Source organism: Zootoca vivipara, chromosome 3 (assembly GCF_963506605.1).
Source record: "Zootoca vivipara chromosome 3, rZooViv1.1, whole genome shotgun sequence".
Lineage (NCBI taxonomy): Eukaryota > Metazoa > Chordata > Lepidosauria > Squamata > Lacertidae > Zootoca > Zootoca vivipara.
The window spans coordinates 91,984,837-92,056,925 of NC_083278.1; the positions used below are offsets into that span (position 1 = coordinate 91,984,837).

General features: G+C 44.0%; 1 protein-coding gene across 2 annotated transcripts; it reads right to left on the minus strand.

The window, feature by feature from the left end:
• Positions 1–10,933: 10,933 nt before the first annotated feature.
• LYPLAL1 (lysophospholipase like 1) lies at positions 10,934–40,879 on the minus strand. Of its 2 annotated transcripts, XM_035111358.2 has the most exons (5): positions 40,750–40,879; positions 35,269–35,368; positions 25,691–25,860; positions 12,124–12,239; positions 10,934–11,747 (listed from the first exon to the last, which is right to left on the minus strand). In XM_035111358.2, the coding sequence occupies exons 1-5, from the start codon at positions 40,832–40,834 to the stop codon at positions 11,523–11,525; spliced, it is 696 nt and encodes a 231-aa protein (XP_034967249.2). In that variant the 5' UTR covers positions 40,835–40,879; the 3' UTR covers positions 10,934–11,522. The 2 variants fall into 2 exon arrangements, with proteins under 2 accessions (XP_034967249.2, XP_060128974.1); XM_060272991.1 differs by lacking the exons at positions 10,934–11,747; positions 12,124–12,239; positions 35,269–35,368; positions 40,750–40,879 and adding an exon at positions 17,102–21,263 and having other exon boundaries at positions 25,691–25,800.
• Between the last annotated feature and the right edge of the window lie 31,210 nt (positions 40,880–72,089).

Below are 72,089 nucleotides of genomic sequence, written 5' to 3' on the forward strand. Positions count from 1 at the left end.
TAACGTATTTTTAACAGTGCCGGGTAAATGGCTCTAAAGCAACCAGTAAACAGGCAAGCCGAATCCTCTTCAGAAGAATTTACAACGAAGCCATACTTATCGTCAAGTTGTGCCCAACAGCATTTTAAGTCTTCAACCTAAACCTACTAGAAAACACACATAAATCAAACAGGCACCACCACCCTATTATATACTTCCCTTTGCTATAAAGAGGAAAAAGTGATATCATGATGAGGTTCCTGCACATGAATGAAGAGCATTGAAACAGCCGCATGTGAAAACGCTTGGGCTGGTGGTTCCCCATGACATCACTGCAAAGATACAAGACAGATTTCTTGTTGATACAACCACTATTTAGTTTCATTTGTGTGAGGTATCAGGCAACTTTTAAGGTTTGCCTCATGGATGTTAAAAAAATGTTTACCTTTTTCCAGGCAATTACTTCATGACTTCATGTAAGAAAAATGACCTCATATATAAGTAGTGAACATGCATTAAGCTGATTGGCACGTTGGTTACAAAAACGCCAATTCAAAATAAGACATTACTGAAAGACGTGACCTTTTGGGAGTGATGTGAAATATTAATAATACAGTGGTACCTCAGTTTAAGTACACAATTGGTTCCAGAAGTCTGTACTTAACCTGAAGCGTACTTAACCTGAAGCGAACTTTCCCCTTGAACGTAATGGAAAGTGGATTAATCCATTCCAGACAGTCCACGGAGTACTTAAGCTGAAGCGTACTTAACCTGAAGCAAACTTTCCCATTGAAAGTAATGGAAAGTGGATTGATCCGTTCCAGACGGGTCCGCGAAGTACTCAACCAGAAGCATACTTAACCCGAAGTATGAGTGTAATTGGTTCTGGAAGTCCGTACACTTAACCTGAAGCATACTTAACCTGAAGCGAACTTTCCCATTGAAAGTAATGGAAAGTGGATTAATCCGTTCCAGACGGGTCTGCGGAGTTTTAAAACTGACGCCTCGGTTAGAGTACTGACTGTAAGCATTTCTGTACTGTGTGTCTCTTAGGAACAAAGGAAGCAGCCTTATACCTAGTCAGACCATCTACATCACTATGATCTTCTCCAGGGGTGAGCAGACTTCAGGCTTGAAGGATATATCTTGTGTTGCACTAGAACCCCAAGATTCACTAACAGGCCCCAAGAAACATATGTTAAGAATTAAAGATGGTTATTAAAATTAAAGATGGGGATGGAGCAACAGGGATGAGCTGAGTTCACAGTCGCAGGTCAAGGGCCATAGCTCAGTGGCAGAGAGTCTGCCTTGCAAGCAGAAGGTCCCAGGTTCAATCCCGAGCATCTCCAGGTAGGATTGGGAGAACCTCCTACCTGAAATCCTGGAGAGCTGCTGCCAGTCAGTGTAAATAACACAGAGCATCTATACCCTGCCTTTCTTCGTTCACAAAGCTCAAGGTTGCATGTGCAGGTTCCAGAGGGGGGTCCTGTCCTGGCACTGACCCCACCTAGACCTGTTTGGCTTCAGCAAAGTGGCTGCTTCATGTGGCTGCCCAGAACCAAAAAGGTCTGCCAAGACCCTCAGCAATTTTCAAGAGGTCTGCTGGGGAAAGGTTTGGGAGCCACTGTACTAGACCATAGCTAGAAGCTTCTAATGAACATTTGTTTTACCTGAAGCCACTAGTATATAAGTTGCTTTTCCTTTAGATTTGCAACAAATACATGAGATTCCAGAGATGAGGTAGAGATGAGTTGTTGTTTAGTCGTTTAGTTGTGTCCGACTCTTCGTGACCCCATGGACCATAGCATGCCAGGCACTCCTGTCTTCCCACAGTTTGGTCAAACTCATGTTCGTACCTTCGAGAACACTGTCCAACCATCTCATCCTCTGTCGTCCCCTTCTCCTAGTGCCCTCCATTTTTCCCAACATCAGGGTCTTTTCCAGGGAGTCTTCTCTTCTCATGAGGTGGTCAAAGTATTGGAGCCTCAGCTTCAGGATCTGTCCTTCCAGTGAGCACTCAGGGCTGATTTCCTTCAAAATGGATAGGTTTGATCTTCTTGCAGTCCATGTAATTCAGGGTAGCTTAGCATTGTCTGCAAAAATGTTTCATGCTCTGCATGATTGGAAATTTGAGGAACATGAAGTAATGCCCACCTGAATTTGGAAAGTTGCACTCTAACTTTGAAACTTGATACAGGTAGGTAGCCTTGCTGGTCTGAAGAAGTGTGGATGCACATGGAAGCTCATACCAATGACAAACTTCGTTGGTCTCTAAGGTGCTACTGGAAAGAATTTTTTTGTTTTGAAACTTGAGATACCTTATTAAGGAAGGCTCAAGAGGCATTTTTGCTCTTCCATGAGCACAACACCGTACATTTACGTTACATTCTCAGGCATACGGACATTGAAAGGGGATTTTACCATGGTTCCGAGAAAAGCAAAATGCTTGCCATGTTTGCTTTTCTGTATCTCTCTAACAATAAGTCCCACCATGATCAATATGGATAACTCTCCAGTAAATATTTCAATTTGGGTAGAATGAAACCCACTGAACTGAGCGGGATTTGCTCCTAAGAAAACCTGCATAGTTGAATACAGCCATGGCTCAACTACACAAAGCTTGTGTATGTTATTTTGAGGGCAAGCTAAGTAAAACTATTAAGATAATTACTTTATTGAATTTTTAAGTATTTATTTTCAGATTTCTAAAGTTCTGTATAGGTGTTCTTACTGTGGATTGCCTCAGTGAGATCATGGTTACAACCATTTTGTTGTTGTTGTTTAGTTGTGTCCGACTCTTCGTGAACCCATGGACCAGAGCACGCCAGGCCCTCCTGTCTTGCACTGCCTCCCGCAGTTTGGTCAAACTCATGTTCGTAGCTTCAGGAACACTGTCCAGCCATCTCGTCCTCTGCCGTCCCCTTCTCCTAGTGCCCTCCATCTTTCCCAACATCAGGGTCTTTTCCAGGGAGTCTTCTCTTCTCATGAGGTGGCCAAAGTATTGGAGCCTCAGCTTCATGATCTGTCCTTCCAGTGAGCAACCATTTACCAAGTGATAATTTGCCATGCTGGGCATACAAGCGCACAGGAAGCCATTAGTGTGGAGACACTGAGGAGCTAGAATGCCTTCAGAACCACCACCATGTGTAGGCGATGTGGTTAAATAACCACACCACTTGGTAAACTCCCATCTGAATTCACCCAGAGCCCTGTGGAAACCTGCTGATTGAATCGAATTGTCATCTCAAGAGGAAGAAAAATATTCTAGCACTTGAGGAAACTCCAGACAGATCCAGCAACGTCTACTGGCGGGCCACATAGGAGCCTGTAAGGAAAGTATTGCGACTAAGTTTTATTTTAGGTTCAGAAGTGGGGGAAAACTTAAAGCTTCATAACATACAGCAGCGCCATTCATGATCTGCCAAGGTTTCCATTATGAACAGCAACTTTCAGGAGCTTATAACCTAGTTGTAAAAAAATTGTTTTGGGATCAAATATGAAATAATACTGTCTCCACGTCGTATTTGTTCCATCTTGATTTTCTTATTCTTCCTATTCGGAAAGGAGGGTAGTGAGGAAAAGTTGAATTAAGGGTAATAAAAAGAGACAAAATAAATTAGGATCAGATGCCGTCCGATTGGTCTACTGCTTTCTGTCCTCTGAATAGCCCTCACACTGAAAATTTGCTTTTGAAGCACAAGGTTGTGTATGTGTGTGAGTGTGTGTGTGTGAAATTTCAAGAGTCCTACCTAAAACAAAATATAGCAGGCCTTATCGTCAGGTCTGAGACAGTAGACCTTTGAAAATGAAATAGGAGTGGAGGAAAAAATTACGGAGGATAAGGGATAGGGAAGAAATTCATTCAACTTTCACTTTAATGCAAGCATACCAAATTTAAACCAATACACTGTATAATAATAAAATGTGTACTCAATAACGTGTACTGAAACATATTCATTTAGTGGAAAATTGTTTGCAAAAATCCATATTTGAACCAAAATTGCATGCAGAAATGGGTATATCGGGAGAAGCACACATACACAGTTGCAAATATACTGCAGAAGTGGGGAGAACCAATCTTAAGATGGAAAATTGAGAAATTGAGAAAAACCAAAAACAACAGATTCATCCATCTTTAGTCTGGATAGAATATATGGTTGTGTTTCTCACTCCCATTTTATCCTCTCAGCATACCAATGCAGGTTTCCCAGGAAATTTCATGAATGAGTAGAGATTTGAAACTTAAGTCTTCCCAGTTCTTAGCCAACATTTTAAACCACTGCTTTCGGGTTGAACTTTCCTAGGGTGCCCCTACGATACCTTAATTGTCCAAGCAGGGATAGAATCCTAGAATCTCGCTCTCCTACGGATTGAATGTGCTCATTGCTGGGAGAGGCTAGTGGATGAACAGACCCTTTTTTATTATAGCTGGGAAGTGCCTACTTTTATGTACTACATCAGCCACTGTGGTACACTTGCTCAGTCCATTTTTATTATGAGATGGCAGATCAGCAGCAAGTTTCTGCAGCAGCAGCAACAGAGTCTTTTTGTAGATTTTCTTTCTTTCTGATTTTCTGTAATCAGAGCAGAACAAGCAGGCCATGAAGGGCTTCTCTGAAACACTGGTTCCCATTTGAAATCGAACTCGGTATACTTCAGTTTTAAAATACAACACTATCATGAGTGAAAGAGGTGCTTTAATATTCTTCCCATTGTGGCGCTGGCCAAGAAGAAGTTCCTCCCTTGTATCTGTTCTGCTGGGGGTGAGAAATATTGCTATTAGATAGGTGTAGAACATAGAATGCAACAATTTACCCCCATTTTTGTGATGGAATGGTTGAGAGACTGTGCGCATGCATGGATGTGCCCGTTTGCATCTACTTATCCTGCACGCGCAAACTGTGAAAGGAGATTGGGAAATGTGCATTTTTGCAAAATCCATAAAGTGATGCCAGAGGTTCTGAGATGCTCTCTGGTTTCCAGAGTGGACAGGCAATGGAAAATATGCCTGAAGTCAGCGGTGAAAGATGCAATTTCAGTTAAGCCAGCTGGGCAGATTCTGCTGTCTTCTGCCCTCCATCTTCCTGTGTAATGGTTTGATTCGGTTGACTTATTACTTCATAATTTGAACGAACAACCTGAAAAATGAGTTTTCAATATGAAAAGCAAGAGCCATTTATGAATTACCTACAGCGATCATAACAAATGCGGTAATGTAGCCCTGACGACAAGATCACGAGTTCTTCCCTACCATATGAAGAAGATTAGAGGTGGCAATAATCTGGCATTAATCAAAGACACTTTCAGAACATTTGTTTTCACAGCAAGGAAAAGCTTGCCATTCCCAAGGCAGCCCAGCCAGCCCTTTAGAAGCTTTCATATTTTGCTTACAGAAGCATCCTCTTTCTTCTTTCTTAAAAAATGAACCGAGAAAGAGCCAAGGATGATTTCATGAGGCATTTACAGAAGGTTTGCCTATCATCTTTTCTTTTTCACTTTTTCTCAGCATAAATGTGTTTTGGCCTTTGGAATAATTCTGATATCATCATTGTATCATCAACACTGCTCCGACTTCTGGAGGGAAGTCAACACTCAGTTATGTAACACAAACAGAGTGTGTACCTTGTTACAAAAAAAAAATTCCCTACATCACACTATCCTGCTTTGAGACTTACAAATGCTTCGACTTCCGAAGGTTTCGACAACCCCGGAAGTCTTTTCACCGCCTGCGCGGCCTGCGCCTGCACAGAAGCGCAAAATCGCGCTTCGCGCATGCACAGAACAGGCGCTTCGACATCCGAAAACCTCGAGTTACGAAGAGCGCCGCGGAACGGATCGTCTTCGTAAGTCGAGGTACCACTGTAAGTTCAATAGCTAGACCAAGACAAACAACATTTGGCTAGCTAATGGTGCCCCAAGAGGGGCCTGCTCAGTGTTTTGAGCTGTCAGCCATGCCCTGTTCCAGGATACTCCATTCCAACCCCAATCCCAGTGGGATGTAGGGGTGAAGGGTGAGTTAGGAGAGATAGTGTGATGTTGGGATGCTGGACTAAGACCTGGGAGAACAGGGGTGAAATCCCCACTTGGCCATGAAGCTCCCTGGGTGACCTTGGGCCAGTCATTGCCTCTCAGCCTTACCAACCTCCCCAAGTTATTATGAGGATGAAATGGAGTAGCAGGAGAACTGTGCATGCCATGTCCTCTACTTTCCTTCAGTCAATGAGTGTTCCATGCCCACTGAGCTAGTTGGGAGGGTTTTAACCAGTGTACCTAGAAACTTACTATGAACACCTTCCTTGTTCTCTTAGAATGGCAATGGTGCCCACCTGAGAGGTGCCAGAACTGAATTCTGGTGAGTTCCAGCTGAAAAAAAGTCCTGGTTTTAACTCCATAGGTCCCCCCAAAAGCCCCAGATGTTTTGTCCTGCAAGTCCTGGAGCTTAGCCTGCCAATTCAATTTAGGGTTGCCATACGTAAGGATTTTCATGGACATTTCTGGGTGGAAATTACAGAAACGTCCGGGAAAATCTGGACATATAGCAGCTACCTATTCCACGTTGGAATAGGTAAAAATAAAAAATAAAATAGCTCAAAAACTCATTTTATTTTATTGAGATTTTGCCAGAAAAGCTCAACAATTTTGCAATAATAATAATAATAACCAAAACAAAAAAACACTCAACAACTATCTGGATTTTCACTTTTTGAGATATGGCAACCCTATTGTCATAGCTGGAATATGACAATAGGGTTGCCATATCTCAAAAAGTGAAAAATCCAGATAGTTGTTGAGTGTTTTTTTGTTTTGGTTATTATTATTATTATTGCAAAATTGTTGAGCTTTTCTGGCAAAATCTCAATAAAATAAAATGAGTTTTTGAGCTATTTTATTTTTTATTTTTACCTATTCCAACGTGGAATAGGTAGCTGCTATATGTCCAGATTTTCAGCTGAACTGTTTAAAATTTTAAAAGATGATGCTGTTAAGGTGCTACACCCAATATGCCAGCAAGTTTGGAAAACTCAGCAATGGCCAGAGGATTGGAGAAGATCAGTCTACATCCCAATTCCAAAGAAGGGCAGTGCCAAAGAATGCTCCAACTACCGCACAATTGCCCTCATTTCACACGCTAGCAAGGTTATGCTTAAAATTCTACAAGGCAGGCTTAGGCAGTATGTGGACCGAGAACTCCCAGAAGTGCAAGCTGGATTTCGAAAGGGCAGAGGAACCAGAGACCAAATAGCAAACATGTGCTGGATTATGGAGAAAGCTAGAGAGTTCCAGAAAAACGTCTACTTCTGCTTCATTGACTATGCAAAAGCCTTTGACTGTGTCGACCACAGCAAACTATGGCAAGTTCTTAAAGAAATGGGAGTGCCTGATCACCTCATCTGTCTCCTGAGAAATCTCTATGTGGGACAAGAAGCTACAGTTAGAACTGGATATGGAACAACTGATTGGTTCAAAATTGGGAAAGGAGTACGACAAGGCTGTATATTGTCTCCCTGCTTATTTAACTTATATGCAGAATTCATCATGCGAAAGGCTGGACTAGATGAATCCCAAGCCGGAATTAAGATTGCTGGAAGAAATATCAACAACCTCAGATATGCAGATGACACAACCTTGATGGCAGAAAGCGAGGAGGAATTAAAGAACCTTTTAATGAGGGTGAAAGAGGAGAGCGCAAAATATGGTCTGAAGCTCAACATCAAAAAAACCAAGATCATGGCCACTGGTCCCATCACCTCCTGGCAAATAGAAGGGGAAGAAATGGAGGCAGTGAGAGATTTTACTTTCTTGGGCTCCTTGATCACTGCAGATGGTGACAGCAGTCACGAAATTAAAAGACGCCTGCTTCTTGGGAGAAAAGCAATGACAAACCTAGACAGCATCTTAAAAAGCAGAGACATCACCTTGCCGACAAAGGTCCGTATAGTTAAAGCTATGGTTTTCCCAGTAGTGATGTATGGAAGTGAGAGTTGGACCATAAAGAAGGCTGATCGCCGAAGAATTGATGCTTTTGAATTATGGTGCTGGAGGAGACTCTTGAGAGTCCCATGGACTGCAAGAAGATCAAACCTATCCATTCTTAAGGAAATCAGCCCTGAGTGCTCCCTGGAAGGACAGATCGTGAAGCTGAGGCTCCAATACTTTGGCCACCTCATGAGAAGAGAAGAATCCTTGGAAAAGACCCTGATGTTGGGAAAGATTGAGGGCACTAGGAGAAGGGGACGACAGAGGACAAGATGGTTGGACAGTGTTCTCGAAGCTACGAACATGAGTTTGACCAAACTGCGGGAGGCAGTGCAAGACAGGAGTGCCTGGCGTGCTCTGGTCCATGGGGTCACGAAGAGTCGGACACGACTAAACGACTAAACAACAACAACATTGTCATAGCTGCCAAGTTTTCCCTTTTCTCACGAGGAAGCCTATTCAGCATAAGGGAAAATCCCTGTAAAAAAGGGATAACTTGGCAGCTATGCCTATTGTCCATGGATAGTGCCATTTTGGTTACAGAAGGACAGAAACTCAGAAACAACCCGTCCCCTCCTCTGCCTTCCTTTTCCTCACATCTCTTCCTCTACATAAGATATTAATGCACAGAATTCACTGCTACAAGATATGATGGTGACCATTAGCTTAAAAGGGGATTAGAGAAATTCATGGAAGATAATGACTAACAGTCATGGCGGCTAGGCTTTATGGGACCTGCGGATTTCCATACTGCATGCTAACACTACAGTAGTTTGCTGACAAGGATAGAGGAGTGGGCTGTTGTCTTCGTGCCCAGCCTGTTGGCTTACCAGAGGCTGGCCTCCTTAGCTGGTGCTTGGTAAATCAATAAATACGAGGAAAATTAATAAATAGGAGGGAGTAAGTCACCCACATAGGCAGTTCATCGGGTCTTCATGAATTTTGTAATGTTAAAGTTCATACTCTTATTTTGATCTGTTCTTTTTGTAAATCGGTTCATGGCTGATTTATTGCAATGTCTAAACACCTTTGCAGTTGTAATTTGCATCATAGCCCAGCCTGTGATCTTCACCATAAAGGACAAGTTAGAAATCTAGTAAATAAATAAATAGACTGACTTGATGTTGTTTGTTTTAACTGCATCTCTTGCAGGGTTGTTCAGACTGATAGGAAATGCCCCCCCCTTTAACAAATTAATTAGCTGAAGCACATCCAGTCTTTTTCATACATCTCTCGCTTCCATCCACAAATCCAGCTCTTCCCCCCCCCATCCCTTTCCTTTCCTGAATGAAGTTATTAAAGGATCCAAGGTTTATTTCCGTTCTTTCTTTTAAAACCACTTGACTGTCAGATAGTTTAATAGGGGAGACTAATTTAACTCCACAACCTCTTGGGCATTCCAGTTTTGTTACCAATAATTTTAGGCTTGATCAGCTGGTTTCAGTCTTGCCTGTAATTGTTCTCTGGCTCCAGCTGTCTGCAGCCACAAGTCAATTAGTTAGGAAACATTGCTGTTCAAAGCACTAATCTATTCATGAATTGCAGCCCTCTTTTAAAAACAATCTATAATGGTGGAAGATTTTTTTTTTAAGAAAAAGAAAAAAACACCAACTACCACCAAACTTTGTTTCCAAGCAGAACAGAAAACCTTTACAGAACCCAGGAGAATTCAAGCCTAATTTGAAGCTGTTTTCATTTGCTTGCTGAATTATGTACCTTGCCAACATAAGTGGCAGCTCCAGAAGGTATCATGAAACGGACGGCTTAAGCCCACTCATTTGTTTCATTTAGATTTGCCAAACGGCCTTCAACTCTTAAAGACCGAAATGAGAGGCTACATGATATATTGGTTTTAAAAAGGCCCCTAGAAGAAAAAAAAGTTACATTTAAACAGTAAAGGACATTGACTAATTATTTATTGTGCTTCTGCATGAACTTTTGCCGGATTCTGATCACTGAAAAGCTGTATGAAAGTGGCTCCCTCTCTTTCAGCTTCAGTTCATGGAGAAAAAGCATACAACATATTTAGAAAACTATTTCAGCAAGCTTCAGGATCAATGGATTTCATAAGTCCACTTGGGCAGAATGCAATCCTGTGCAAATCTATGCACAGAACAAAGCCCAACTGCTTTGCACAGGATTGCAACCTGGGAGATTTAGGTCAGGATCAAAGCTATTCCAATACTCCCAACAAGCTTCTTCAATACCTGTCCCATGCTAAACTGCTTGAGAGCCAGTGTGGTGTAGTGGTTAAGAGTGGTAGACTCGTAATCTGGGGAACCGGGTTCGTGTCTCCGCTCCTCCACATGCAGTTGCTGGGTGACCTTGGGCTAGTCACACTTCTTTGAAGTCTCTCAGCCCCACCCACCTCACAGGGTGTCTGTTGTGGGGGAGGAAGGGAAAGGAGAATGTTAGCCGCTTTGAGACTCCTTCGGGTAGTGATAAAGCGGGATATCAAATCCAAACTCTTCTCTTCTTCTTTTAAAGTCGAAACAAAATTTTAAAAAATCATTCCAGTAGCACCTTAAGAGACCAACTAAGTTTGTCATTGGTATCAGCTTTCGTGTGCATGCACACTTCTTCAGATACATGCACATGAAAGCTCATACCAATGACAAGCTTAGTTGGTCTCTAAGGTGTTACTGGAAGGATTTTTTTTATTTTGTTTCGATTACAGCAGACCAACACGGCTACCTATCTGCTTTTAAAGTGAACTTGAAGATCTGTTTGCATTGTGTTTGTGTGTTCTGTTAAATAATTATTTACCTGAGACGTAATCGTCCAAACCAGCCTGCTACCATTAGTAATAAAATCAATTCATATATACAGTAAGGTAAGGTAAGGTAAAGGACCCCTGGACAGTTAAGTCCAGTTATAGGTGACTATACGATGCAGTGCTCAACTCGCTTTCAGGCTGAGAGAGCTGGCATTTGTCCACAGACAGTTTTCTGGGTAATGTGGTCATCATAACCCTCTTCTGGCACAACAGAACACCGTGATGGAAACCAGAGTGCACGGAAACGCCGTTTACCAGCCTGCCGCAGTGGTACCTATTTATCTACTTGCACTAGTGTGCTTTTGAACTGCTAGATTGGCAGGAGCTGGGACAGAGCAACAGGAGCTCACCCCGTCATTAGGATTCGAACCACTGACCTTCTGATCAGCAAGCCCAAGAGGCTCAGTGGTTTAGACCACAGAGCCACCAAGTCAAGTTTACGGACTTTGCAGGCTGTCCCAATATGTGAACATACACACACCCTTCCCATCATATTGAGATGGGATCCTGCTAGTGCTTGATAATTCCATTTCATCCTGTTTAATAGATACCCAAATTGTAGGCAAGTGATAGGCACAACCAAGACCTGGAAAATTAAATAGATAAAACTCCAGAAATTTATGGCAACTTACTTTTCTGAGTGTTTTTAATATTTTCATTTGAATATCTGTGAAAAAAGGAAGTACTTCTATTAATAGGAAGTAATCATATTACATGGTTGAAAGCCACAAAGCACAGACAACTCCATGAGAAGTGGCATTTCTTTTCCATATATACTTTCATTTATTGTTCATGGTTGCTCTGGCAATTTCTTCAAAATCCAAGCTTGCAGTTTGTCCAGCTCACTTTTGTTTAGTTCATGATAAAGGTTTGGCAAGCTCAGAAATGTAGTCGCTATTCCCAGGGATTTTAACACCTTGTTGGTTTCTTCACCCCACGAATACAGAACCAGTTCATCAGCAGTTCCATGGCATTGAAATAACTCTGGTGGCTCCCTTTCAATTTTCTTCAGTGCCTGTTAGCAAAGGAGATATCTGAGCTGTTACCACAATAGAGAAACAAAGGGCGATATTTTACCATGGATACTCAGTGATACACCTAGATTAGTGAGTGCATGGAATAGCCAGCAAGTGTAAGGAACTGCAGAAAGACCAATAAGCAATTGTCCACTGCTTTCTACTTTCAGACCATTGGTCCATCTAAGCCCATCATTGTTTACTGTACCAGAGATCTTACAGTAGCTTTAAAGCTGAGACCACAGATTAATCATGACCTTTGCTCAACTAAAAGATATTGAAAAGGGAGTGTACAGGGGTCCCTGTCACTTATACTCTGGGCACAACCTTCTGAGATTTTAAATGCTCACAATGGGACAAACAGTTAGCACGCACCTGGTAAACAGCAGAGGTCTTACTGAGGAAGCTCGAAAGAGCAAACGCTCCAGCTACATCTTGGTGGTACCTATAGGCTAAGTGCATTGCCATGCCTCCTCCCATTGAAAAACCACCTATGGATTTTTAAGGGGGAAAACAATGTTAAAGCAAACATTCAGAGCTCTCGGAAATGATTTCAGTGATGACTTTCTGCTTTCCAATACCCTGTAGGAAACACGTTTGAGCAAGCTAAAACTTAATCAAGTTGTACAGACTGCACCTTTGTTCACAAGGAAAAAAGGCCTGCCAAATGTCTGTGCAGCCCAGTCCATATTGACTGCGATGAACACTCTTGATTTTTGATCAATCTCTGCCCCACAATATATTTCGCTGTACATAAGGACTGTATAGTTCCAGTTGCGCGGGGATTCCAAGGCACTATTCATACTTTTAGACAACTCAATTAGACTTCTGGTTTACTTGGTGCCCCCTCTTTTTTCGTGGCTCCTCACAAGCATGAGAAGGGGGAAATGTGGTCTTTCAGATGTCGCTGGACTCCAATTCCCATCAGCCCCAGCCAGCATGGTCAATGGTCAGGGATGATGGGAGCTTGAGTCCACATCTGGATGGCCACAAATTCCCTTCCATGCCATGGTGAATTATGAAGACCAAACTGGAATCTAGCAGTGCGATTCTATGCAGGCTTACTGAGGGTTCATCCACCCTTCTGTGTGGTCAATGTTTTATACTGCTTGTCGCATGGGTTCTAGGCACAAGTCTGAGAGGTTCTTCGTTTGCCCCGCTACTTTCCCTGGGAAAGCCAGGGGTTTACTGCTGGATCAGAACGAACGTCAATCTGCAGAAAACCTAAAGAGGTAAACAGCAGGTTTTCCCGGGGAAAAGCAGCAGGACGAAAAAACCAACCCTGTCAAACCCGTGACTTGAAATCATGGGAGAAGTGGAACCCAAAGAAGCAAATATACAAAGTTTTGCAGAATAAAAGTGCAATCTTGTGCACTTAAACGTGGAAATAAATCCCACGGAGTTCAACAGGACTTACTCTCAGGGAAATGTACAAGGATTGCAACAAAAACAAAACAAAAACGGCTTCCCATTTGTCTCATCAAGGCTGTAGTGGAAAATCTCCAGGTATATTCTGAAACAACAGGTCTGCTATGAAAATGTAGGTATGAACGACTATTACGCACTGTCACAGTGGCCGGAGTGGACTACTTCAGAGTAACGACGCTACGCAGCTCTGCATTTTATTCTTTTATTGGTGCTGCGTATTTACAGTGCTCAAGTCATTGCTATTTACACGGAGTGATGTTGTCAGTCGGTTTCAGAACCTCCTAATGGCTTTTGGCGCGTCTTTCTCCAACACAAAAGCTTTGGCAGACCCATCCTCTTTCCCCTCCTCTTTCTGCGTAATTCCGGAGTTGGGGGGATGGGTCTCCCGCCCTTATTCGCCCCTTCCTGTCCCACCTGGGACCCTGGCTCCTCTACCTTGCCTGAGCCTCGGACACGACTTCCTGCTTCCCCACTGGAATCGGAACTCTCTCTGCTTCCCCCTGTGCTCGGGGATTGGCTTGAACTTAGGAGGGGAGGGACTTCGCGATATCCCCTGTCCCTCACATCCACCCCCCTCCCAAGCTCTCCTTCACCCCTCCCCAGGTCCCCCCCAGGTGTCGGTGACGACTGGAAGCCTAAGAACTCAGTGCTTTCCGAGCCCGTTGGTGTGAACACCTCCCCCCAGTCCTGCAAGCCCCCCCCTTCCGCCTGGGAGGACGGGAATCCCAAAAAGTCTGTGGCGTCAGAGCTGGTGGGGGTAAAAATGTTCTGCCAATCTGCTCCTTCCTCTGACTGGGTGGATCTCGGTGACACCCATACCTCATCCTCTGGTTCCTCAAACTCCGCTTCCCAGCGCCATGGTGAACTGCTCTCCCGTGCTTCCTCCCCCTCCCCCTCCCTTTCCATGTGCCAGGGCTTGGGTCTATGGGGAAAAAGGGCGTGAAATTCTTCTACCAGGAATTCCTCCTGTATCTGAGTGGCTGGGACCCATTCATTCTGGGACGGTGGAGCATCCTCCCATGCCATGAGGTACTCCAGGCCCCCCACCCCCCACCTTGAATCCAGGATGGCTGTGGCCTCATTGAGTTGCTCCCTGCCTTCCCTCTCCCCCCCTCCCTCAGGGGTTTGTTCGCTGTCTCGGAGCCTGCTGCTTTCCCTGTACGGCGACAGCAGCGATCTATGAAACACTGGGTGCACCCTCATGTCCTCTGGCAGTGCCAGCCTGTATGCCACCGGGTTGACCTGTTGCGTGACCGTGAAGGGGCCCAACCTTCTGGGCGCCAGCTTTTTGCATCGCCCTCTGATGGGAAGGCCCTCCGAGGACAACCAAACTTTGTCCCCCACCCTAATGACCTCCCCCGGTCGCCTGTGGCGATCTGCCCCCCTCTTGTACGCTTCCTTGGCTCTCTCCAAGTGTTCTCTGAGCTGCTGGTGCACCGTCTCCAGTTCCTCTGCCCAATCCTCAGCCTGTGGGCCCTCCTCCTCCTCCTCCCCCTCCCTCTCAGGGAAAGATCTGAGGTCACGCCCGTAATTGGCCTTAAAGGGCGACACCCCTGTGGAGACGTGCACCGCATTGTTGTAGGCAAATTCTGCCAGTGGCAGGCGATCCACCCAGTCCGTTTGCCTCTGGCTGACGTAGCATCTCAGGTACTGCTGCAGAATGGCGTTGACCCTCTCCGCCTGTCCATTGGTCTGCGGGTGTCTAGCCGTCGACAAGCTGACCTCCACCTGCAGGAGGTTCATGAGCCGCCGCCAGAACCTGGAAACAAATTGGCGGCCACGATCCGAAATAACCCTTAAGGGTAATCCATGCAGTCTGAATACGTGATCCACAAACAGTTTGGCTGTCTCTTCTGCCGAGACCGCCCTGGCACACGGTATAAAGTGGCACATTTTGGACATGAGGTCCACCACCACCAACACTGCGGTCTTGCCCCTGGAAGAAGGCAGATCTGTGATGAAGTCCATGGACACCACTTCCCACGGCCTGTGTGGCGTGGCTAAGGGCTCCAGCAATCCCGGTGGCGCTGCTCTGACCACCTTTGCCCGCTGGCAGGTGTCACAGCCCCGTACATAGTCTCGAACATCTTCCCGCACCCCTGGCCACCAGAAGTGTCTCATGACTAGGTGAGTGGTTTTGTCCCTCCCAAAATGACCCGCCGTTGGGTTGTCGTGCATCTGCTTGAGGACCGTACGTCTAAGCTGGGTGGTGGGCAGGTACAGTGCACCCTTGTAGAAAAGCAGCCCCCTGCGTTCTGCAAAGTCTTTTGCCTGCTCCCCCCCCCTTCTCAGTTCTCTGCAGATGCGGTTGGCAAATTCATCCGCTGCCGTCAGTGCTGTGAGTTCTGCCTCGCTCACCACTGCTGCTCCGCAGGACCATGCTGACGGGGGGAAAATGTGCCTGGGTGCCGGTGGCGCCTCCTCCTCCATGTACTCTGGCTTGCGGGAGAGGGCATCCGCCCTGACATTCTGCTCTCCCGGGATGTAGTGTATGGAGAAGTTGAAGTTCGAGAAGAACTCTGCCCACCGTATCTGCCGCTGGTTGAGCACCCTGGCAGTTCTCCAGAACTCCAGGTTCTTGTGGTCTGTGCACACCTGGATGGGGTGCTTGGCGCCCACCAGGAAGTGTCTCCAGTGCTGGAACGCAGCGTGGATCGCCAGAAGTTCCCGATCAAACACTGTGTAGTTTCGCTCTGGCTGAGTCAATTTCCTGGAGAAGAAGGCACAGGGTCTCCACTCTCGGTTGGCGTCCAGTTGCAACAAAATGGCGCCCACAGCTTTATCAGAAGCATCTGTCTCCACGCGTAGGGGCGCGTCCTGAACCACGTGGAACAGGTTCTGGTCTGAGGCGAACACCCTCTTGAGGCTTTCGAACGCTGCTTGCGCCTCTGGTGTCCACCTGAACTTCTGCTTGCCTCTCAGGCAGTCAGTGATGGGAGCCGTAACGCGAGAGAAGTTCTTGATGAACTTCCTGTAGAAGTTGGCGAAGCCTAGTAGGCGTTGGGCATCTTTGCGAGTCCTGGGGCTGTGCCAGTCCAGGATGGCCTGCACCTTGTCCTTGTCCATCGCCAGCCCCTTGTCTGACAGCTTGTAGCCCAGGAAGTCCACCTCCTTGGTGTGAAACTTGCACTTCTCCAGCTTCACATACAGGTGGTTCTCCTTCAGGCGCTGCAACACCTCCCTGACATCTTTCACGTGCTGCACTGGGTCGTTGGAGTAAATAAGGATGTCATCCAGGAAGACCAAGCATTTCCTGAAGAGGAGGGACCCCAGGACGTGGTGCATGAAGGCCTGGAAGCATGCTGAGCCCCCTTGCAACCCGAAGGGCATCACCAGATATTCAAAAGAGCCCAGAGGCGTGAACATCGTGGTTTTCCATTCATCGCCTTCCCGGATCCTGATCAAGTTGTACGCCCCCCTCAGGTCTAGCTTGGTGAAAATCTTGCCCCTGCGTGCCGCTGTCAGGAGATCATCCACTCTGGGCATGGGGAAAGCCACTGGCTCTGTCACTGAATTCAGGCGTCTAAAATCCACCACAAGACGGCGCTGTTGCGTGTCTTTCTTGTCCACCCAGAAGACCGGGCTGCCCCCTGCTGCCTTGCTTTCTCTGATGAACCCCCGCTTGAGGTTCTTGTCGATGAAAGCGCGCAGATCTTCCAGTTCCTGGTCTGACATGGCGTACAGCTTGGCTGGGGGTATAGTTGCCCCTGGCACCAGGTTGATCTGGCAGTCAAAAGGCCTGTGTGGGGGTAGGTGGTCGGACTCCGCTTCGCTGAAGACCTCCTGCAGGTCCCAGTACGGCTTGGGTATCGCTTCACCCCCTTTGACGTGCATGGTGGCCACCGTGGCTATCGGAGGCCCCTCCCCTGGTTGGTGCTGCATGCAATGTTCCAGGCAAAAGTCCGATCCGAAAGTGATGCATCTCTGGTGCCAACTTATGGAGGGGTCATGGTGCGCCAGCCAGCTCATGCCCAAAACGATGGGGGGGTCTGAGATGGTGGTGACGTTGAATGCCAGTGTCTCTGAGTGCCTTCCAACCGTCATTCTCATGGGGGGGGTTTGATGCGTGATGGCCCCTCCCAGCAGCTCTCTGCCGTCAATGGTTGCCACGTGCAGAGGAAAATCCAGCTGCAGAAGCTGGATCTGGTGCTCTTCTGCAAAGTTTCTCGAGAAGAAGTTCGCTGACGCCCCACTGTCAATTAGGGCGAGGACTGTCAGGGGATAGCCATTTGGAAGCGTGAGCGTCACTTCTAGAACCACTCCTGCTCTGGGAGGGGTGGGCTGGCTCTGCTCCTCTCTGTGCGGGTGGGTGGGCTGGGGCTGTTGTCTGCTGACTGTGCCTGGCTGCCGCCCCTTGTCTCCTGCAGCCAGGCTTTCCCGTTTCCCTGCTGTGGTGCTGCGTCAGTGGGGGAGGGCACAACCGTTCCCGCCTTTCCTTGCCACTCCCTGCGATGTGGGCAGTCTCTGACGAGATGCTGGGGGGAGTTGCAGAGAAAGCAATTCCCACCCCTTCCCTCCTTGCGTCTTGGCGCCGCTGGGGTTTGAAAAGCCCGCGCGCGCGCGCTATCAATCTGCATGGGTTCCTGGTCCTGACTGGCCCCAGGCGTGGCTTGAAAGGGTTGTTGGGGGAGTGGCTTCTCCTGCGACCGTGGGAACCAAGCCCGCTTTGCGCGCGTTGCTTGCTTGTCGCTCCACCGGGATTCCTGTCTCACCCCCACCGCCAGAGCCGCTTTGCTCAGCTGATCCATATTACTGGGCTTTGGACCTCTCGAGAGCTCATCCTTCACCTCCTCATGCAACCCCAAGTAGAACGCCGCTTGCATTGGGGGGGACTCTAGTTCCCACCCCAATCTGTGCACCAGCATGGTGAATTTCGCCCAATACGCGCGAACTGTCATATTTCCTTGGCGTAAATTATGAAGTTCCTCCTTAGTCTGGTCCATATGACTATCGGACGAATACATCGTTTTCAAACCTTCTAGAAATAGTTTGACATTCTTCATGCAAGGATTCCTTGTTGCAATTAACGGTCTTAGCCACTCCCTGGCTGCCCCGGTAAGGTGCTCCACAATAAACGCTACCCTGTGCTCATCATCAGGGAACTCATCGTGGTGCAGCTCAAGAGCATACACAATCTCAGTCTCAAAGCCCTGAAATTCCCTCGGGTCTCCATTGAACTTGCTTACTAGGGTCCCGGCTCTCCTTCCTGGCAGCACTTGGACTTGGGGTGCCCCTCCCGCCTTGTTTTTCTCTGCATCCAGCTTGTTTTGGAGGTCTACCGCCACCGCCCTTAATTGCTGCTCTTTTTCCTGAAGCGCTCTCACCTGTTCCGCAAGTTGTAGCCGGTCGTCCTGGACCTTCTTAGTCTCCTCTTTAGCTGCCTTCAATTCCCCCTGCGCCTGCAGCGACAGCTGTTGCAGTTCTTGCTGGGCTTGCTCCGCGATCTGCCGCCATTTCTCCGCCTCTGACACGCTCATCCCGGCAACTCCAAAGTAGCCCAAAAAGGATTAGGAGGTTGCTGTCACAGTGGCCGGAGTGGACTACTTCAGAGTAACGACGCTACGCAGCTCTGCATTTTATTCTTTTATTGGTGCTGCGTATTTACAGTGCTCAAGTCATTGCTATTTACACGGAGTGATGTTGTCAGTCGGTTTCAGAACCTCCTAATGGCTTTTGGCGCGTCTTTCTCCAACACAAAAGCTTTGGCAGACCCATCCTCTTTCCCCTCCTCTTTCTGCGTAATTCCGGAGTTGGGGGGATGGGTCTCCCGCCCTTATTCGCCCCTTCCTGTCCCACCTGGGACCCTGGCTCCTCTACCTTGCCTGAGCCTCGGACACGACTTCCTGCTTCCCCACTGGAATCGGAACTCTCTCTGCTTCCCCCTGTGCTCGGGGATTGGCTTGAACTTAGGAGGGGAGGGACTTCGCGATATCCCCTGTCCCTCACACGCACTTTGCTCAAAAAAAGAAATAACTGCTCTACTTCTCCTCTACTTATTTCCTTATGCCCTCCAGCGAATGATGCCATCACCGCAACACTTGTAAAAATACAGTGGACAAGTTTCGCTCTGTATTAATAGATGTATATTTATGGTCAGACGCTGGTGCATTTCAGAATACAGAGGCAACGTGGAGCACACGGAAACCTCGCTCTGAATTTGCAGAATCCTTTGCATGTGTATTCAAAATTAAGTCCCCCTGATATCAATTGGCCTGGCTCTAAGCTAGGGGTATGCAGGATTGCAACTTTTCTCTCTCCATTTCTTTTCAAAATTCACTTCATTGGAGCTCACAAAGCAACCTGCAATTACTCACTGGCACCTGATAATGCAATCACCTTCTGTGAGGACAGAAAAGCTTACGGCTTTCATGTGGTCCCTGCTATTCAGGAAAAAACTGAATGCCAGAAGTTGGTTTGTTGAAATTAGGTTTTGTAGGGGGGGGGGGGAGCCTGCAGTTTATTACTCAGAAAAACGTGGTCTCCAGGAGAAGTAAGGAGAGGGAAAGCTTTGCAGGCCCCTGGTCTGGAAACAGTGGGTTTCATTGAAGGTAAAAAGCTGAGATTTCAAAGCACCATTCTTACCATGAAAACCTACACTAGTCCTGCATAAGCTCGTATTGATCATAATATGGATGGCACAGTCATAACAAGGGAACTTTGGGGCCAATTTCCAATGTTTAAAGTGAAATCTAAAAATAAAATGTATATTGCAATAACTAGGGATGTATGAAATGGACTTGTCAGTGTCAATTTTGTATGTTTCATTTTTAAGTCCATTTCATACTGTTTGCAGAAATCTATAGGGTTTTTTAAAAGTACCAGTAATTCTTAAAGTTGCTTTTAAATACATATGTTATCACATGTTATCTCAATGCACTCATTGCTAAATGTTTTCCCAACAAACTCACATTTGTTACGTATTTTGCTAAGAGGTTTTTCCTTAATGCCCAAGTGGCTTCTGTTCATTATGTGGTATATCAAGGATAATTACATTCTGATCAGTGTATATATTAGTCCAGGAACTGCATATTAGATCATTTTGCTTCTTCTTATTAAACAAATTTACAGCCCACTTTACAGCATAAAGCCATCAATGCCATGTACAAGCAAAAAACATAATAAAACAGAAAAACACAAGCTCTGAAAACAATAAAATCAATTCAACACATCCTGAAACACAAGAAAAACCATCCCTACAAGTTCCAAAACCAGCAAAACAATTTCATCATAAATAAAATTGATATTCCTTATATGATTGCATTACACGTCAGGAGAAGCCTTCTTTTACAAAAATGCCTTGTGGACCAAACAAAATCCTCTTCCCTCTCTAACAACAACACTTGACTGGATGGACAAAATATGCCTGTCCAATGACATCACTGTAATACCATACAGACTGAGACATACAAGGTCTGTTTAATCATCTCAGTTATATGTGGTAAGTTGCCTGCGGCAAAAAAACAACAGAACATAGTGCCTCGAAACTTGGCTGTGACTACAATCCTGGCACAGTGATGCTGCTTAAATCTTACTGAAGTGAGCAAGTTTACTGTGCATATACACTTTCAGCAGAAATACAGTGGTTGCCATTTAAGTCTAAAATTGGTCACACAAAACATATGGGGGGCATTTGGCACAAAACAGCGAAGCAGAGCAGTTGCCCCAGTCAAGTTATTTCAGTGGGTTCAGTGGAGGGTGTTATTCAGTAACAGACAGTACCATTTCTCATTCTTCTTCTTCATCCTGTCCAGACCCAGAAGACAATGAATATGCCAATCTTTATAGGAAACACGGCAACTTTCATATTCCTTCTCCCACGGCTCAGTAGCTACGGAAGAAGCCTAGCAATCAAGAAAGTACTGTGGTTGTGTGTCCTGTGTTATTGTAATGAAACAAGGGGTCAAAGACCATGCATGTATTCCTTGGCGTTCTGTCGAGTCTACGACTCTGTCGCAGAAGGTTTATTTTCATTGGCTGCTTATGAAAGTGACTACAGGTGGCAGGAACCCATTGGCTCGGATCAGCATTTCTGCGGCATACCAAACTCGTAGAAGGAAGAAAAAAAGGGGGGGACGGTCCTGAGAAAACTACAAGAGAGGAAGCAAAGACTTTGAGAGAGAAAGCTAAAAATCATATACGGTTTTACTCCACTGCTAGTACAGCACAGGTAAAAATGGCAGCTTGCACCTGATCCTGCAATATATGTGAGGCAAATGGAGATAGGGAATTTGTGGCCTTTCAAATGTTGTTGGACTCCAACTCCCATCAGCCCCTTCTAGCATGGCCAATGGTCAGGGATGATGGGAGTTCAGTAACATCTGGTGAGCCACAATTGAGACGATCGCCCTGCAAGACGAATTTTTCGCAAGATGAATGTGTTTTGCGATCTGATGGTGACTCACAAGATGAATTTGTTTTGCGAAAAATTCGTCTAGTGAATCCCGGTTTCCCATAGGAATGCATTGAAATTTAATTAATGTGTTCCCATGGGCAAAAAAATAAAAAATAAAAATTCAATGCATTCCTATGGGAAACCGCGATTCGCAAGATGATTTTTTTGCAAAACAAATTGACTCGTGGAACGAATTAAATTCGTCTTCCGAGGCACCACTGTATTTTCCCAGAATGGGGAACAAAGTAATAAAGATGAACTGAGAAAATGCAATATACAAAAATAACAAAATCATAGCAACAGATCTAAGAAACAACACATTTAACCATTCTTACATAATTGAAACAAGCAAAACTACAGTGAGGCCAAACTTAAAATCTCCAAATACCTAGGTAAACAAAAAGAAAACAAACCAAGAAACACTAGGGAACATTCTAACCGATTAACCAACCAATAGTCATATCCAGGGCCATCAGTTATTAAGAGTGACTAGTTGCCCATGAATTAATTTGGAAAGGGGCCTTTAAACCTATGACTTGGTATGCACAAAGATGAGACTATCTGCTCATCTATTGTCCAGTGTATTTTTATATTCTTCTCTGACTAGGAGCAGATCTCTGGGGTCTCAGAGGTCTTTTGTGACAACTACTTTGTGATCCTTTGAAAATGCAAACAAACCTTGGATCTCAGGGGTTCAACCTGAGACTTTCTGCACTCAAAGCATGTGCTCTGCGTTGAGCTATGGTCTGAACAGAGAATGAACTTAATGTGCATTAGCATAACGTATTTAAATAGACGAAAAAAGAAATGATGCTTAAAAACTGGCAGGTTGTTAAAAATGGAAAAAGTGACAATTATTAAACCAAGAGAAAGCTTGGCTCGAACTAGTCGAGTTATTGAAATGATGCTTACCAGTTGAATTACAGAGTTATTATTTTTTCACTTATGTAAGAAAAGAAGATGAGATCTTAAGATACAATATGTACTCACTGCATTACTTTATTCTTATTTTTAAAAATGGTGCGGTAATTCACCTGCTCTTTTTAAATAGCTCAAAAGGAAGTTTTCCTTGGGCAGCCACCAGTCAGCTCAGCCATCTCTGTGAAGCAGAGCAGTTCCACGCAAAAACATATTCTCCAAAAAGTGAATTTCCAGACAGAAAATGTCTCTCCTGAAGAGCCCCCTCCAAGACCTTGTTTTTCTGGGCCTCGGTGCAATGGGCTGTGTGTAGCTGCCCTCCCAGCCGGTCCTATGGGAGACACCTGCTCCTCTTCATATGCTTCAGTGTCAGCAGGTAAAATGGCAAAACCAGATCAAACAGACTCTGTGGACCATTTCCCACAAGCCAGGGCAATGAGCCACCAAGGCAAGGCAAACAGGGACCTTCAAAGAGCAGGGAGTGGCCAGATCCAGAAAGAAAACAGGCAAGGAGTATTTTGGCTCTATCGTTCAGGATCTTGGTGGCATCTGGATGGGATTTTAGACATTCCCACATTAAAAGCAAATTTTCTCAATATTGGATTATTCATTGGTGTGCTCTCAACACCAATTTCACTTAAATGTGAAGAGAACTTTTTCCTCATATGAGCACAGGAAGATCCCCAGTCACACATGAAGAGAGGGCATAGTATGTTGTCAACCTATGGGCTGTATTCTATCCACAGGTCCCATCAGTGCCAAGATTTACGCTTGAGAAGTGGGACTTTCCCCATCTTTCCTCCTAAAGCTGGACATTAACTTCCTTCTGCCTCTATACCACATATTCTCACATTTATAACATTGTTGATGTTAATTTTTTACATCTTTATTTTGGATCTTATGATTTATGTGGAAATTTTCCAGTTTGTATTTTTTGACGTTTTGTTTACTGTTTATGACTAGTTATGTTTGTAATTTTTTTATATGTTGTAAGCTGCCTTGCACATGGTTTGAACTTTGGAAAGGCGGCAAAAAATTAAACGATTGATTTACTCCTGTCAAATCAGCTTTGCACTTAGTTTTTGTGACTCCCCACCCCCACAGTCACTAGCTTAGGGGGTTCAAAATAGTTTTTATATTTGCATTTTTGTTATTGTATTGTGACATTGCTTCACTATGCTTCATAAGAAACGATTCATAAATGAAATAAAGAAAAAAGTTATCATCTTAAAAAAAAAATCCCTACAATAGTGAATTGAAGCCTGGTTTAGGCTGCAGGGTCGAAATCGGAGTTTCCCAAACTTGGGTCTCCAGCTGTTTTTGGACTGCAATTCCCATCATCCCTAGCTAGCAGGACCAGTGGTCAGGGATGATGGGAATTGTAGTCCAAAACAGCTGGAGACCCAAGTTTGGGAAACCCTGGTCTAAATGAATACTTCACAAGCAGCTTCCTCTCAAAGCGTAACCCCTAGGATTGAACCTCCTACTCTCGGTCTTTAATTAAACCTTAGCTAAACATTATTTAATTAAACCCTATCTAAACATTTTAGGTAGCCATGAAAAGTCAGTGTGTTTACTTAGGGCTTTTCACGTATTTCTGGCTTGTATTGCCACAATTCCTCTGAAACAGAAGCAGTGCTTCTACCGCCTCCCAGGAACACCATCTCATTCCTCCAAGAAGTGTGGTGTTGCATGCAGCAAGGAAAACCCAACACATGGACACCAGCTTGCTTCTTGCAATTGGGCCATCCAGCTGAATCTCATTCCTCCCTATCCCCTTTTTTTCCCTTTAATTAAAGTATGCCTATTAGAAGGTTAAGCCTGCAGTCAGGGACGGCACTGTTTTCTTAATCTTAACTTATGTACTGTGCCTGGAAAACCTGGAGCGCTTTCCAAATAAATTAGCATTATTCTTGTGCAGTTGCTAGCTCTTTCAACAGAGTTCTGCACAGCCGAACTTCCCGTTTTCAGATAATAAGATGGCATCTGTTCCAACTGCTGCTCCACTTCTTATCCCAACTGGGATGCAAAGAAAACCTATGTTAGGTGGTGTTGAGAGCACATGCCTTCAAAAGACCAATCTCAAATGAAGCAGATGATGGGTCTCCTCTTTGCAACAGAACCTCCGTGTTACGAATTCTGGTGAAACAGAACTTGCTTCCAACTATAATGTCAGAAGATAGCTTACTTACTTACTTATCAAACCTTTATTAGGCATTTTACAAATAAAACCATAAAAGAGAAAATCACATATAAGAGCCTTGAAATATATCAATAGGAGAATAGCATCTAGATCAAGGGAAGTAATAGTACCACTGTATTCTGCTCTGGTCAGACCTCACCTGGAGTACTGTGTCCAGTTCTGGGCACCACAGTTCAAGAAGGATACTGACAAGCTGGAACGTGTCCAGAAGAGGGCAACCAAAATGGCCAAAGGCCTGGAAACGATGCCTTATGAGCAATGGCTTAGGGAACTGGGTATGTTTAGTCTGGAGAAGAGAAGGTTAAGGGTGATATGATAGCCATGTGCAAATAAATAAAAGGATGTCATATAGAGGAGGGAGAAAGGTTGGTTTCTGCTGCTCGAGAGAAGCGGACACGGAGCAATGGATTCAAACTACAAGAAAGAAGATTCCACCTCAACATTAGGAAGAACTTCCTGACAGTAAGAGCTGTTCGGCAGTGGAATTTGCTACCAAGGAGTGTGGTGGAGTCTCCTTCTTTGGAGGTCTTTAAGCAGAGGCGTGACAGCCATATGTCAAGAATGCTTTGATGGTGTTTCCTGCTTGTCAGGGGGTTGGACTGGATGGCCCTTGTGGTCTCTTCCAACTCTATGATTCTATGATTCTATATATAAAAAGGCAGCAGTTGGCTACATAGACTGTAGAATCTGTTGTTTTCCCTGTTAACCTGCTCCTTGGAGGACTGCTACAAAAAACTCGGCTACCCCTGCCGTTACCCTTTGGTCAACCTCAGATAGGCAGAACCCCACACTTTCACCTTGCTGGGGTTCCAGACCACCCAAAAGAGGGGACAGCTGAAGATAGCACCAAAAAGCCATTAGCACAACCCCTACCTAAGCATTCAGGGATTCCTTGGCTGCTCAAAGCCTCTATAACCACTCACCACATTCCCCGGTTTGGCTCCACTCACAGGATGAGCTCTCTTACAAATGTCAAATATTTTCTTCTTTCTAAATCTTACCCAAGAGTATCCTGTTCTTTCCAATGCCGCTTTTAACTTCATCATCAATCAAACTCGTAAGTGCTTGACACATTGAGTCAATGGTTTCAATATGTTCCGGGCAATCATTAGAGATCTTATATCTGTCATGCCACACGTTGGATAAGGACCCTCTCATCGGTGTATATGGTCTGGAAGAAAAGTCGATGAAAAACATGCAAGAAGAAAACTGTAATATATAGCCATGGAAATCAGGAAGCCATGCTACGTCCTAGGGCCTCTCCATGTGCGCCAGGGCGGGGGTGGTGATGGATGGCTGTCACTCAGCCACCCAGGTAAGGCTCAAATTACGGGTGGCTGTCTTAGTAATTTAGAGGGAATATATGTCAAGAAGGGATGGCTGTGTTAGGGAAGAAGTCCATTGCCCCAAGCAATTGTACCTAGATGGGTTCGTTGTTACAACTCATCAGATCTTACAGAGTGAAAAAGGCAGTCAATGGGAAAGCCAGAGATTTAGGGTAGAATAGTAAGTTTTACTTAACATCAAGGTCTTGGGCCAATGGATGGAGCCACAGACCAGACTTGGCCTCAGGTTCTCTTTACAGCTATGAATACAGCAGGTGGATTTAGTTTGCTGTTTGTATCACGTTCCTAATGGAGATTTCCACAAGGTGAACAAGACCATATTTACTTTGAATGTAAAACATACGGCAGAAATTCTTTATTTGGCTTTTTAAGCCCTTCCAGTAATCTAGACCACAGACAGCCCTGGTATTAAGATACACAGTAAGTGGAGCTGCGTATGTTTGTGTGTGATACCATTAAGACCAGTGTATAAAATCAACCAAGCAACAGCACCACCATATTGAATTGTTGACTTGCTTTGGAGGCTAGGTACCTGCGATTCTCTCGGTTTAGAAGAACTAGGAGATTAAAAAGAGCCCCAAGTGTACCATGTCTCTCTGCTTGTAGCAAAACTTTAATGTGTTTTCACATATTATATCAAATTGCCATGTTGTATCCTTGGGGGTCCAAGGATTACACCAACACATGAAGGTGGTGAATGGATGCAAGGATCCTGAGTGAGAGACAGGGAAGGGAAGACCTCCCAGGTTGAGAGACTGGGAGAAGAAAGGAAAGCTCCCAGGTGAGAGAGCTGGTAGGGTCTACCACTTTCTGTGTGAGATGAGTCAAGAGATCCCTTTGAGAGAGGACTCTGTGTTTTCTTTTCTCTTTCTCTGTTTTTATTTAGATAAATAAAAAAATTCCTTCAGTAGCACCTTAAAGACCAACTAAGTTTTTATTTTGGTATGAGCTTTCGTGTGCATGCACACTTCTTCAGATACGCTGACTTCTGTTTCAGCGTATCTGAAGAAGTGTGCAGACTCTTCTGTTTCAGCGTATCTGAAGAAGTGTGCATGCACACGAAAGCTCATACCAAAATAAAAACTTAGTTGGTCTTTAAGGTGCTACTGAAGGAATTTTTTTATTTTGCTTTGACTCAGACCAACACGGCTACCTACCTGTAACTAAATTTATTTAGATAAGTTTATTTTATCTTATTATTTCATAAAAAGCTTTAACAAAATCTTACGGAAAAAGAAAACCCCCCTCAAATTACTCTGTTGTATGCTCCCTTGGCAACATCTGCTTTAAAGGTGGCATATAAAAGATTATAATGAATAATAAATACAACTTTTCAGTGCCTGTTCATGATTTCCTTGGTTGCTCCCTACGTGGTGCATATTGGCCCATTCCTATATGAGACTGCATCCCTTTGGATTATCATTTTCGATAGATGACTTGAACAGCATCTGTAAATGTGGTTCCTCCTTAATGACAACTGATTTAGGAACTGCAGGTGTACCAGAATTTATACTCGTTGACTATGGGGTTTATAACAGCTTGTGGGTACGGCTTTGGTTTGAAATTGCAGTGCAATTTCCCACTAAAGGAGACAGTTTACAAACCTTCCATGCCCATATTTCTATGCGACTAAAACTATTCCATGTTAAATGTATGGAAGCTGTGTTAAAGGTGGCTTAGGTAAAGGGAAGGTAAAGGGACCCCTGACCATTAGGTCCAGTCGTGACCGACTCTGGGGTTGCCCGCTCATCTCGCATTATTGGCCGAGGGAGCCGGCGTATAGCTTCCAGGTCATGTGGCCAGCATGACAAAGCCGCTTCTGGCAAACCAGAGCAGCACATGGAAACGCCGTTTACCTTCCCGCTATAGCGGTTCCTATTTATCTACTTGCATTTTGACGTGCTTTCGAACTGCTAGGTTGGCAGGAGCTGGGACCAAGCAACGGGAGCTCACCCCATCACAGGGATTCGAACCGCTGACCTTCTGATCAGCAAGCCCTAGGCTCAGTGGTTTAACCACAGCGTCACCTGGGTCCCTCAAAGGTGGAGTCCCTCAAAGGTAAATACTTTAACCCAAGAGATGTCACCACTGTGTGTAATTTGATCTTCATTAACCCAATGCAATTGGATCATAGTTACCACAATGCACATATGGAACTCCCCTTTTCATACAGAGCTCCCCTGTTCTTTTCAAAATGTGCAGCCATTCCTCCGAAAGTCTGTATCCTTTGCCTCCATTAACGCTAATGGTACCCTGCCTGACCCTTTTGCACATCACCTGCTCTTCTAAATCAGAATGCAAGAGAAGGTTTAGTTCAAAATGCATGTGCTTAAACAGTGGGTGGTGTCCCCTTCTCATCTTTCTTTTTTTAAGTGTAACAGAAAAAAGAATTTGTAGCTCACTCCTTCCAAGAAGCTCTGGAACTCAGCCTAGTTCCAGGACTATCAATCCAGTTTAGCAGCAAAATAAAACATTTGTCAGGTAAGGGACAATACAGTGTGGATCTGAAGCCTAATTTTAATGGGCAATTAGGCTGTGCAGAGAAGCAAACACTGCACTTTTATTATTATTATTTTTAAAGAAGCAGCCAGCAGAGCCTTTTCTTGCAAACTGTGTGTGCTAAATCTGGGTAGACGTGGCTATAGTAAAGATGCCATTCCTTCAACGACAGAACAAAGAGGTTTCTTTTCTTTTCTTGACGTCCCTCTTTGTGTGGATTAATCCGCTGGTACTAGCTCCTGACGTCTCTTGGCTCTCATCCCATTGGCAAAAGAAGCGTTCGCCATCAGCACCGATGCCAACGTTTTCAACCACCACTCTGAAGAGCAGATTAATGTATGTGCGCCTGCAAAAATAACAATCTAAAAATGTCAGCTCTGCTTCTTCATTGTAATAAATGCCGTCTGCTGAAATTTCTTCTGCTTCCATCAGCCCTGGGCAGGACCCAACCAAAGTTACACAATGTTTAAAGTGTCCCTGATTTCAACGTGAGTTGATTTAACCACTTGGCCTGAGATCTCATCCATTTTAGTTCTTCACCCATCAAAGATGGATGCGTATGCTTAATTACTTTCCTGAATCTCCGCCTAAGGCTTTGCAGTAAGGTTTTCCAGTTTCCATGTCCATATGCTGTAAAGCCAAGCCGACTTCAAAACCTCAAAACATCATTAAAAAGGATTAAAATAATTTCTAACACAAAAAAGAAGCCTTCCTCTACTAGAAACAGCAATATACTTTAAACCTGCCCCTGTATCACTTCTTTGGCTCCAAACTTTCAGAAAATTTAGGATGCAAGAATTAATGGATTGGTTTTTAAGTATAAGCTAGAATGCATTTCAGGTTTATATATATGCAGGGATAAAGCTGGCAATATAAAATTCCTCAGGGACTATCTAGGCACCCAAACTTTCAATAAGCATATATATAATATTAAAAGCTAGAAACCCACCGAATATTACACTGTGAATGCCTGAACCAAGGGCAACTAAAAGACTCCAGGAGAGGAGGAAGAACTCAGTACTTGCCCTTGGGGAATCCTGGGGCAACTACGATCATTTTAATCTCTTTACTGCATACCCTCCAGAAGCAAAAACTACAACGTCTAAGAGAAAGAATTCAAGTACACCTGGTGCTAGTTTTACTAGCTTCCTCCTGGAAGAACTGACTTACACATCGGTGTAAACACACCTCTTTCTTCTCTCTACTTGATTTCCGTATACTTGGCTGATCGGCTGTTGGGTTTTTCTCTTTGCATGGTCCATTCACACATGTAAATCATCACTTGATCTTGCAGTTATAAAAGTACTGAATAAAATCATAAATGAATGGAGCCTCCAAAACATAAGTTTTTGCCTTTTGGGGTTACCTGGATGTTGTGACGAGAAATAACACATTTCTGGATAGGGAGACAAATTGTAAGGTGCCCAGAATATAGAGTTCTAAAATCTCTAGTGAAATTTGCACAACTGGGCCCAACAGGCTTAGGTTTTGCCTGAATTAGCTGAGAACCCATAGCCCTCCAAATGTTTGACTACAACTCTTATAAGGGAACTCTCTAACGCTGCCTGCCTAAAACCATCCATTTGCCAAAAGCAAAGAGATCCAGAAGAAAAGAAATGCAGAGACTTGAACTTCTCTTGTGATTCACTGATGCACCACAAAACAGAACCAAAGTACAGGAACCCCTGACTCCCTTGTAGACATCTATAAAGATCTCAATCCAGACAAGACTGTGTTGGTTGAGGTTGGTGAACAGAGATGGGAATTAATGAAATATTTGCTTGAGAATCTGGGTGGGTACTATGCACTGGAATCTTGCCGGCACAATTTTACTGATCCAGCCCAGTTATGATTTTTAAAAAGCTACTGTGGATCAAGTAGCTGCCAATATACCTGAAACAGGCCCAAACTGACTAGTGTTGGTGCTGACCTTTAAAGCTCTAAATGGCCTTGGCCCAGTAGACCTGAAGGAGCGTCTCCACCCCCATCGTTCAGCCTGAGGTCCAGCTCTGAGGGCCTTTTGGTGGTTCCCTCACTGTGAGAAGTGAGGTTACAGGGAACCAGGCAGAGGGCCTTCTCAGTGGTGGCACCCTGTGGAATGCCCTCCCATCAGATGTCAAAGAAATAAACAACTATCTGACTTTTAGAAGACATCTGAAGGCAGCCCTGTTTAGGGAAGCTTTTAATGTTTCAAGTTTTATTTTGTTTTTAGTGTTCTGTTGGGAGCCGCCCAGAGTGGCTGGGGAAACCCAGCCAGATGGGTGGGGTATAAATATTATTATTATTATTATTATTATTATTATTATTATTATTATTAGTGATTCTGTACCCTGGCCAGAGAAGGAGCAAGGGACCTTCTATGAGAAGCTCGAGGTGGGGTAAGTGGGGGTCTGCATTGCTCTGTAAGCTCAGGCAGGGCCAGCTCACACTTCTCTGCAATGCCATTTTCCAGGGCTCCACAAATATTTACTCAAATGAAAAGAGATCAAAATTCTTTGCAAAATGTATCCCAAAAAACACATAAGTTATCTGTTGGTTATTGAAAAGAGCACATGTCTCTGCTTACTGATAGGTTAACTCTGGATTTGCAGCAGGAAGAATTCCAAGAAAGAAGTGCTACATAACGCAAAGATTCTTTGACCTAGATTTGCCGATGGGGAAACAGAAAAAGGTATGGCATAGTTATTTCAAAAAAAGTCGAGACGACATAATTTTAACTTGACCACGTTAGCTGCTACAATGCCAATTTAAACTATCGCTTTCTATTTAACAGAAAGGCAACAACAACAAAAGGAGCGCTCTTCTGCTCAAATTTAGACATTTAAAAGAAAACAAAACGCTAAAGTCACACTTCCAGCAGCTGAAACATAAATTTGCATCTATGTCTGCCCCGTTTGCTTTTAAAAACCACTTGGACAGACGTGGCAGCGCATGGTATTTTTTTAAAGCCCTGACTTCAGTTACAGCACATTTACTCACAATGATCGAAAAGACAAAAAAAAAGATTAAGATTGCAATCTTGTGCAGCTTTACCTGAAAAAAAGCCTCACTAAACATAGTGGGACTTGCTTCTGAGTAAGCATGTCTTTGATTACGCTAGAAGTTATATTTAACCACTGAAAGTTGATGCAGTTGTTATTTCTACATCTCCCTTAATTCGATGACTCATGCAAATGCAAACCGTAATTCCCAGCCGGTAAGTTTGCCAGCGTTTGCAAAAGTATCGTTTGGCCACAACTATGAACCTTCTAGAACTCTGCTTTCGAAAAACACATCCCTTAAATTTACCTCCTGCATGCAAACCAGAGGGAGGGAGGCTCCCCTTTAAGTTGTTATCGACTATCAATTCCCATCAGCCGCAGCCAGCAATCCCAGGGGTGGGTCACGGGCAATTGGGGGAGGGGGCACACTTCCTCATGTCAGATGTAAGCACTGGCTAACGCACTATGTCCTTGGACCCAGCGACAGGAGATCCCTGAGAACAGTACATGGGCAGGGGGAAGTTGTTCCAGCTGGATTGCTTGCTTGCATGGAAGGAAGGAATGGAAAAGACCCCATGAGTCTTGCGGCTCCTTCAATGCTATCCCTTGTGGCCTGAATCAGCTCAATGGACCCAACACATGTTTTAACTGGCTTACCCATGCTAGAATCCCTGTGTTACCAAGTGCCGGCTTTTTGTGAATGTTAACAGCTGTACTTCTCTTGCTTTCCTTCTGATGCCACTATTTATACTATGGTGTGTGTGTGTGTGTGTATGTGGTTGGCCTCTTGGTGGTCTCTGTGGGATCTGATTGGCCATTGTGAGAACTAGATGGGATGCTGGCCTGGTTCAGCAGGCTCTTAAGTGTGTATAACACACAAAACACACCCACCCACCCACCCACACGGTAAGACCTCATGCATCTGATGAAGTAGTCCAGTGTTTCCCCAACTTCCGCTGTTGAGGGCCGGTGCTGCCAGCATCGATTGCGCTGCGGGCCAGAGCATGTGGGAGCACGTGCCCATATGTGTGCGCCCACGCGATTTCCGGTGCACTTCCAGGTCACCGGGACACCAGAAGTAGCTTGTGCGCATGTGCTTGGGCCTCCTCCGGCCCAGAAGTGCGTCGGAAACAATGCTTCCGCATGCGCACAAGCTATTTCTGATGCTCTGGAGACCCGGAAGTAGGTAGCTGTGCCGTGCCGCGCAGTTAAGAGTGGGCGGCGGCAGGGGTCGCCAGGGGCCGCATAAAAGAGCCTTGTGGGCCGGATCTGGGCCCCCCGGGCCTTAGTTTGGGGAAGCCTGAAGTAGTTAGTCCGTAAAAGTGTATGCCAGGCATCCCCAAACTGCGGCCCTCCAGATGTTTTGGCCTACAACTCCCATGATCCCTAGCTAACAGGACCAGTGGTCAGGGATGATGGGAATTGTAGTCCAAAACATCTGGAGGGCCGAAGTTTGGGGATGCCTGGTGTATGCCATTTTCAATCTGTTAGTCCTTTGGGGCCACAAGACTCTCTGTTAATGTTTCAAGGGACCTTACAGTTCCTGTTGCAGCCCAAAAGTCTGCCTGTCATAGCACAGTTTGGGAATCACAGATTTACACCGAATTCTGACTGTGGGAAGACAGCCTATACTTAAAAGTATTCCCCCCAGATGTTTATCATATCGGTTGATGAGTTTTCCAGGCAAACTCTGCCATGCTGGCCTTGTCGCTGAAAGGGAGCTGTGGTTGCACTGCTTAAAAAAGAAGGAAAAAAGAAGGCTCTGCCTACTTTTCACACAGACCTGGCAACATGGCATCACAAAACCTAAAATATTCCCACCCACAAATTGATGCCTGTGCTGCAATTGGCATGCTCTGTATGCTAATCATTGACTTAGTGGCACAGCAAATCTTAGGGCTGCACAGCTGGCACCAGGGAGACTGAATCAGGTTAATTCCAGTAATTCAGATTAATTAATTAGTGGATCAAAAAAAAAAAAAACAGCTTTCGAGAGCCAACACTGCACAGAGTGTTATGCTACATTAGCTATTTCTGCCATTCACCCTGATTGGACTTGCCTTCCTCAGCATCATTAATAAAGGTCTCAATAACAGCAGTACATTAAAGCCCAAAGAGAGAGAGAGAGAGAGAAGGAAGGAAGGAAGGAAGGAAGGAAGGAAGGAAGGACAGCGGCTTTAGAAAGGCTTCCTCTTATCTCTGGGAAACAGTGGTGTCAGGCTCACTGCAGGTAACTCAGGAAATGTGAATGGGGTTGAAATTGTGAGAGCGCTGAAGCCAAAGATCCTAACAAGAGCCATTTATTAAAAAAACAAATATAGAAATTGAGTATTAATTTTTATTTTTTTCTAGGGGGTAGTATACACATGTGCACATGTGGGGGGGGCGGGCGTCACAATTACATGTACTGCAAAATCGTGAAATAATTGCTCTAATGTTTGTTTGTTTTTAAGAATAAAAAGCTTTATTGTTCCACTTCAAAAAGCACTTGCATAAATGCTCTCTGGAGGCTTTGACACTAAGATTGTTTTCAGATGGAGGATGCTGGATTTATCAATTAACTAGGGAACCTGTATTGCTATTCATACCGAGGGATAATTCATGGAGAACCCCAGTACATAATGAAGAGCAGAGGTAGAGTGTTCTGCCCTCCTCCTTTAAGTGGTTAATTATCAGAAGTCAAAGCCTACCTCTGTCATCAAATAATAATAATAATAATAATAATAATAATAATAATAATAATAATAATATATTATTTATACCCCGCCCATCTGGCTGGGTTTCCCCAGCCACTCTGGGTGGCTTCCAACCGAATTATTAAAAACAGTACAGCATCAAACATTAAAAACTTCCCTAAACAGGGCCGCCTTCAGTTGTCTTCTAAAAGTAAAATAGTTGCTTGCCTTGACATCTGCTGGGAGGGTGTTCCACAGGGTGGGTGCCACTACCGAGAAGGCCCTCTGTCTGGTTCCCTGTAACCTCACTTCTCGCAATGAGGGAACCACCAGAAGGCCCTTGGTGCTGGACCTCAGTGGGGGTGGAGACGCTCCTTCAGGTATACAGGATCAAGGCCGTTTAGGGCTTTAAAGGTCAGTACCAACACTTTGAATTGTGCTCGGAAACGTACTGGGAGCCAGTGTAGATCTTTCAGGACCGGTGTTATGTGGTCCCAGCGGCCACTCCCCAGTCACCAGTCTAGCTGCCACATTCTGGATTAATTGCAGTTTCTGGGTCACCTTCAAAGGTAGCCCCACATACAGCGCATTGCAGTAGTCCAAGTGGGAGATAACTAGAGAATGCACCACTCTGGCGAGACAGTCCGCGGGCAGGTAGGGTCTCAGCCTGCGTACCAGATGGAGCTGGCAAACCGCTGCCCTGGACACAGAATTGACCTGCACCTCCATGGACAGCTGTGAGTCCAAAATGACTCCCAGGCTGCGCACCTGGTCCTTCAGGGGCACAGTTACCCCATTCAGGACCAGGGAGTCCTCCACACCTGCCCGCCACCTGTCCCCCCAAAACAGTACTTCTGTCTTGTCATCAACCTCAATCCGTTAGTATACATCTTACAACTTGCCATCACACTGGGGGTAAATGTGAATGTCACAACATATCTGGAGAAAAGTAGTTTTGCAAATTCAACTTAGGACATATCTGCAAACTTTTATGTCATATAGTTACAACCTTAACAACAAACAGTTTTTAAAGAAGGGAATAAAGGAAGGCTAGTATGAAAATGCATTAAAGAAATACCTGGCAGGAGCTGTTGGATAAATGACTTTTATATGCTGGAAAGACAAATCGTGACTCAAAACCCCTTTGATCCAGTCTCTTAATCCTTGGCCGGTATCACCTAAGAAATACAGAAAGATAAAGGCTACTTTAGATATCTACACAATGCCAAAGGCCAGGCCTGTTCTTCGTAATACACAGATATAGAATTGCATTATCCAAGAGAAAAACAGAACGTCATCTGGACAAATGTGCTCAGCCTTATTGGATTTCAGGATAACTAACCACTCAGTGACCAAGTTCAGGTGATCATTCCCGGCTCCATACGCTATGGAGCTGAGACTCCTCCCCCAGTGCCCTTCCCAATTCTTTTGTTATAGATCAGTTTTTGTGCAAAGAGCCTGGCTTGTATTAAGCCAGATAACTAAAGCAGGGAACACTGCCTTAACATCAGTTAACAAACCATGAAAATAAGCCAGGATCACATTATCCAAAGATTACCCCAAACAGATTCCCAGGTGAGCACATCTGGTTTTGTGATAGTTGGATGGCTTTTGTCTCCCAATTTTGCAAACTGGTGAAACCAAAGCTCCTCTTTTATGAATAACAATTATCAATTACATATGAGTATATTGGAGGAAAATATTGTTAAGGGAAAGGAAGGCAAGTCAGAAAGCTTAACAAGTTTGTGTATTTGAACTTCTTGTAGGAACTTTTCATAACAAGAGGAGTCTAGGCCAATGGACCATCTACTCCCATTGCATCCTGCTCTCACAGGGGCAAACCAGATAATGATATTTTTTTATTAGATGCTTGTGAGAAATTGGCAAGCAGGACCCAGGCACAAGAGCAGTCTCCCCTCCAAGAGTCCAGCAAACGGTAATCAGCATGACTGCTTCTGTCTATGGAAGCAGAGCACAGCCATCATGGCTAGTACCCACTGTCAGCTCTTTCCTACCTCCATGAATCTGTCCAATCTTCTTCTGATGCCTAATAATAATAATAATAATAATAATTTAGTTATACCCCACCCATCTGGCTGGGTTTCCCCAGCCACTCTGGGCGGCTCCCAACCAAATATTAAAAACACAATATAGCATTACACATTAATATATAATGCTATATTACACATTCCCTAAACAGGGCTGCCTTCAGAGGTCTTCTAAAAGTAAGATAGTTGCTTATTGACCTGATGGGAGGGTGTTCCACAGGGCAGGTGCCACTACCGAGAAGGCCCTCTGCCTGGTTCCCTGTAACCTCACTTCTTGCAGTGAGGGAACATCCAGAAGGCCCTCGGAGCTGGACCTCAGTGTCCGGGCTGAATGATGGGGGTGGAGACGCTTCTTCACATATACGGGGCCAAAGCTGTGGAGGGCTTTAAAGGTCAGCACCAACACTTTGAATTGTGCTTGGAAACATACTGGGAGCCATTGTACCTAGCTGTTTCAGGACCAGTGTTATATGGTATGAAATTGCAGTTTCCGAGTCACCTTCAAAGGTAGCACCTTCAAAGGTAACCCCTGCAGTAGTCCAAGCAGGAGATAACTAGAGCATACACCACTCTGGCGAGACAGTCCACAGGCAGGTAGGGTCTCAGCCTGTGTACCAAATGGAGCTGGTAGACAGCTGTCCTGGACACAGAATTTACCTGCGCTTCCATGGACAGGGCGGGTGCCACAACCGAGAAGGCCCTCTGCCTGGTTCCCTGTAACTTGGCTTCTCGCAGCAAGGGAACCGCCAGAAGGCCCTTGGCACTGGACCTCAGTGTCCGGGCAGAGCGATGGAGGTGGAGACGCTCCTTCAGGAATACTGGATCGAGGCCGTTTAGGGCTTTAAAGGACAGCACCAACACTTTGAATTGTGCTCGGAAACGTACTGGGAGCCAATGCAGGTCTTTCAAGACCGGTGTTATGTGGTCTCGGCGGCTACTCCCAGTCACCAGTCTAGTTGCCGCATTCTGGATTAATTGTAGTTTCCGGGTCACCTTCAAAGGTAGCCCCACATAGAGCGCATTGCAGTAGTCCAAGCGAGAGATAACTAGAGCATGCACCACTCTGGCGAGACAGTCCGCAGGCAGGTAGGGTCTCAGCCTGCGTACCAGATGGAGCTGATAAACAGCTGCCCTGGATACAGAATTTACCTGCGCTTCCATGGACAGCTGTGAGTCCAAAATGACTCCCAGGCTGTGCACCTGGTCCTTCAGGGGCACAGTTACCCCATTGAGGACCAAGAACAGTATTTCTGTCTTGTCAGGATTCAACCTCAATCTGTTAGCCACCTTCTATTCTCCAACCACCTCCAGGCACTCACACAGGACTTCACTGTCCTCAATGGTTCTGATTCCTCACTTGGGATACCCAGAAATTGGCATTCAGAGGTATAATGCTTCTGGCAGTGACTCATGGCCTGATACTGTGCCATCCCATCCTTTGGTCCTCTTTCCCCCTCAGTTGCAATATCCTGAAATCTACACAGCAAGGGGGTATGAGACAAGGGGCTCAGAGTTCATACTCTGTATAAATTTTCACTTGAGCAACAGATGTTGTCTCTGGGCCTCGTACTCGCAACTACAGCCCCCCCCCCCCCGATTTCCATGAAAAACGATCCCTTATAAACACAAGTTTACACTCAGGTAGTAAAAACATTTTAAACAACTTTAGAGTGCTATAACCCCTTTCGCACTTTTTTTTGTAAAAAAATAAAATAAAAGTTTATTTAAAACCACATCTAAAAGCCTTTGATCTAGTTCACCTATGCAAACACTACAAATGAAAGGGCTGGAAGAGGATAGCACCTGCCGAGGAATAACAATCTCAGCATGCCTGTGGTCAGGTAAACAAGGTAGCCCTAGGGTGATGAAAGTTTCGCAGGCGCTAAAGTACTCTGAGGCGGAGCACGTGCTGTCCACACATACCGTCTGTCCCCAAAAGCAACTTAGAAATCAGTGCACGCTGAAAGGCAATGGAAACGCTGAATGCAGGCACTTCTAAGGTGCAACTGCTTTTGGCACTGTTGCAGCTAGGAAGTGGATATCAACATGGAGCGAGATGCCAGGCCACAGGAAGAATGTCAATTTGACCTGTCCCCCTAAATGCGCTTCCAGATCATCACTAATTTTGAGTAGGATTCAATTATATACTGTCAAATTCTGGTTGTGCAATTTAAGGCCATTTGTAGCTCTTGCGCAACAAACCTGCTTCCCCAACAGAACTATTGTTTTTACTGTAGCTTTAGGTTTGCAATAAGGAAGTCGCAGGAAAATGCGGCGGAAAGTGTGGGATAACATTTTAATACAATGTTGTGCAATCTCTTCGTAAACAAACAAGTTCGAATGATCATTTGAAAGTCAACGTCATCTAATCTCCCTGCAAACAAATCAGGATGCTCAATAAACAGGTAGTCTGGCAGTGCCCTTAGATGCTAACTTCCAGAAGTACTAAACTGAACTGCAATGCACACCCATATACCAGATCCAACCAATTTTCTGTCTAGAACAGTGTATATTGACTGGCAGCGGCTGTTCACAGTTTCACAGAAGGGTCTGCCCCAACCCTACCTAGAGTTGGGAGGAACTGAACCCAGGGCTTTTTACTTGCAAGGCATGCGCTCTATCACAAAACTGCAGTCTTTCCTCTAAACAGGTGTCAAAAGGGCAACTTGCTTGAAGGAAAACCTTTGTCACTCCAAAAGACAGACAGTAGAAATCATAAAAGTACAGTGGTGCCTCGACTCACTAATTTAATCCGTTCCGAAGGCACCTTCGTAGGTCAAAAAATTCGTAAGTCGAAAAACGCCACTGGAAACGCGGTTTCCCATAGGAATGCATTGGAAATGGAAAAATTTGTAAGTCAAAGCAACCCCATCTAAAAATTCGTAAGTCGGAAAAACCCTATATAAAACCGCCGCGGTTTCCGTGTGCGGCCATTTGCTCCATTCGTAAGTCGAAAAATTCAGTTGTCGAGTCATTCGTAAGTCGAGGTACCACTGTAAGTCCCACCGAGTTTAACAGGTCTTACACCCAGATAAGTGGCTGTATGATTGCAAAGATTCACAGGTGACAAGGCACACTGCAGGAGTAAGGAGCTCCTTTGCTGACATTTTCCTTTTTAAAGAAAAGGCTGCCCAAACACTTTCTAGCTTCTGACAAACTAAATATACAATGTAAAATCAAACTGCAACACAGTTCCCCATATCTACCAGAGGCGGTACTGCACAAGTTGCCACTAGCAAAGTCACAGTCACTGTCCAATAGGGGCTTATGCTGCCAGGTTCAACACAGCAGCTACAATGGGAAAAGGAATGCCAGCTGTAGAAATTCAAACATATCCCCAAGGTCTGAAACACTGCTGTTCGGGGGCATGTTCACAAAAGCAGTTCCTATTTCCATATAATTTGGTATATCATCATGTGCGCGTATGGGGGATATTTAATGTGAATTAAAGCTGTTTATGCAAGTGCAGCCATAACCATTCCCATGCCTGCAGTGGCTTGTAAGAGCAAAGCCAGAAGTAAAACTGAACATGACACGTATGGGTGAATCTGCTCTGTGTATAGAATATGCAAAAAATATCACTGCAGCTTCTTCTATATAGCTGAATAAACCTTCCACTGATAAAATTCTCCTTTCACACTCATCCAAAACAGCCAATACACAAAGAATGGGTGCTCTGCAGATATTGCTGGGACTACTGCTCCTGTCACTCCTAGCTATTGGCTATGCTGGCTGGGACTGATGGGTGACTGATTCCAATAACACCAGAATGGTCAATTTCCCAAGCCCTAGTTTAAAAGATCACCACCCAGATGTAAAATGACAGGTAATGGTCTACACCATGCACTTGAAGCACATCCAGTGCTCATTTAAAGCATGTGATTCCCCCCCCCAAAGAACCCTGGGAACCATAGCTTGCTTAGGGTGCTGGGAATTTTAGCTGTGAGGGGGAAACGGCCATCCCCAGGATCCCCTGGGGGAAGTCACGTGCTTTAAATGTGCACCGGATGTGCTTTGAATTCATGCTGCAACGTTGACCATAGGGCTAGGCACAACTTTCATCCAGCAATGTGCCACCCGAGGGCATCCCCATCTCTGCCAATTCATCCAGGATTGAGACCACCTTTCAGGCTGGCTTGAACTTCTGAAACCTTTCTTTTCAAGAAGAGCAGTGGACACTCTCTTGGGAGCTGGTGGGAGGTTTTTTTTTTAAAGCAAAGGTTGGATGACCATCTGTCATAGATGCTTTTTGAGATTCCTGCACTGCAGAGGGTTGGACTAGATGACCCTCGGGGGACCCTTCAAACTCTACAACTTCATGATATCTTGCACAAAGAAGGAACAAAAGCCAGTATATATAAAACACCCAACTCTCTTCTCCCTATCAACCCTTTCCGTGCGCCTTTGCTGTGAAATGGCACCGCAACCAGCCCACCCCCTTATTGACGAAGCTTGGAGAGGCTTCCGCGGTGGCGCCCCCTGCAGACCGCTCTGCGGTCGGACTCATCCACCTGAGCCGTGGAGGAAGACGACAGAAGCCGTGTGTCTCCCCGCGGGGGCCACCACGCTCCTCTGCAGCGCCGCCGGAGCCGCCATGGCTGTCCCAACCCTCCGGAGAAAAGGGGCGGCCAAGGCGCACAGCGCCGGCGCGTCGCAGGGAAAGTCCGCGCGCTTCTATTGGAGGAGGAAGCCCTTTGCGAAAAAGCGCAGGCGCGGCTGCCGCTCTGGGGGAGGCGGCTGGGAAGAAAAGCGAATGCGGGTAGGCTGCGCAGCTCCGTCCAGCGCTGGGTTAGAGGTGCTGGAAGCTATATTGCAAGCCGTGGATTGAAATGCGCCTAACTCCGCGTGGTATTGCAACGTTAGAAGAAGACGAGGGGAACTGCAGGGGAGAGTTGCTTTTTCCTTCTTCTTTTTAACAGTGCAGTCTCATACTTAACATCAATATTTCCCATTGACATCAACGGGGCGTATCCCAAGGGACTCGACATAGGATTGCAACCTTCTGGAGATGTTTGCTTTCATTAGCAAAAAGGCAGTTGTAATGTGGGTTGATAATATGCAGTAAGATAATAGGCAGTAAGAAAGTATTTGGTTGAATTTCACTTAATCATAAGGGGCACAGTATTGGAAGCTGCCTTGTAGGACCATAGAATCATAGAGTTGGAAGAGACCACAAGGGCCATCCAGTCCTTCCCCCTGCCGAGCAGGAAACAGTCCAGTCCGGTAGTCTCTAACCTTTTCCAACCTGGAACCTGCCTGACATTTGGGAATTCATTAATTCGTTACCATCTATTTCTGTTGTGCTGCTGCTGCTGCTGCTGCTGCTGCTGCTGCAACCCACCTTAGATCAGGCCATGGCCCAGTAGCTGAATACCAATGGGCTAGTAGTCTTCTAACCCTCTAGAAGGGAAGGGTCATAGCTCAGTGATAGGGCAACTGCTTAGCATGCAGACAATCCCAGATACAATCCTTGATGTCTGCAGGTAGACCTGCAAGAGACCTCTGCCTGAAAACCTGCTGCTGCCAGTCAGTGTAGACAGTACTGAGCTAGATGGTCAGATTCAGATTAAGACAGCTTCCTGCGTTCCCTTCTCACAGCAGGGAACCCATCAAACAGCTGTCTAGGCTCAGTTTGAAGACCTGGTTTGAAGTGATGGAGAGTCCATTAACATACTAAGAAATTTGTTATCTTGCTAGGCTTCTCTTAACATCAGGTATGTCACCTACTGTTCAGCCGAAATATACGTTCCTTTCTGAAGATGGTGGCAGCTGCTGCTACAGCCATTTTGCCCACTGTTGGTCTTCTCGGTGCTGGGCCGCTCACCCCCGGTCCCCACAGTCACTCTCTCCCCACAGCTGTTCTCTAGTAAGCTTTTGAAGAGACCCACAATGGTGGGGCAAGGAGAGGCCCAGAGGGCATTTTGACTTCACCAGCACTGCATCAAACTCACTAGGACTCAAATGCTCATGGGCTTGCAATCTTGCTCCGCGGGTGTTTTTGCATGTCATGCAGCCTGATCCTGTCCACATTTCTCCCTCCTGCTTTCTGCCTGTATTCTCTACATTTTGCTCACACCTTCCTTGGCAACTAACCATACGTCCTTAGGGAGGCCCGGTGCTCACTTTAAGAATCACTGCAATTTGTTGAAGGCATTTTAATCGCCTTCATATGTGGATTAGTTCAGAAAACACATGTGAGGTAAGCACTTGTCCAGCCCCTCCCTGCTCCCATTTTTATACTTCTGGGAGCTCATGTTTATGGCTTCCACATTTCGCCATTTATTTGTCTAAAGTGGGGTGGGGATGTATTCCCCTCCCCCAGTTTATGTGCTGCCATAATAACCTCCCCCCCCCCCCTGTTTTGTTTTTCATCACTTATTAGCTCAGCTCCCCAGCTGTGTAGCACCACTCCCTGGTGTGAACTACAGAGGCGTAATTCTGACAAGTTTACTTTGGCCCAAATTTACGGCATTTCATATGGGCAAAGCAGTATCTTGTTCACATTTCCATTGCAAGACACTTATTTTTGTGTGGCAGCATCTGTCCGCACCGTGCGAGGAACACTGAAAAGGTGGCGTTTTGAGAAGGTAAAAAAGGACGTGTGCGGCAACTTGCTCATTACAGGAACAAAAGGATTGTCGAAAGGGGGAGAGAAGATACATTAGCTGCGCATGAGGAATGACGTTCCTTCTGCCAAGGAATACTCCACATGCCCTTTTCAGTGGTGAAACGCAACTGAGTTATGTGCACCAAATCACTTTTATATACACCTCTCAAGACATGCAGTGCACCATACATAAGGTTACCTGTCAGGTACTGCAGGCTGAAAGATGGTGGTTTGCCCAAAGCCAGGAGTTGACAGAAGGAGCCTCCCTGGCAGGTAGGAAATAGGGATTTTTTTTTCTATTCGGGATAACAGCGGGAAACGGATTAAAATCTGGGGGTTTTCCGTGAAAAACGGGAGACTTGGCAGTTATGACAAGAACCCTCTCCTGAGGTTAACAGCAACTAGTATTCAGAAGCATTACTGCCAATATGGGGTTATTGCCACCTTACTCACACTTGACTAACGTGGTGTGCCTAGAAAGCCTCATTAAAAATGTGCTCTTCATCCAAAGCAGGGATGAAAAGCCTATCCCCGTTCACATGTTATTGACTGGATTCCAATTTCCGTCACATCCAATGAGACTTAAATGCTGGTGTTTGTAGGATTCCATGTAAATATGCACAGAACTGCATGAGTGGGGAGTTGCAGTCTGAAGGTCTTTCACACAAGACCCGGCAGCAGCCCCAAAGGGGAAATTGGGCTCAAGTAAAGAAAGTCCTGCTAAGTCAATTCCACCTTCCCTTTTCAGTCCTATAAGATGGTGACAGGTCAATCTGAAGGAGAGCTAGGGCCAGGAGCTATAATGTGCAACTAGCTGCCCACAGAACTGGGTTGGAGCCACTGTGGAGGGGTGTGTGTGTGTGTGTGTGTGTGTGTGTGTGTGTGTGATTTCCTGTGAGTCATAGTATATGGGAAAGGGAATATAAACAAAGCTCCATAACTCAAGAGAAATCATACAATACGTTTTCAATGGCTTGTCTGGAGACTTCTCACATTCCATCCTTTTGTTCCAGAAACTAAGGCAGCATCCATTCACCAACAAGCGGCCATAGGGAAAAACAACAACACTTGTCTTTGAAACGCTTTTCTCACGCTTTTGTTAACCTATTTGGACCTAGGGAAACTCCTCAAGAAGTCTTATTTTTAAATAAATAAATTAATGCTGATATAGTAACTCTAGTTAGAAGGGGGGGGAACCTTTTGTAACTTTCATAAATCGAACTGGAGTCTCAAAGGCCATGTTTTAATGTGGTTATTTTGGAATAAGGTCCATTGACTTTTACTTTGAGATCCTTTGAAACGGGCAGTCTGAGGATTAGACACCAGAATGTCTATTAACAAGTCATTTCCCCATATTAGAATATTTCTCCCACTTCTGCAATAATTCGAGTGATATGATTTCTGTTTTTTAAAGAAGGAAAATGGTAGGAATGGGGCATTGGAGGGATTCTCAAACCAACAAACAAGTTCCATTGCCTGTGGTGTAAACCAGCCCCTGTCCCTGTTTTCTTCCCACTTGTTTGACCCCATGCTATACCAGCTCTGTTACCTGTGGAACTGAGTGCTGCTGCTTTCTCATCTTCCATAAATTTAGGGCCCCTCCAGACATCCTTTTTAATGTGCATTCATGACTGTGCTCCTGGTGGTATCAGTGCAGTTATAAGCCTTCCTGCTTTCAATATCATTTGGGCTTGCAACGAGTTTAGGGGCAGACATTACTGCTTGTTTTCCAACTGGTAAACGTCCCATAACGTCCTGCTGAAATCTGGCATCTTTTCATACCAGAAATGTTCCGGTTTGGTTTGTTTGATTTGTTTTGCCTTCTGTTGTGCTACAGAGTGCCCTTCCAGGCAGCAACAATGTGATAAGATTGGAAAAGCAACACAGAACAACTATCGTAATAAAGTAGAATGGTGTGGGGATAGGTCCATACGAATCCAGCACTATTGCATCAATGACATGTTGCAAAACCAGGCTGGAGGGGCTCTTTACATAAACAGATTGGGATTTAAAAACTTAAAGGAATGCCTCTCCTGGTATCAGTTTACCAGGGGGAGATACCTCTAGTGGTGTTGTGGTCAAGGGCCTTCTTTGTGGTGGCACCAAGGAATGTCCGACTGTCTATTATCCTTTCAGCACAGTGCTGGTTTTGACCTGTAAAGCCTTAAGCGGTTCAGGACCACAATACCTTAAGGACTGCCTCTCCCCATATGAACCTACCCAGACACTGCAAACACCATCAGGTGCCCTTCTTTGTGTGCCCCACCCCGAGAGGATGCCAACATGAGAATGGGCCTTTTCTGCAGTGGCTCCCTATTTGTGGAGTGCTCTCCCTAGGAAGGCTCACTTGGCACCTTCATTATACACCTTTAGGTGCCAGGCGAAAATGTTCCTCTTCAACCAGGCCTGTGGCTGATTAACATCTTATATCCTTGTTAAGTGTGTATTTGGAGGGGCACGGGTTTATAGATTTGTTTTGTTCTTGTTTTTATTATGGAATTTGAGGTTTTATCTTGTATTTTTATGCTGTGAACCGCCCTGAGATCTTTGGATGAAGGGCGCTATACAAATTTAATCAATCAATCAATAATTTATTAATAAATAAAATAAATAAATAAATAAAAATTAAAAAACAATGGCGGTTTTGCTTCTCTCATAGCCACAGTCTTGGATTGCAGCAGAAAGCAAGCCTGTTTCTCTCTCACAAGCTTTAGCCTGCAGCTGGCTTCTAACTTCTAGCTCACATACAAACAACTCAACTTGGGCTTTTGTTCTAACTACCAGCCAGTTGAGGGAGGGGAGTCCCACCCCTTTGTCCTCTGGCACAGAGCTACTTGTTGTTACCATAATGACCCATACTTGGACCATTATTAGGAAGGCAGCCTGGCTATTCCAGCAATTGAACCCTTGCTGGATCCAGCCATTAAAAGGGACTTGGGCATACAGCCTACCCCTACCCCTCCAACTCGCAACACACTTTAGGAGCTATGTGGTTAAAGACTAAGTCACTGTCCGTGAATGCACATATGGGTGAGCTGGGGCTTCTAGCCTGAGCTAACGTGTCTGGTCTCAGGCATAGTTTTCATTCCAGATTAATTCAAGCAAAGTACAAGCGTTGTCATTTTGTGTATGTAGCATATGGGAAGGATTAAGAGGTACATGAAGGTTCTTTATTTCCCTCTTCCTCTGTTTCTTATTTTCTCATGTTTACAGGAGGCCACTATTCTATTTTGCCTTCTGCTCAACGTGCAGGCCTCTTACAGAGTGCTCATTGTTGCCCCGAAATAGTTTTGCAGCTCAGCATTTGGTAATCCTGTTTGTTCCTTTCATTTGATCCTTTCACTTAATGTCTGCTTATTTTTACACAGAATCTCTTGAGTGGATGGTTTTGCTCCACCAGCAGGAAGAAATGATTTCTGAAGGTTTCTCCTCCACTGGCCTTCCCCAACCGGGTGCTGTCTGGTGTACAAATAGACACACATTTTAAAATTGTATTAAGCTTGTTGAAAACCCTTTGCATCTCATTCCTTACTGAACCACAATGGCGTATGTTGCTCCTTTCCCTGTTTAGACTGAGCTGAGAAGGATTTCAACTGTGAGATGCTCTCGGAAGAGTTTCTTCAGTATGTCCCCCTTTTTTGAACCTTTCCCACAGTTAACAGGAAGTAGTCTCCACATCAATTCTGAGTCAACTACATTATTCCACTTACTCCCTCACGGGATATTCTGCACTAAGCTTGGAAGCTGGCCAGGCATTTTCAGTTAATTTTGTGACCTATGCTTCCACCATCCACTGCTGTCACATTCCATGTTGTTGCTAAGTGAGTGTAGACCAGGCATCCCCAAACTGTAGCCCTCCAGATGTTTTGGCCTACAACTCCCATGATCCCTAGCTAACAGGACCAGTGGTCGGGGAAGATGGGAATTGTAGTCCAAAACATCTGGAGGGCCGAAGTTTGGGGATGCCTGGTGTAGACCCTGCCTTTCCTCTTAAAGGAGCCCAGACTGGCTAATACACAAGCAGTAAAACATCTAAAAATTACAAAACAGGCAGACAGGGAAAGATCTTTACTTGAAAAGCTTGTTGGAAGAGGAGGGTCTTCAATAGGCTCCCAAAAATCCAACAGAGACGGCACCTGTCCAATATTTACCAGGGAGGGATTTCTAAGGGTTGGTGCCACCACACTAAAGGTCCAGTTCCTAAGGTGGTATCTGAAGAATGTCCTTACTTCAGAGTTAGGTGATCTTTCAGGCATCCTTGTTTCAATCTGGTTCTTTCTCTGATGTTGGAGTTACGGATATACTTCTCTGTGGTTGCCTGAAAAACTCTGCTCCAGCCCAGTAAGGGCATTAAGATCAGCCAATGGAACCCAGTTAGTTTTGCAACAGTGAGTGTAGACCCTGAGGATTATCTGTTTGTGGTGACCAAGAAGTGGGCTTTTAAACTGGTTGCATCAATGACATCAGAATGCCCCCCCTTCTGAAATATGAGAGGCCCCATCAGTATTGGCATGTCCCTGGCTCTTATAAGAAATCCCTGCTCAGATAAGCATTCCCCAGGACTTGAACATTCTCATCTACGGTAATTCAATTACAGTGGTGCCTCGCTAGACAAATTTAATTCGTTCCACGGGTCTTTTCTTATAACGAAAAATTCGTCTAGCAAATCCCATAGGAATGCATTGAATTTTTTTTAAATTTTTTTTTTTGCCCATAGGAATGCATTAATTGAATTTCAATGCATTCCTATGAGAAACCGCGATTCGCTAGACGAATTTTTCATAAAACGAATTCATCTAGCGAGGCAACCTCCGCTCGAAAAATCCTTTCGTTAAGCGGAAATTTCGTTAAGCAGGGCGTTCGTTAAGCGAGGCACCACTGTATTCATTTAAGAAGGGAAGTCCACACTGGTGAACCCTGCATCCCTGACAGCTGCACCAGACCTAAGTCACCTGATTCAAATATGTGCCACCTGAGTCACCTGATTCTGCATCCATAGTTGTGCCTGGATTGGATTATTATGCATCCCAGGAAATCAAGACTCTGCAGGTTCGTTATTGGAGGGTGAAGAATAAGAGTGACATGAAACCATGCCACTGAGGCTCAGATGTTGAAGAAGCCATAGTTTCCCAGTAAAAACTCCACAGAGTGTTGGGCCCTGCCTCTTCATGCTGCCTGCAGGTTCATTTCCTACATGTTTTCCTGAGGGGGTCTGACAATTAGGGACAGGAAAGAAATTCAATTTAGTTTGCATTTAAAGATAAACTATAAACTTAACCATATTCTCACTTTTTGAAACAATACTGAAAGCAAAATGAGCACTATTCTGAGTTGTGCAATGCAGTCCTCCAGCCAAGTCATGTATACAAAGATATAACTGCTTTTATTAGGAAACATAATATGTTAAAATGCATTATATTAGGGAGAATTGCTGGCAAAAAATGTATATAGTAGTCAAAAATGCATACAAAAATTTAAGATTTAAGACTTAAATTAAGATTAGAAAAATGAAGAATCCGGAGAACTGGAATTGATGGATTTTCCCTTCCCTATTCATAATGCCCCCTTGGTATTAGCCAATCAAGCAGCACAGCTTGTCTTTCAGGCAGGTTGTCCTGCCTTTTGATTGGCTGTGTGGATTGGATTCCCAATCCTCTTGTAGGTAAGCACTTCCTAGTTGCTTCATCCCTTCCTGCTCTTCCTCTGGATTGAAACACTGAAAGAAGTGTTATTTACTGAGCTGAATCCTAGAACAATAGAACCCAGAATGCAGCTGTCTGATTGGTCCACAGGAGCCACCCAATCCAGCTCCAGGTGGAAGTGAATCAGCAACCTGATTGGCCTGCAGGAGCAGCCAATCAGGCTGCTGGCAGAAGTGAATCCGCAACTTGATTGGCCTACAGGTGTAGCCCTGAAGTAGCCAATCACGTACGGCCCATTGTGTACATAATGTATATAAGCAGACTTTGGGGGGAAAGAGCCATTCTTCTCTTCTCCTTTTGCTGAATAAAGAGCATGAAATTCACTCTCGACTCCGAGTATATTTCAAGAAGATTTGTTCTTTTCAACTGGGAATCTCTCGTTGGAGAGAACCAATGCTAAAAAGCCGCGTGGCTTTTGCGGAAAAACACCCCCCCCCCAAAATAGTATGCCTGAGAACATCTGCTCAGAAAAGCGACTCGTAACAGTATGATTCGGTAGCATGATAAGAAAACATCTGGGAAGCATGTAGCCATGGGAGGAATATTATCAGCAGGAGGAGGAGATGGAGGACGCACCGGGGTTGGCAGTCGGTGAGGGAGAGGCAACACTTTTGAACGCCAGGGGCATGACCTCGATTATTCCTTTTGTGCTCACGCCCACATCCAAAGTCAAAACGTCGTCGTGATGATAGAGGCGGGGAGAGAGGAGAAGGGAGCAGTCAGAAAAAAGGAGCAGCTACAATTTATGGTGAAAGAAACAATCAGATAACAGAAAGGCATCTTGGGCTGTGCGTGTGAAGGGTAAGGCAAGCTCTCCTGCCCGCTTAGGACAGCCAGGAAATAGAAGGTCAAAGGGAGGGTAGCCCATCGCTAGTCAAGCACAATAATGGCATGTGAAAGGTTTACATAATCGGAACCTGGTATGTGCATTGAACCTTGACCGCTCTTTGCCTTTGTTGTGCTTTACACGCCGGATGAATCGCCCAATTTTATTGGGCGGTGTGTGTGTGTGTGTGAAGAAAAAACATTGCCCTTATTAAAATAATATATAAACAGTACCCTGCCTTTGTACATATCTCTCTATATATCACTATATCTATAGACACACATACAGGTTGTGAATTTCATTTCATTTTCTTTGCCCCTTATTGGGCTGTGATTTGCTGTGATTTGGTCGACATTTGGCTTTAATTGATTTGCTTTCAGTTACAAGCACGCTGACAGTGTTTATTCGTTCATTCGGCAATTTAACCAGAGAGCAAGCCTCTCTTACATGGACATTGCCCACAATTTTGGTCCTGTTGCAATAAACATTTCAGGCTTCTGATTTTTTTATTATTTAAAAAAAATGAAAACGGACAAAAGCCAGGTGTACAGGAAGAGACAATATAATGAGTGAGCCTAGGTAGGAAACAGCTGCATTTTCTGTCATCTGCCATATCAACCAAGGACTAAGCATCCCTAGTCCTTGTCCCTGAAAGTTTGCTGCACATGTGATTGTGTGAAGCAGGGGCTTGAATTGGAAAATGCAGTGCAGTAGTTACCTCAAAGGTCAGCAAGCCCAACCAAGTCCTGCTGACACAGGAAGCCCAATTTTCCAAACTGCTTAAAGCTCTGATCCATATATTATTCCTTAGTCTTGGCCTTCCCCCACTTCTCCCTGTACAATTTCTTGCTACTTTTAAAATCTAGTGTCTGGGATTTGAATTAGGATGATCTGAAATAAAAAAGAGTGTTTGGGTAGTGCCATCATCTTTATGGCTCCACAGACATCACATGTTTAATTTTCTTCAGGAGAAAGTATTATTAAAAAAATAAATCCTTTAGTAATGGTGTGTGATTAAGGGAATTGAGAATTGACCATTCTATTGCATTTCAGTGCTCTATGAAAGATCTTTAGTCCACAGTCCTTCTGAATGATCTGTTGTGTTGTTGGCACCATGTTTAGTCAGAGAACCTCTGATGCATTCGAAGTAATTTGGAGACCTGCAAGTGATTTGTATTCTTCAAAAATTAGGCATTAGCTTAGTAATGGATTGATCAAGTCTTGACATTATTGCAGTTATTGCTTCAACTGGCTGGCTAAACCAGGGGAGGGTAGCCAATGGGTCTCAAACCCTCATTGAATTAGGTATTTCCCCTGCATGTGAAGACAGACTGGTGGATTGAGCAGACAAGACTGACCGTGGGTCCAATGGCCAATTTCTTTGACAATAATTTTGCATCTATGTTTTTGAGTGAAATTGGTCATTATGATCCTATTTGTCCACCAACTTTGTCCATTCCCTCCCCTCAATACCAGTATTCCTTTCAAAAGGAGGGGTTGCGTCCTGCTGACATTACTGCGTTGAATAAATTGTGAAACAAAGGGGTTGTGTCTTCTTTACATTTTTTCATAGAAGGCTCCCATATAGCAAGATTTTCCTTGTTTTCATTTCTCAATTGCTTTCTATAACTCTTCCGTAGAGAAAGCACTATTTAAGTTAACTCTATGATCTTCTGATACTTGTTTCACCCCTGCTTTGTTTAGGTAGGCAGTAATCTGAGTGAAATGCAGCATGGCTGGAGAATATCAACTGGAATAATATTTTTTAAATTGGTTGAAAATGTCGTTGTCCAAAGTTTTAGTCCCATTTGGTCGTCTGAGGAAGGTGAAATCGGTAGTCCCGCTCCAGAATGGCAATCTTCTCCATTGCTTCTCGTTACACTTCAAAGCAACAGCAGCAATTATGGTGTCTTCGTTTTGATTCATTTGTTGTTGTTGTTGTTTAGTCGTTTAGTCGTGTCCGACTCTTCGTGACCCCATGGACCATAGCACGCCAGGCACTCCTGTCTTGCACTGCCTCCCGCAGTTTGGTCAAACTCATGTTTGTAGCTTCGAGAACACTGTCCAACCATCTCGTCCTCTGTCATCCCCTTCTCCTAGTGCCCTCCATCTTTCCCAACATCAGAGTCTTTTCCAAGGATTCTTCTTTTCTCATGAGGTGGCCAAAGTATTGGAGCCCCAGCTTCACAATCTGTCCTTCCAGTGAGCACTCAGGGCTGATTTCCTTAAGAATGGATAGGTTTGATCTTCTTGCAGTCCATGGGACTCTCAAGAGTCTCCTCCAGCACCATAATTCAAAAGCATCAATTCTTTGGTGTTCAGCCTTCTTTATGGTCCAGCTCTCACTTCCATACATCACTGCTGGGAAAACCATAGCTTTAACTATACGGACCTTTGTAGGCAAGGTGATGTCTCTGCTTTTAAGATGCTGTCTAGGTTTGTCATTGCTTTTCTCCCAAGAAGCAGGGGTCTTTTAATTTCATGACTGCTGTCACCATCTGCAGTAATCAAGGAGCCCAAGAAAGTAAAATATCTCACTGGCTCCATTTCTTCCCCTTCTATTTGCCAGGAGATGATGGGACCAGTGGCCATGATCTTAGTTTTTTGATGTTGAGCTTCAGACCATGCTTTGCGCTCTCCTCTTTCACCCTCATTAAAAGGTTCTTTAATTCATCCTCACTTTCTGCCATCAAGGTTGTTTCATCTGCATATCTGAGGTTGTTGTTATTTAAATTATGTACTATGGATGAGATCCAGCGCATCAGGAGCAAGTATCTGGAGGGTCAGGGATACTCTGGAGCAGATTTTGATTCAAGTAGAAGAAGAAGAGAAACCAGAAACCACCTCAAAAATGGGTGTGCTCTTGCTCATGGGAAGTTTTTAAACAGAGGTTGGATGACCATCTGTTAGGGATTCTTTAGCCAATTCCTGCATTGCCAGGGTGAGACTAGATGATGCTTGGGGTCCCTTCCACCTCTACAATTCTCTGATTCTATTATTCAGAAGCAACACTGCATAAGCAGGTTTCTGTTGTGTAGGTGGGTGGACATAATTGGTTTTGAACGGTTTGCATGCATATTTTGCAAAGAGAGGGATGTAGGTGAGAGTAGTAAAACAGTGATCCGTAACATATTAACAATATATTATAATATAGCAATGCAAAACTTTAAAAGGCTTTATCAACTCTTTAAAAATCATGATTAGATTAGCAGGAACCATTTATTTGTCCCTCTTGCTGCTTGGATCACAGCTGTGCAATGACTGGAGGGAAGCAAAATCCCCGCAGCTACACAGATCATCCTTGCTAGTCACCCGCCGGAGAGAGATGAGAAGGGAAGAATAATTCTAAAGCTAATAAACATTCAAAACCATTTATTTCAATAGCTAATAATCACAGCATAACGATTTACAAAAATTGCCTGCCCTCAGTTTAGCTAAGGTTTTCGCCTGTGATCACGGTAAGCAGTTCTGCCTTTTTGACGAAACGCATGCTTGCACAGCTTGAAACATTTAGAAACCTTTCAAGTTGGTCTTTGGCACGTCTAATGGTATGTACTGTGCTTATGACAGTTAATCATGTGAACTGATTCTCTCTCCTGCCCTCCCCGCCCCCACCACTCGAAAATTGGTGGATAAGATTATCTTTTTGTTCACATTTTTCAAACACATTTCTTCTTCCAAGTCAAATTTCCAGTACATGGCCCATAATCCCTAAGTAGTTAACCCTGATTTTTTTCCGGTTTCTTGCTCATGTGTTGCTTTATTGTACGCTTTGAGTTATGACTCTGTAATATTGCTGATTTATTCTGCAATCCTAAGCATGCTTACAAAAAGGTAAAGCCTGTTGCATTCAATAATGAACAATGAATCGTGAAGGACTGAGTTGGGTGAGGCTTAAATCACCCTATCTGTAAAGGACCTGATTAAATGATAGCATAATATATATATATATATAAAATAAAAATTGGTCAGACCATACGTGGAATACTGTGTTTAATTCTGGGCACCACCATTTAAGAAGGATGTTGACAAGCTGGAGCATGTGCGGAGGAGAGCAACCAAGATGATTAAAAGTCTGGAAGCCAAGCCTTATGAGGAGTGGTTGAAGGAACTGCGTTTATTTAGCCTGGAACAGAGGAGACTGAGAAGAGATATAGTTACAGGTAGGTAGCCGTGTTGGTCTGAGTCGAAGCAAAATAAAAAAATTCCTTCAGTAGCACCTTAAAGACCAACTAAGTTTATATTTTGGTATGAGCTTTTCTTCGTGTATCTGAAGAAGTGTGCATGCACACGAAAGCTCATACCAAAATATAAACTTAGTTGGTCTTTAAGGTGCTACTGAAGGAATTTTTTTATTGAGAAGAGATATGATAGCCATCTTCAAATATCTCAAGGGTTGTTACGCAGAAGAGGGAACAAGTTTGTTTTCTCCTGCTCTGCTCTATCCAATTTCTCAATGCCATGCTTAATTTTATAAATGTCTATCATGTCACCACTTAGTCGCCTGCTCTCTAAACAAAAATTGTCGCAAACGCTGCGACTTTTTCTCACAGGGGTGTGGCTTTAACCGCTTGATCTTTTTGGTTGCCCTTTTCTGAACCTTTCCCAACTCCATATCCTTTTAAAGGTGTGTGCTCTTATTTATTTGTATAGAGTTCCATATCTTCATCGACCGGGAGCAGGTTAAATGTGTGCTCTCCACATTTTTGCCAGTAGTTTGCATGCCTTGCTAAACATATTCACATCTAAGAGCTTCTGAACATATAAAACACGATAGCAAACAATGTACTTAAGATACAGGTAAATTAGGGCCCATGAGGATGATAGTAGGATTCAGGTCGACCTTGAGGTGAAAATACGGTATATGTGAATCCAGTATAACTCAGAATCCCTTTAGTCCATTTGAAGTAAAGAATTGATCCATGAAATAGCCCAGCATTCATATTAAAGTAGGAAAAAGAAAACCGATGGCAGTAGCTAGAAACACAATGGATCACAATACTGTTTGAGAAGGCAGCTGTACAGCATATAAGAAATTAAAACCAATTGGGGACCCTTGGGGAGACTTTAATGCTTATTAACACCAAGGCAGACTCAAATGACTCTTAGATGCATAATTACATGGGATGGATAACTCATGGAAGAGTGATCCAGTAAACAAGGGATTAATTCCTCAAAATATTGTCAAGGCACCTCCCTTTCTGTGTAAACAAAAAAGGGAGGGTCTGAAATGCTTTGCAAAGTAGGGCAGCATTTGCACTTCATTTACGAGCACAGCTGAGGAGACATTATCTCTGAGATTGGTGAAAGCATTCTTATGCAATAAGAAGATTATTTGTTTCTCTTTCTGGTGTGACTTCCTCTGGGCAGATGGTCTCCACCACCCATGAATCCAAAAAGCAACAGCGAACAAAAGACGGCGGGTGCACACTTACCATTTGTAGCACAGAGAAGCCACTTTCTTCAATATGGATTTGAGCCCACTCTTCCATAACATGTTGCTATCAATCCCGATTGGTTCTGCATCCTGCCAACAACAAGGGTGGGTGTGATTACTTGATATGCATTTGAAAACTCTAACCAGATTGTCCACAACTTTTCTTCCCCACACAGGTAAATGAAGAAAAAATTGGTGATTGTGATCTTGGTATACAGTATGCCCAGTTGTAGCATCACTGGGCAGATGTGGATACACTCCCTATTGCTGGGAACACCTCCATCTATTTTCATATGGACGCAATGGGAGGTAACGGAGAATCAATCTGCATTGAGATTTCATTTTCAGAATGCCACTTGTTTGTGAAATGGCTCTTTTCAGGGGCATAGATATGCAATGGGTCCAGAGTGTGTGGGGACTAGGTAGAAAAAGCAAGATCTCAATGTGCATTGAATATAATGTTGGGTGTATACATGCAAGAAATCACCACTCAGCCATGGCTTGCCTTGGAATGCATTGTATAAGTGCACCAGAAGCTGCGGGAAAGCCAGCGTGGTAAGTTTGGGCTGACTTGGGTTCAAATCCTCATAAGCTTTGAAGCTCATTGGATGACATTGGGCCAGTCACTCTCTTTTCACCTAACCTGCCTCATAGAGTTGTTGTGAGGATAAGCTGGAGGGGGGAACCGTGTATGCATTAAATTCTAGGGAAATAGAAAAAAAACACACACCATCTGTGACTGAAAAGCTATGGAATGATGGGAGTACCTAGGAAGAGCTATGCCAGCACTAGAGGATGGAGGATGTACTTGTGTTACCTTGGCTCTCCCCAGGAAATCATGCTATATGGCTCCTATATTCTTGCAATATAGGGAACAAGGAAGTGGCAACCACAGGCCTTTGTAAGACTCTTTCCGTTGATTTTTGGCTTCAGTAGAGTCACCGTGACAAAGCTGGAGAACTCAAACGACGCCATTCAGCTCCTGCATACATGAACCCAGAACAAATGCTTAAAAGCATCTAACTCGCCCCATCATGCGGGCCAAGGGCAAGTCGCAACATTTCATGGAACAATGGAATAAAATCAGCAAAGAGGTACCCATTAAAACAGAAAATAATATATACAAAAACTAATTAAAATTGCCCCACACCTGCTTAAACCTGGCCATTAAACCTCAAAGCCAGCCCAAACAGGCATGTTTAGGGCTGAATTCTGCTGAATCAGCCTGGGTAGGGAAAGTGCCTTTTGATGTGCCCTCGCTGCTGAATTTGGCATATGGATAGTTGCAGTCGTAAGGGCGGCTTTGCTTGATGGGACTTGTCTCGAGTGGGGCATCAGCGAAGTCTCAAATGACCTAAGCGGTCTGTGGCTTTACAGTGGTAAAATCAGGTGACGATTTCCCGGAACTTCCATAATGTTTTGCCAGTAGTCTTAGCTTCAACATAAAGGGGGATGAATTATTTCCGCTTATTCTACTTGCTTTCATTCAGAATCCATGCATTCCTGCCCATCAGTTGTCCACCAGTTAAAAATACTGATGGGCAAAGACAAAGACATTGTCTACACCAAGAGGATGGATGTTATCCTATTGCCTTACACTTTCAACTTCTTCTTTTGTCCCAGGCAATAAGTGGTACACGGACAGGGCTCAATATGCACCAATACCCAATCAAGGATCACATACTGAATGAAATGGCACCAGAAGACTATGTAGCTTGAAAATGTAGCTTGACGCAATCAGAGCCAACTGACCGCAGTGTGCTGTGACACCATCATTCACTCTTTCCTTGATTTTTTGTTGGATAGGCTCAATTATAACATTAACCCAGGAAGAAGAAGAAGCTAGAGAAAAACAACATTAAAAGGGGGCAAACACTGGATCTGTCTTGGGGGAGACCCTGCCCACAATTGTTAGCTTTTGCTTCAAAAAACAAACAAATGGGTGAATATTTGGTGCCGGTCCAGTGCATATTATGTATGCCATTACAGTGGTACCTATGGTTATACACTTAATTCGTTCCGGAGGTCCGTTCTTAACCTGAAACTGTTCTTAACCTGAGGTACCACTCTAGCTAATGGGGCCTCCTCCTGCTGCCGCGCCACCGCCTCGCGATTTCTGTTCTCACCCTGAGGTGAAGTTCTTTCTGTTCTCACCCTGAGGTGAAGTTCTTCTGGGTTAGCAGAGTCTGTAACCCGAAGTGTTTGTAACCCGAGGTACCACTGTAAAAGAAAAAAAACTATCCTACTGAGGAAACAGCATGTTAGCTAACTGGATGCTTCTCTATGAAGTATTCTCTCACAGAGATTTCAGCGCATCTCTCTTTTGGCTTCCTTTGGGTCAGTTGCTTCTCTGTTTTGAAGTACAGTACTACCCAGTTGCCACAGGGGGAACTGTTGGCCTAATTTTGCCTTTGTGATGCCTGCCATTGAAATGATTATTAAGCTAATAATTTACACTCCTGCGATACAACAATCTCTTGTGTTTCAATCGGTTACTATGTTTTGTTTACTGTTTATGACTACGGTGTTGTTTTAACTGCCGTTCATTCGACTTGCACGGTTTGCATGGTTTATTTATCCTCTTAGATTTTCACAAACCACTGATTGATATAGGGGGGATTGATTTATGTCATCCCCCCCTTTAAAATCCCACAAGCTCTGAATTAACCACTGTTCTCTCATATAGAAAAATATGAACACTGAACAATGGATGTCAAAACCAGCTTATATTTATACTAGCTTCTGGTTTTATCATAGTGGAAAGTTTGAGTCTTTTTAAAAAGTTCTATGACTCCATCATTTTCGGGTTATGAACTCAACAATTTTCCCCTTCAGATATTTCTCTTCGTGTCAGCTTAAGGGCTCAGTTTGTGCTTAAAGAATCAAGTGTTTGTATGTGCAATGTGCGAGTAAAGCTAGTTTTCCCAACCTGGTGCCCTCCAGATGTTTTGGAATACACGCTCATGTAAAGTATATTGGTGAAAAGTATCCTGAAAATAATAATCAGTGTTCTGTTTTCTGAGTGATGTGTAATGTATGTAGATTTTTATTTTTATTTCGTTTTATTTCCCTTAGCTGCAAAGCTGTAAGCACAGCCTTAACCAGGTCATACTACTGCTCCATCGAGTCACCGTCTTGCAGTCCAAGATTCTGTAAGAACACTACAAATATTCTCAGAATTCCAGTTCATTTATTTAATATTCTTTGTAACTGGTAACATTTCTAAGCTTTACAGCATTTAAACCAGGCATCCCCCCAAACTTCGGCCCTCCAGATGTTTTGGACTACAATTCCCATCATCCCTGACCACTGGTCCTGTTAGCTAGGGATCATGGGAGTTGTAGGCCAAAACATCTGGAGGGCTACAGTTTGGGGATGCGTGAATTAAACCCTGCTCTTCCTGCGAGTGCCTCACTGCTAAATTCATGGTCCTTCCTTCTACAAGCATCTCACACATTTTATCTTCACAACAACCCTGTGAAGTAGTTTGTGTCCAACTCCATCCCTGCATGAGTAGAACAACTTGAACAACTTATGCACACAATGAACCTTTTCCTTCCTCTCTTCCTGAACCCTCACACTGCCTCTCCACTCCAAATCTACTATGGTGTCTCCCCGCAACCCTCTAAGGCAGATTTGGGATGGTGGAGAAGGGTACCCTGTAGGAGGAGGAGAGAAGAAAAGCTCCACTGTGCTTGGGCAGTCACCTCCTTGGATTCAACCCTTCAGGTTGAAAGATAACTGCTGTTCTAAGGTCAATTACTGAGCTTCATGGCTATGGAGTGGTGGAGGAGGCCCCACTCAGGTGAAGAGATCCTTCTTCTGTGAGACAAGCGGCCATTTTGAGATCCCTTTGCCTTGCCTTCTGACTACTCAATCTTTGGACAAGTGCCCTCCGGTCTTTGCTCCATGAAAGGCTGGCACATGGCACTCCCCTGTACCAAGCAGAGTTGCCACATGCCAACCTTTCAGAATTCATCACCACAACTATGGATCATTAAAGAAATATCCAGTTCTGCAAGATCCTGTACACAGAAACCGTGGGTCGTATCTAATGTTCGTCCTATTTACAGTAGACACACTGAAATTAATAGGTGTGCCTAACCTCATTCCATTAATTTCACTGGGCCTACACTGACTAGAAAAGTTCCATATAACTGCAGGTCTTCAAATCTGTCACATTTCTGCAAAAGTAAAACACACTTAGAAAAACAAACGGGAATAAGCTTAATTTTCACCCTCACTGTTATGACAAGCACACTTTTTCTTTCTTTCTAGAAATTGTGTTTAAAGGGGTCACTTTTATTTTGAAGAAGAACTAGCAACCCATAAAAAGTGGGGTTCCCCCGTTGTGGAATGTGTTTCCCACATGTGATTAGGTGATGGTTTCCTTCAAAATCTACAACAAGGTGCTATTTTCCCCCAGAAGATAACAAGGCAGTCCTTCCACAGCTTGTGGCAAAACAAGTGTGCAGATGTGGACACATGGGAGATGGGTTGATAGGGGGTGGGATCTGGAAAGATACTGGATCATCCCCTTAGTTGTGACTGATTTACCAATTCAACGGATTAAAGCCATTCTTAAACCACTTGACAGACCTACAAAATTTGAATAGGTTTTGCTAGTGAAGAATCCAAACCTGAAATTAAACTAGGGATGCATGAATCTGTTGCTCCATTTCTGCATTGGTTTCCTCCCCCCCCCCACCTTATTGAAGTCTGCACAAACATTTTTACACATTTTCATGCACATTTCATCCAATTTTGTAAGCTGGTTTCACTCATATACACATTTGGGGCACACTTTTCTCCAAAGTGCCTTTTGTATACCTTTTTTTTTAAAGGTAAAACTGCATCAAACAATTCAAACAAATTCACATTCAAAGGATAGCTGTACTTCAGTTTGTGTACTCGTATGAGAAGTGTGAGTTGGGTAAGTGAGTTGGGTATTAAAATTATAGACCCTTATATACTCTGTGGGTTACTGTGGTCTGTGGGAGAGCTTCTGCTGCAAGTTCCAAGGATCTCAGAAGCCTTCTCTGCAGTAACTCAGAGCAGGGGTTTTAGCGAGGCTGCTCCTATTCTGTGGAACAGAATCCTTGTTGAGATATGACAGGCATCCATCCCCTGCACTTTCCGGAAACGTCTGAAGACATTTCTGTTCCAACAATCTTCCTACCTGAGGCAATAGGTCCTTGCCAAGGGCATCTCCTTCAAACTGTTTTAAAATTTATATGGCATAATTTGTTGTGTGTTTTAAACTTTTTAAAGCTGCTTTTATTGAATTTTATACATAACCTTGAGCCACGTGTGTGGAAGGTAATAAGTAAATAAATAAAATGTGAACCAAACAAATTTCTGCACTTTCCCTAAGTGAACTTCATGCTTCTTGAAATAAAGTTTCATAATTGGATGAAGAATACAACAAACTAGACCCTAGTACATTACAGATAACTGCTTCTCTGGATAGTTTTTGTGTGCCAGTAGAACACACACACACACACACACACACACACACACACACACATATATATATATATATATATATATATATATATATATATATATATATATATATATATAAAACACATTACTGGAAATTCCCAATGTGTTTTATGGCATTATTCTTGATCAGTCAGGAGAGAACAGTATAAAGATGTCTCTGGTGAGGCGTAAGGTGTTTCAGTACCTTTTACCACGCAATAAAACTGCTTGCTAAGAGACCAGTGTAAAATTGTACGTTTTAAAGAATAATTCAATCATCTTTTTTATTTTCTGGTTTTTTCTGTTTTTCCTGATTTTTGTATTTTTGCTTTTTTGTATCTCCCCCATCCCTTCTAAACCTTTGTAAATCCCTTTTCTATTGTGAAAATCAATAAATATCTATCCAAAAAAAAAAAAAGAATAATTCACAAATACATTACACTTTTAAAGTTTTTTTTTTACCTTGAATGTAAAATGTGCTATGTTAAATGCATGACCATATAACTGCACCTCTACCTTTTAGCTATAAGTGCAGCCTGCTTTATTATGGAATATAACGAGTGGCTGCATGAAAATGGTTTTAAATAGATCTACTGCTATAAAGTAATAAAAAGATCAACCAGGAGACAAGTTACAACTTTTCCCAAACTCTTCTCATCTAACTATAGAAATGTTGTTGACTGCTTCAGTTTGCCCTGCAATTAACAGCTCTGGGGGAACAGCCATGTTTTGGCTGAACATTGTTGACATCCATCTGTTTCGGGAAAGAATGAAGAAGTGTGCTTTCAAGAGTGAATCCCTTGGAGAGTTACAGCACCTGCTGTAACACAGAAGAGACATGTTCTGTTGCAGCTGGGGCAGATAAAGGCGTTCAGTTGAGCTGCTGCTGCCGCACCATAGCATTTCTTCTCCCTGCACTGCTCCCAGGGATCATTTGTCCTCTCCGCACTGCTGTGGATTCACGACCTGTCTGTCTCGAGCCACTGCGGTATACGGCGGGGTTGATGTTGCCAGCCTTAATGTTACATTTGCAGACATCTTTGTAACACAGAGTTTGTCTGCCAACAGGCCTGGTGCCTAAAGCCAGCTCCTTGTAGAGGAGATCCTTGGGGATATTGCCATCTTCCATTCTGTGGATAAGCCAGCATGGACATCGCTGAGACAAGAGTACGTACATGCTGAGAATGGGGGTATGGGAGAACACATCTTTGAGACTTTGTCTTGCCCATGTGATGCCCAATATCTTCCTGACAAAGCGCATGTGGAAGACATTGAGGAGTCGCTCCTGATGGTTGCAAGTTGCCCACAGCTTACTTCCATAAAGCAGCGTGTTCAACACACAAGCCTGGTGGACCTTCATCTTGGTGTTGGTTGTTGGCATCACATTGGTCATTCGCATCACCCATACCCTTTTGGAGAGGTGAGCCATTGCCGTAGCTCCCTTGCCAATATGCTTGTCCAGTTCAGTGTTGATGGAGAAGTTGCTGGTTATGGTGGAACCCAGGTAGATAAAATCATCTACCACCTCAAGTGTGTAGTCACCAATGCTAATGTGTGGAGAGTTAGTAACATCCTGACCAAGATGTTGGTCTTTATTAGGCCAAATGGTTGATGAGTCTCTGTAGAGCTTCCTCAGAGTGTGCAATCAAGGTTGTATCATCTGTAAACAACACCTCTTGTATAAGGACCTGCCATACTTTTGTCTTGGCATGAAGATATGCCCTAGTTTATGCTTTTTGTACACATTTTCTGGCTGGAAAACTGCATTGCACAATTCAGAGAAGTGTAAAAATTTTTAAAAGGATGTGTTTTGGTTCTCATAGTGCTTCAGAAACTGTGAATAGGGTAGGTTCACTTTTAAAGGGAAAAAAATGGATCAGATATCTCCCATACCCCCAACCCCAGACACATCTAGCACATTCCTTCTGATGAAACCTTTAGAGCAAAAAAAAAAAAAAGTGGAGATCTGCTCCAGGTTTTTACCTTCCCTGCCCATTACACCCGCTATAGCTCAGTGAAAGTAACTCAGTTGCAGCTGTGTAGGCTGAATAGACCGAAGATATTGACCTATTGGAATAATTGACATAGCATAACAAATGCCTCCTTTTGTATTCATCTCAAATTTGTCTCAATGCTCCTTCCAGCTTTGCCTTCTCCTCCTCACTTTGAGGTTTTCCTGTTTCTTTGTTGCTTAAGTTCCCACCCTCGCTGAATGGTGTGTCATCAGCAAGTGCTGCGTTTGAAGTTGCACTTTCGCACTCTTCAAGGCCATTCATAAACATGGTAAACCAAAACCGGATCTCAGTATTGACCTTTCCATGCACACCAGTCATTACCTCTTCCTACTCCCAACTCTTCACTTTTGCTAACGCCTTCTGTTTCCTGTCGGTAAGCCAATTTTTACATTGACAATATTTATATAGTCGTCTTACACATTGGTTTCTGAGGGCAGATTATTCCTGGCTTGAGTGTGGGTTTGAAGGAGGAGAGGTAAAGGCTGCCACGAGCCTTCAGCTCCCAACCCAATGGCTTTGAACAATACAAAGGCCTAATGGACTTCTAATATCTGTAAATGGGGTAGCTTCTAGGATTTGGTCTCTGGTGAAAGCCGACACCCTGCCTTCCTCCACCATCCCATTTTGTAAAGCAGATTTATTTCTTTTTTTAATGAACTGGTTATATTTTGGAAGACTGTGGGTGCATGCTGCTCATATTCCACTCCAGTACAGGGCGACTCATTTAGCCTTTTCTAAAAAGTAAATAATTCCACACATAATTACCTCCATCGCATACCTATTTCACTATTTCATGGGTATCTCCCTTTCATGCTAACTTACAAAGCCCTAAACATCAAATACTTGAAGGAGTGCCTCTCCCTGTATATGCTGCTCCATAAGAGTTGCAAAGGAGACTCTTTTTTATGTTCCACCACTGGGTGAAGCCCGTAGTGCGGTGAGACAAGATAGGGCCTTCTCTATGGTGGCACCATAGAGATATATGGCTGCCATTATCATTAATTAACTTTTGGCACAAAATAAAGACATATCTCTTCACCCAGAACCTTGGAGGAAGTTGATCCAACAAAGTCAGTTGGATTATTGTCCTCTATATCGTAATGCATTCTTATTTTAATTATGGTTTTTAACTGTCAGTTGAATTTTATTGTTTGAATGTATTGAGTTTACGGTCGTAAAATTGGGTTGGAATGATAATTGACAAAAGGTAGTTCAGAAATATAAGTACAGTGGTACCTCGGTTTACAAACACAATTGGTTCCAGAAGTCTGTACTTAACCTGAAGCGTACTTAACCTGAAGCGAACTTTCCCATTGAAAGTAATGGAAAGTGGATTAATCCGTTCCAGACTGGTCCGCGGAGTACTTAAACTGAAAATACTCAAACTGAGGTGTACTTAAACCGAGGTATGACAGTAAGTGAGTAAGTAAGTAAGTAAGTAATTAAGTAAGTAAAGCATATCTCCTCCCTTTTTAACAAAAGTATGGTGGGCAGCATACTTTTACACTCTCTGGTTTACACCTATCAGTTGCAGATTTTCCTATATTACATTTGTATCCTATTTTTCTTCCATGATGGAATAAAAGGCAGTGTACATGGGGCCCTCAGGCTGGCCCCTCACCCTCATGACTGAACCACCCATGAGGCAAGGTGAGGCAACCGCCTCAGGCAGCAGGATCCACAGGGGAATCAGATCCAGTCTCCATCACCTGCTTCTGCTTCTGCGGTGGAAGCCATGACTACGGTGCAACCCTTGAGAGAGAGCCAGTGTGGTGTAGTGGTTAAGAGTGGTAGACTCGTAATCTGGGGAACCGGGTTCACGTCTCCGCTCCTCCACATGCAGCTGCTGGGTGACCTTGGGCTAGTCACACTTCTCTGAAGTCTCTCAGCCCCACCCACCTCACAGGGTGTCTGTTGTGGGGGAGGAGGGGAAAGGAGATTGTTAGCTGCTTTGACACTCCTTCGGGTAGTGATAAAGCGGGATATCACATCCAAACTCTTCTTCTTCTTGAAGGCTGGAGCTACCACCTCCTGCAACTGCCCAATGTCTCCTCTACAGTGGCCTCTTGGCAAATAAGAGGCACTGCTGGTCTCTTTCTCCCTCACCCCCAGCCACAGAACGAAATGGCAGAAGCTGCCCTCTGGAGTCTCTTCGGTTCTGCACCTACCAGGTATGATTCAGAGTGGGCCCATTTCCCTCCCACCCCATGACAAACTTTGATTCCCATTTCAACTGTCAGGTAAGGTTGATTTGATTCCTCCCCTTGTTCCTAATGTAGATCTTCACTCACCCCTCCTTCCCTGGCTGGAGGGGGGCACCATTTTATAGTTCACCTCAGATGCCCAAATGTCTCGGGTTGGCTCTGATCACATCCAGATCAAGTTTCCACAAGGTTGCTGCACAATGGAGAAAATATCCTTTAATGAAAATTCTGGCAGAATAGCAAGATTCAAATGAATTTCTCCTTCCTTCCTCCAATGTGATTTTTAGTCAGTTAATTTAACAACCAGCAATAATAATAATAATAATAATAATAATAATAATAATAATAATAATAATAATAATATAATTCAAATAAAATGTATCCCTGATTAACAGATTTTTATTTTTTACTATTTTTAATAGATATACTAATAAAAGATGCAGGTGGCAAGCACCATCTTGCTCATTAAGGAAGAATGAGGAAGGCAATGGCATCATCTAAAACCAAAGAAGCATGTTTTTTTTACTTCGAAAAACAGTGTTTTATTCACAAGCAGATTTAACTGATTAATCATTTAATTGGTTGATACTTCAATTAATCAACTATTATTTCTTTAATTAAATCACAGTTCTAATTTTTGTCTTAACGCCTAACTTTTCCCTAAAACAGAAAGTTGGGATCTAGGCGATGATGTCAATGATGAATGGAGAGGACAGAACTGGTTGCAATTAGTCAATGTAAATAATGAGGTCAAATATGCATGATACCTCAACAATTCTAGACAACAGTTATTGGTAAATTGTCAGAATGTTACTCTGGAAGCAAGGATACAACTTTCCAAATCCTTTCTATAACACTATATTTCTCTCCAGAGCATAATTATGAAGGCTGTTCAGCATTGGTTGGTCTAGTGTTAACGGCACAAAGCAATCATCTTTTCTAAGAAAACATTACAGTTTGCTTCCTCCAGAGATCCAATAAAGATTTTATGTATTCAATTTAGCCTTGTTCCACTTCCATTGTGAAGTTAAACACATTTATTTATGCCATTCTTCCTGCATGTCTGAATATATTTATACATAGCTGTAAATAGATATTTTATTTTACATGAAACTAATGCCTTCCGGTAACTGTTTGTACTGGGTTGTGTCTTTTTGTGTGTCTCCGTGCTTTTGGAATATAGCTGCAAGTGGTTTTCATAAAGGAACTTTGGTGATAGAGGTTATGTTTCTGAGTATCAAATTCTTTCCTGGATGTGTCTTTAAGGCTCAACCAGTGCTTATCCAAAAAGTGCCATCTGGAAATCACCCTCTGACCTTTCCAGTAAACCCAAGCGTGTGGGATCTGGTTGTGATTATACAGTGGCAAGGTTGCGGTACTCAGCACATTCTCAAAGATGCTATCTTATTGCTTAACCTGTTCTCAAGCAGAGCCTTAGAACTAGAAATTGATTTCTGGAGTTATGCTAATTCCCCAATAAATTAGGTCCTTGAAAACTAACTCTTGTGCAATTGAGAATGTTTGACTTGTGTGTTGCTCACTGACCTTCAGGTGCTATCCTAAGTCTATTGTCTCTCAGGCAGCCCAGAAAATGTCCAGATCTGTGTTGCTATGGCTGGTAGTTATTGATTTAGGGCTCTGTTGCTCTTTTATGGTTTCTTTGTACGTGAAATGATCTATATTTTTGATACTCTGTTTTGCTTTATTGTAATTTTGATGTTTGTTAGGACCGTAGTTGTCTTTTACATCTGTAAGACAGAAGGGTGAGCTGAATATTTCCTTTTTTTAAGCAGCACCCTCCAGCACTTCACCGATTAAAAGGGACACATACAGTTTGTAAGACACATACAGTTGCCAGTTACATATGGCCAAAAAGTTGGAAATGCATCACCAAAAATAAAAACAAAAGAGGATACAGATTGGCATAAAATCTGCAATGTGGCAATTTAGGATGCTTACATCTGAGCAGGCACACCATAGCACCCTCAATTTTTGTTTTAAGGGGGCCAGCCGCCACAATTTTGAGGCAACCCTGCACACATCACAGGTTCAGTGGCCAGCTCCTCCAGAGCACTTGGCCTCCTCCATAGTGCACACCTCATGACACAAGCAAGATGCAGGCCACATGCCGGCCCTCCCCAATCTTGAGGGCAACCTGGTGCTTCTGCTTCTGAGTATACATTTTTTGGGGGCTCGTGATAATAATGATGGCAATTTTATGCCTTATCTACCACCCTTCTTCATACAGAGCCCAGAGCAGTGAACCACATCTATCAACCATGTAGCAATCAGTGATACAGAACTGAACTATTAATATGTAAAGAATGGGACACAAATCTTGATTGACTTACATACTTTATTTGATGAGTTATCACTCATTTATGTAGAAATGCAGCCCATCACACCATAGTGAGGAATAGGTCTGTCACAAGACACCTGGCCCTGCTGACCAGATGCTGTAACAGCTGACAGCCAACTTCAAGGTTTCTCCTGCTCTCCCATATTATGGTTCTTTATCTTTCAGCTAGGCTTGGGAAGTCCTTCAAGTATAGGACACCTTCAAGTAGACTCCCAGACAACTCTTTGAACACATGGTTCTGCACCAACTCCAGAAGCAACTTCCTGAGTGGGGTGGAGTCACTCTGTTAGTTTCCTGGCAAGTGGGTTGCTTTGGCTTACCTGGAGGGAGAGGGACAAGTTAGCAGGGAGGTCAGTGCAGTGCAAACACACCAGCAGGAGTGCTGGATTGGCTCTGCCACTGAGTTTTCACTACACTGAGCTCCCCTCATCTTGTGCCTCCCTTTCCCTCCTAGCAAGCAACAGTGACTCACCTGCCAAGAAGCTACCATAGTGGGTCGTCTACACCTGGCAAACGGCTTCTGGAATTGGTGTGCATTCCTCTTAATTCTCAGTACTTACATCATCACTGGCACTTAGCATCTGAGTCTGCTGTTGGGGAGAATGATTGTACACAAATGCTGGAAGGGTCCTTAAAGAAACTGTACTTTTTTTTTGCAAGGCTTGTTTGAGTTTTTCAAGTTGCATTTTTCCAGTGGGATTTATTGATGCTTCCCTCCCCCCCCCCTCTCTCTGTGTAAATGTATGTGGGCTATTGAGTCAATCACATTTTGGGAAAACATAGTTTCATCTATTCAGTTAAGCCCTAAGTTAAATACTTTGAAGCCAGCACAACCAAAACCATTCAGATCCCCTATAATCTCTCCTATTTTCAAACTGCACAGCATTACAGATGGACTTTCTCTACACAGGGTCCACTATCTACTTATCTTCTGAGTGATCTTCAGTATAGACAGGCCACACCGAGGAAAAACATGGATAAAAAGCATTCATAGTAATAAATGTGCTGTTTTGTCAAAAGAAATGTTGGGCAGAGACCCAAAACTGAAGGCACTCCATTTTTCAAAAGTAAAGTTGTTCTTTAAATAGAAAGACTTTATAGAAATAATCTTATCTTGATAAATACCCCATTATATATATAAAAAGTTTTGACACATAAATGAAACAACTGGGATTGAAATGTTGCTTCTTAAAGAAAGCGGAAAGGGCTTACAAGAATCCGAGCCAAATATCAATCAAGCCCGAGGACTGAAATGTAAGCCAGTTTGTGTGGCAGCTTTGCCACTAAGCTAATGCAGGCCACAGTCACACCAAACATTTAAAGCAGTATGATACCACTTACGGCTTCCCTCAGAGAATCCTGGGAGCTGTAATTTCTTAAGGGTGCCAAGGGTTGTGAGGAAACCTCTATTCCCCCCACACAACTACAATTCTCAGAGTTCCCAGTAAAGAGGATGGACTGTTAAACTACTCTGCCAAATTCGTACTTCTAAGATAGCAGTAAGGTGGTCTCCTAACAACTCTCGGCACCTTTAACAAACTACAGCTGCCATAATTCTTTGGGGGGAAGCCACAGGTGTTTAAAGAAATATCATAGTGCTTTAAATGTAAGGTGTGAATGTGGTCACACTCTGTTCCTCTGGTCCAGAGGCAGAGCGCTCCTAAGCAATGAGAGGTGTCCCTTTCTTCTGGACATTGAGCCCAGAGGGAGAGTAAAGTTGCATTCATATGTGGGATTTGTCATACCAGTGCAAGTAGAAAAATAGGTACCACTATGGCGGGAAGGTAAATGGCGTTCCGTGCGCTCTGGCTTCCATCACAGTGTTCCGTTGCACCAGAAGCAGTTTAGTTATGCTGGCCACATGACCCAGAAAGCTGTCTGTGGACAAACGCCGGCTCCCTCGGCCTGAAAGCGAGATGAGTGCCGCACACCATAGTTGTCTTTGACTGGACTTAACCGTCCAGGGGTCCTTTGTCTTTTACCTTTTACTGGTTATAATGAAAATGCCTCCATCCTGATTTTTAATGTTCCTTCTACACTGTAGTACCTGCTGCATTACAGAATGGTGGCTTTTTGTTCAATATACCACCATGTCACACTAAATTTCATTTGTGCTAGTGGGTCTGGTGTGACACAACAATGAACGTCATTACACATATCACCATTCCACCACCCTTTCCGGGCGTGAGTGCTGCTGACCCCCCCCCCCCTCATGGTTTCACCTGAACTTCATGAAATGATCCATTAATAGTCCTTGCTTCATTATAGTTGGGAAGAAACCCGGGACATAGTTGAGGTACACCAGTAATAAGTGGTGAGGTGAGATACAGGGGGCATTCTGTGCCAAACATTGCCATGTATTTCAAAGTCATGCATTTCTCAAAGTCGAAAAAGCAATGCAACCTGTATTTCAGTGTGCAGGTATGTGCCCTGAGTATGTATTCTAAGAATTCAGAGTATCAACAAAACTCAACTGAAGCAAAGAGCTGTATAAACTCTTGCTATACCAATCTCCATTTCTGCTGATGCAGTGCTTCAAATATTTCCTATTCTTCATTATCTTATGCCAAAGGCCCAGAGCTTGGTTTTGATGGGGGAAACCACCCAGAAGCTTGGATGTTTATCTGACATTGGTCCAGATGACCTGGCCAACTTCCTAAGGGGACAATTTCTCCCTTACTACAAAATCACAGAAGTTGTAGTGATCTTGACTGGCATTCCTGTATCAGTGCTGGGAATACTGCAAACTGCAGAATGCTGGTGAGGCCTCAGCACCTTAATTTGCTCATGCCTAGACTCTTCCATACATGACCATAGCATGATCATGTGGAGTGGAAGAGCCTGCGTACATTCTGCTGAAAGCATGTAGATTCTCCCTTAATCTACCGCTGAATTCAATACAGACTGGGAATACTGGGAATGAGCTAGCAGGAGCAGAGATACCTGAGGATCAGTATGCAGGGTCCACCTCTCCAGCAAGTCTTGAAACATGTGGAGGGAAACATCTGCACTGGGTTACAGTTCTCCTCCTTCCCCCAAATCTCAGTGGGTCATGCCCCTGAATCGTGAATATTTATAAGGCCTGACAAAGGTATGCAAATTTTTCCCTGTTCCTTCCTTTAGGGTGTTTCCTACAGCATCAGGGAATATGTCCACAGTTTCAGAAGCACTATTTGATCCATTTTAGTCGATTTCTGGAATAATGAAAACATTTTTTGGTTTAAGAGAAAAAAGAAGGGAAAGATCACAAGCACAGAAAAATGGCATTAAAATTAAATTCCTGACTGCAGCAAAAAGCCTCCAGCCAAAATGCTCAAGTGGGCAGCTGAGCAAAAGGAAACGGTAACATTTCTTTCGCAGAATTTACACTTTTCAAGCTATTGATGGAACACACAGTTCTGTGCATGGATTATTGGAGCAAAGCACTGAAGTGAAAAAAATATTCCATGGAGCCACACAAATGGCATCATGCCCATGGTTTCACTCTTCAGTGCAGAATTTTTACTGTTGATATTGCCTACAAAAAGCTTTAGATGGAACAAGTGACCTTTATTTCTGCTTATCCCTAGACCATGCTGCTTTAATCTAGGCTCAGTTTAATCAAGTGCGAGTACTGTGCCAACATGATCCATCTTCTTTTTGCTATATGAATGGACACCAAGCTTGCCATGGCTTTTATGTGATTGTTTTTAGACATCAACATCCTCAATCTGGTTTATAAGCATGCTTTGAAATGCATTCAGCTGAACTCACAAGAGGCTGACGTATAAATCTTGCCATTACTGTAACTTTAGAATGATTAATGTCGAAAAACAGGCTCTCTTAAGTTTGCAATTGGCACAGAAAAATGGCTAATTAGCACTAATGAATCACCAATTTTATGACCCAGCCTGCTTTCCAACTCCACCAAAACATAAGGATGATTTAATTTGTGCTGAAGGTTTTAGTGTCTGTGTTTTAATGGAACAATCGTTTGACACCAGTGTCTATTTAATGTGGCTTTTTGGAGGGGAGAAAACCCTCTTCAAATGTTATGGAAGGCAAGATTAAGCTTCCCTCTTTTCTAACAAAAACAAAGTTTGTGCTCAGAGCCAGTAACATGTAAACTTCCGAGCAAAAGAAGTGCTTTTGGTTAGTGTAATCACTTAAATTATTTTGCTCTAATGCAGTCTACTTTACAGTTGGGATTTATTGCTCTAGCAATAGAGACTGCTTCAGCGAAGTGTCAGGCACTGGCACCAATGTCCAGCTTTCTGAGTTAAGGGGGATTTTGATTCCTGATGTATCTTTTCCCAACCTACTCCTCCAACATGGTTAAGTCCAAAATACTTATATTCAGTTTACTCTTTAACAAAAGGGTAATTCCAACTGGATGCAGATTGGCCTCTTGGCACATCACCAAAAAAGAGACAAAAGAGGTTGTTGATATGCATACAAATTGCATCTGCTAAGTCTTGCTCACCTTTCATGGGGGGCAGAATTGCGGCTGGGCAGCCGGGTCACAACAGTATGCTGGCTTAGGGGGTGGAGGGTTGCCGCCTCCTCCCCGTGTCATGCCAGCCGCATTGTTATTGCTGGGGATCTGCTCTTGTTGGTTAGCCCAGCCAAGCAGAACTCTGTGTGGATGTGGCTGTGGGCAATTTAACCGCGGCACAGTCAGCCGGCACCCTCTATTTCGCCCCATTTGGATGGAGGGGAGGTTGTGGCCTTTGCCTGCCCCTCCTTAGTAAGGGTATCCTGTTAAAGGGGTGTGAATCCTGTCCGAAGCCTGGATGTGGGCTAGGGCCATGTCACAGCCCCTACGGGGACCCCTCGGGGTGCCCCTATCTGTGGTTTACCCTTAAGCGGACTCCCTGCATATGGACAGAAGTCAAGATATAGCTTGGCTTCACCCCAGTGCCTAAGCCAAACCACTCACATCTATAACTAATAAAGTTGTGGCCTATTTGAACCCATAAAACAAAATAATTGTGTCCGTGTGCTTTCTTGTTCGCCTTGGCACACAATTTATATGTAGAGATGCAAATTTGGATATCACTGCTTTGAATATAAATGCACCTCATAGGAATATAGGGAGATGCCTTACATTGAGTGAGACCATTGGTCCTTGTTGCCTAGTGCTGTGACCAGCTGACCTGTCTAGGTGCCAACAGTTGATGGACAACTACGAGGCCCTCTCCTGTCTTACGGTCTTCCCCTCCTGAACTTTTAAATTGT

Bases quoted from the DNA above. Each gene is read 5' to 3' on its own strand.
- LYPLAL1 (XM_060272991.1), bottom strand. From the start codon at position 18,653: ATGAGCGTGTCAGAGGCGGAGAAATGGCGGCAGATCGCGGAGCAAGCC.